The sequence below is a fragment of the Carya illinoinensis genome, chromosome 8, assembly GCF_018687715.1.
Source record: "Carya illinoinensis cultivar Pawnee chromosome 8, C.illinoinensisPawnee_v1, whole genome shotgun sequence".
NCBI lineage: Eukaryota > Viridiplantae > Streptophyta > Magnoliopsida > Fagales > Juglandaceae > Carya > Carya illinoinensis.
The window spans coordinates 14,541,018-14,613,106 of record NC_056759.1 but is presented as its reverse complement, the minus strand read 5'-3'; the positions used below and the strand labels follow the sequence as shown (position 1 = coordinate 14,613,106).

The window sequence follows — 72,089 nt, the reverse complement described above, 5'->3', positions numbered from 1 at the left end:
TATTTATTTGTGCTATGTGCTGAAACGCTATCTACTCTAATATATCTTTCTAAATGTTGTGGGTTGCTTAAAGGTGTAAGTTGGATATGTCCGAGTGCTCCTCCTATCACTCATTTATTATTTGTAGATGATAGTTTATGATAGGTACCACAGTGGACTAAGTCTTAAAGATTCCTTGCAAGTTCTAGATGGGCCAATCACAAGATCAAGAGCTAAGAAGATCAAGGAAGTAATGCAAGAATTGGTACAATCCATTCGGGACGAGTTTGCAAATTCATCTAGCAAGACCCCAACATTCAAGGAAGTAGGCGAACCAGTTTTGCTTCATGTGATACAAGCTATAGAAGGGGGCGACATAACTTAGGGTTTCTTATTTGGGCCTATTGTTATGTTTATGTGATTTAATGTTTTGCACCTATTTAATTCATTAAAAGAGCTTATATTATTAGCTATAGGAGTTACTCTAGATTATTTGGGCTGATGATGTTCGGCCTAGGATTTTTTGGATTATTATCATTTGTTTATTTGGGCCAGCCTAAGATTGGTGGGAAGGCCATATTTGGCCAGTTGGGTTTCTTTGAGGGAAGCCTTATTTCGGTTAGGGTTTATTGGGGAAATGATATTTAAACACATGTAGCTGCATATTAAGAAGTTTAGTTGAATGAATGAATATTTTTAAAGAGAATTCAGTTCTCTTCTTGTTCTTGAATGAACTATGAACTTATCAAAAGCAAAAACCTTCGTGGCGTTCTCACACCAAATCTAGGTTTTTAAAACAAGAATTCAACGGGTCTAAATTTCAATCTAGATTCTTGAAACAAGATTTCAACGGGTCTAGATCTTCTTCTCACCAAATCTAGATTCTTAAAACAAGATTTCAACGAATCTAAATCTCACCGAATCTAGGTTCTTGAAAGAAGATTTTAATGGGTCTAAATCCTCTTGACTTAATTCTTGAATTTCTTGGATAAGTTTTGAATTTGATTATGGGTTCAAGGGATTTCAATCTCACTGGTTCACATCAGTTTAATTTTCTATTTTTTGTCAAGCAACATGTGTTGCAAAAGAGTGCATTAAATGTTTACTTCATCTTTATGAGTCTGCCTCTGGTTAGAAAATTAATTTGGATAAGACTAAATTGTTAGTGAGCATAAATGTTGATGATCAGTTAGTGAATGATATTAAGATACTTTGGAATGTTACTCAATTACAACAACATGATCATTATTTGGGCCTCCCATCTTTTGTTGGTAAATTTTGTAATTTGACTTTTAAGGAACTTAGAGAAAGGGTTTGGAGAAAGTTGTAGGGTTGGAAGAAGAAAGTGTTATTACAAGCTGGTAGGGAGATCCTAATCAAAGCTGTTGTTTAGGCATTGCCAACATACATAATGAGTTGTTTTAAATTACCTACATCTTTTTGTAAGGAGCTTGAAGGGATGTTTGCAAGGTTTTGGTGGGGTCAACAAGGCCATATTTGCACAGTTAATTGGGTGAATTCAAAAAAGCTATGCACTTCAAAGTTTGATGGTGGGATGGGCTTCAAGGATTTATAGTTATTCAATATTTCCTTACTTGCAAAACAGAGCAAGAGATTATTGCATGATACTCATTCTTTGTACGAAGCATTTAAGGCTAAATATTTTCCCAAATTAGATTTCCTGAGCTCTAATTTAGGGCATAGACCTTCTTATGTTTGGAGAAGCATCTTTGCAGCTAAGAAGGTTTTGCAACTTGAGTGTCAATGGCGCATTAGACAAGGGGATAAAGTTCAGGTTTGGTAAGATAATTGGCTCCCAATTTCTTCGTTGCATCAGTTTCTGCCCAATCATCATCTCTTACCCTTTGATGCTACTGTCAGTTGTTTGTTAAATCAGCATTTAAGGGCTAGAACAAACCTCTAGTACATGCAGTTTTGTCATCTTTTGAAGCTGAACAAATTTTAAATGTTCCTCTTTACCCACAGTGTTGTGAAGATCAGATTACCTAAAGGGATACTAAAAGTGGTCTCTATTCAGTGAAGTTGGGCTACCATTTATTATTAAACTTATCATCTATAGATTGTGATGCTAAAACATCATATTCACTAAGAAGGTTGACTTTTTAGAGAAAATTCTAGAAGTTACAACTACCTAATAAGGTAAAGAATTTTGCATGGATGGGAATGTCAAGATAATTTTCCTACTAAGATGAATTTATTGAAAATGTGTATTATTTCTTTTGATATGTGTGTCCATTGTAAGTTGAATGTGGAAACTAGTAGTCATGTTTTATTTCACTACTCATCTACTCATGTGGTTTGGCTTATCCGTCTTCCCAAGGTTATGGACATGTTGAATACTGTTTATGGTTTTCAAAGTTTGATTTGGGAATTAATGTTGGCTGATTTGAGTAGTGTTGTACTTTTACTTACTATTGCTTGGGGTCTGTGGAAATATAGAAACCATTGTTTATTTCAACAACAAGATTGTAGGGTTATGTAAATGGTAGACAACTATCTTGCCTATGTTGAGAGCTATGTTACTAAAAAGTCTCATCATTTGCTACTAAGTGAAGACCGTGTACTTTCATGGATTCCACCACCACAAGGTAAGGTTAAACTTAAATTTGATGGTGCGGTGTTTCAGTTTTCTGGTCATGTTGGAATTGGAATGATTGTTGAGGATGATAAATGAGAGATTTTATTTGTGTAGTAAGGAAGTTGGTGTTTGATATTGACGAGGTAAAAGGTATGGCTACGTTCTGAGGTTTGCAGATGGTATTAAGTATGGGTTTTTCTTATTAGATATTGGAAGGAGATTCCTTGGTAGTTATTGATTCGATCAAAGCAAGAGGCAACACAAGTCAGAATTCTTTGATGGGGCAAATTCACCCTCTCCTTCGTAGGTTCATGATTTATGAAGTAACTCATGTTGTGTGACAAAGTATGTAATAAGGCAGCTCATTTGTTAGCTCGACATGCATGACTTATTGACGACACTATACATTGGAATCAATGCCAATATTTTCTTGTTTCTCAAGTCTTGATAGATGCTGAGATGTAATGTATTATCTATATGTTTGCATATATTTTATTGTGAATAAATCAATTGACATTATAAAAAAAATACATATATTTTTATTTTTTATCTTTTTTATTTTTTTTCATGTAATAGATGTATGGTGTAAAAATGGTGAGTAGAAGAACTCTTGGTTTTATAGAAAAAGACTTTACTCCAATTTTATTGATAACCCTTTCTTATGACCAAGGAATATCGTGGTTACAACTGAACACTTGAGAGTTACAGATAATCAAAAAATCCAAAACATGGGTATTAAAAAAACAATAGAATTAAAAGACTAAAACTTTACTCAAAATTTTGAAAAATAATTACTAATACAAAATACTAACAACAAATAAGAAGCAACTATAATAGCATCCCTATCCAAAAAATTATTTTTTTTTCAACAAAAATGTAACGAAGGCAATCCTGAATAATCCATATGAATGAGTCCTCTCAGTATTCGAGGAACTCATTTATCATTGATCAAAATGTAAATATACATTACTATTTGGATTGGTAATTTGTAAAGTAGTGGTAGGTTTATCGTTATCCTAAAATGTTTTCTTGTCAAATTAAAGGTTGAAGGCCTGATTTGGGTAGTGACTTGAGATCAAATGAGATGAAAGTTTAATAAAATATTGTAGAAATATTCTTTTATAATATTATTTTTATTATAGGATTTAAAAAAGTTGAATTGTTTATTATATTTTGTTTTGAAGTTTGTCAAAATTATAATAATTATATAAGATGAGAAGAGTTGAGATGATTTTAATATCCAAACTAGACCTAAGTAGTAATTTTTTATGTGTCAAATTATCTTAAGAGTTGGCTAAAGTAATAATGGATTTTTTTAATGAATGAAGTAGTAAGTCTTTATATATATATATATATATATATATATTGGGAGAGGGTGATCAAACTCATAATCTCTATTTTGGAAACGTTAGTCTTGTGCTATCAACCACGTGCCGTTGGCAAAGTTGTAAGTACTTGATCTCGAAGGTATACTCTCCAAACTTCAAACCTTTGAGACAATATAATTTTTATACATTATGTCTCATCAATGAGAAACTAGCAATTTTTTTGAAGGAGAGAAACTCGTAATTTACTTGATCTGTTTACTAAAAGAATTATAAAAAAATATTGAAAGGAACTAATTTGAAAATAGTTCTTAATTGCACTGGTCCATCTATTTTTTAGGTTTTAACAACCTTCAATAAACTTTTGCAACGTCAGCGATTCCATGTAAAATAGAAAAGGCCCACACATTGGAATAGAAAAATTTTGTAGAAACAATGGCAAAGAAAGAAAGCTCTGTGAGGAGAGACCAAAATCAATCTAAAGATCACCACCCACCTGCCCCACAATGAGTGATCTCAATGACAATAACCTTTTAATTCATCATGATTTGGATGACTCATTGAAGGCTAACCACTTCACTTTGCTCTACTTCAACAATAACAACAGCTTCAGCTCCAACCCCAACAACCACCTCCATCACCACCACAAGGCTTGCTTCATTTGCGGCTACACTCGTTCCTTCTCCAAAAACACCTTCAAACGCTACCCTTCCTCCCTTTCTTCTTCTTTCTAAGATTCACTCACCACCACTATCCCTTCCTCCAACTCTGAACCCACCAAGCCCAAAAAGCTCTTTCTCAACCAAGACTACCTCACCCTACCCCTTCCTTCCCTGCCCCTGCTCCACCCTATTGTCTCTCACTCCACTTCTAACCCTTTCAACTCCCCCTCCAAGAACTTTGTTGTCTTGCCTCAATCCGAAATCTACCGTCAAATTTTGGGTTGCCTCCTCTACCTTCGACTCTGGGTTAGTCGATTTTGGGCTGGACTCCCTCACCAACAAACATCCATTCATGGTCCTCGAGCTCTGGGGATGTGAGTGTGGGTTTGAGCAAAGAGAAGACCCCCAACTCCTTTCGGTTTTGTATTAGAGTTCTTTTAATGTTTGATTAGAGAAAACTGTTCTTGAAATCGATGGGTTTAATCTGAAATCATCAATCTTTGTTATTGTTTATTAAGCTTCATTGGTGTGAATGGGTAAAAATAGTTGGGCCCAAGCTCAGCCCACCAGGTCATTAGGGGACAAGGGGGGAAGGGAGGGTAGGAGGTAGGGAGGGGAGCTGTTAGGGATCAGGAGTCAGCAGACATGTCAAGGAGGCATGGGGGGCAAGGGGGTTAGAAGGCAAGGTAAGGGGAGTTTCTGGATGCACGATCAAACATGCAAGACAAGCTCGGCCTTAACGCTACAAGGGGCATGCGGGAAAAGCAATAAGATAAATAGGGGGCCTGGACGACTAAAGGGGGTCTCTTCTAGTTTAGCTTCCTTTTCTTCTTCAACTTCTCCTTCAACCTCTAGACAAGGAGCTTGTTTTCCTCCAATAAATGTATCTGAAGTCGCCATTGTATGGTGAAGAATGAGTGGCTATGAAAGATTGTAATCTAGAATATTATAGTGGATTTCTCCTCCTCAAACGCTCGTAGACGTAGCAATATTTTGAATACCATTTCAGTGGCTGTTTCGGTTAAGGCACTAAAATGAAATATTTCGATACCGGTACCGTTTCGGGATAGTCTATATATAATAAATTAATTATATATGTATAAATTATATGTCAAAATATTGTCAATCCAAGTCTTAAAAAGTTAAAACATATATTTATAAAGTTCAAAAATACTTCTAAGTTAAGAAAATAGTCTTCAGATGTGAGAGTTAGAGTGAAAATTATGGAAAAAAAAATCTTAATATAATTTTTGCTGATATCAGTACGGTCGGTTCACCGAAAACCGGCTGACCAAAACGCACTAGTACATCCTGCATTTGACCCCGTACAAAACAGATGCATTTTCTGTACTAGTTGCTATTCCAATATGAGAAATACAAGATGTACCGGCTAGTACGGTACGAAATTCAAAACTTTGGGATATAGGCATTATGCCGAACCATGTAAATATGCATGTTCATCTCTTTTTATTTCTCTACACTTGCTTTCCTTTTATTGCTATGAATGTTCGCACCGACACCCTATAGCCATACTTGATCACTGTCGAGGGCATTAGACCATACCGATCGAGGCTCGAATCGTCTCAGCCTATTGTGCAAGTTTTAAAGTATTAATAGTGGCGTTATTTGTGGAATCTGATCACTTTCTAAGCAGGAGGTGGGGGAATGACGATTTTCCAATACATTGAATAATCTCCAAATAAACAAGCAAAGCTTCCTCCAAATAAGTACAACCTACTGCTTTGCTCTAATTTTTATTAACGATGCCATGGCAAAAATCGAGCTCATCCATAAGGGCCTGCACATGGCGGTTGCAGTTTAAATGCTCGGGCCACTTGTCTTCTCAACCCAAGTGAGTAAAGCCTATGCTCAGGTCACATGCACCAATAGACAATTTTTGTGTAGTTAAGTGCACAGTGGTCATCTTGCATAGGTGTAGCACACGACACCATGCAAGTGCACGGCGTGCACAGTGCCACCATGGTGGTCACTGGAAGTGCAGGCCGTGCATGTTGTGCATGGTGGGTAACGTCTAAACATTTCCCAACACCCTCGAGGGCCAATGAGCTACCGTGAGCCCGTCTGATGCTCCGACGACCACCACTTCGGCTGCTAGGAGTTTTTATCTAGGGTGGGGTGGTCCCCCTCCCGCGAGGCCATACCCAACACTGGGGCTACGAATGGCAGAGCAAAAGCGTAGTGTGCAGCAATGGAAAAGCCTACGACCTCCTGCCGTGAGTTCAAGTGACCTACCAATGGTCCACCCTCAACTACCGACAATATCTAGAGGCAACCATCGATAGCCCCCGTCCATGGGAGCCATGAACAATGCACCCATGTGCACCATCCCTTGCACACAGGGTAGCGGCCCCACCCACCAAAGGTCAGATCGAAGGATGATGCTAGCGATCACCATCCGTCAGTGTCATCTGTCTCCACTAGTGGGGTCACTAACCACCACTGCAGACTCAAAGTGTCTCCTGGCAGTGTAAATGGTGCACGTAGCAAGAACTTGGCTAGTGTGAGCCCTGTAAAAGGAACCGATGACCACCACATGGACCGCTGGTATTTTCTATCCACACCCACATGGTAAGCTCCTCGGCCACCCTGCAATGAGCACACCTTCCTCTTCAGTGAGATGAATACCTCGGTCACCATCACGACCAGAACCTCCTTGTCTATGCACAACTGCTTCAACCATGTTAGGAAAAGCTCTCCTGCATGGGAAAGTCTCCAATGCTCAAGGACTTGCTCGGGATAGACTCTCATCCACTCGGAAGTCAGCTCGAGAGTCATCAACTCAGAACTCTCCTATGCTTGGGAGAGTTAACTTTGCACTGCACAGGAAACCCCTTCTTGGGAGAGACAATATTGCAGGAGCACGGATTCTCACCTGTTCGAGAATGTCTACATTGCTCAAGAAAATCCCATTTGGTCGGGGAGGCATGCTCCGATCTGGAAAGTTTGCTATTTGCCCCAACCTGGAAAGTTACTCAGAACTTGCTTTGGAAAATCATCTGCTAATACTCCTCATGATCCTCATCTACACAGGACTCCTATGTTCGGAAGGCCTCTCCCGCTAAGAAGTCATCTATACAGGAGTCACCTGGAACCTCTCTAATTTGGAAATTCATCGCTCAAGAAGCACTGCTTAGGAAGGCCGCGACCAAGGCTTATAGCATGGGAGATTTATACGGCGATTCACTGGTTCTAAAAAAAGAAGAAAAAGAAAGAAAGAGGAATGGAGAGGAGCGAGAAGGAAGAGAAATCACAACCAACAAAAGATAATTTTTTAGTCAAGCAAAAGGATTGACTACAGCAGCTAAAACTCTCCGGTTTATCTCTCTCAAAATTTTTGTGAATTCATTTCTGCTAACAAAACTACTTCTTGTAGTACAAAATGCTGGCCACATGGCCTCGCACTCCAGAAGAACAATTCAGCCTGGATGAGCACCTCCATCAACAAAATTGAGTCCCTAAACTCGCCACGGGCCCAAGGCTGGCCTAAAGCTTCCCGAGCCCTTGCAACGCCTTGCGTCCAAGACAATTCGAGTCCCTAGACTCATTGCGGGTAAATCCAAGTCCCTAGACTTGCTGACCCTCTCGCTCAACAAATCCAAGTCCCTAAACTCACCACAGGATCAAGGTTGGGCCCTTTCTCCTGAGGCCTTGTCAAAACCTCACGACCAAGACAGAGTCTCTATACTCACTATAGGGGTAAGGCCAAGTCCCTAGACTTGCTGACATCTCCGCCCCAGTAGTCAACTAAACTGAGTCACTAGACTCACTGTGGGGTCAAGGCCGAGCAGTAGCTCTCGAGCCTTTGTCAAAGCCTCGTGACCAAGACAAAATCCCTAGACTCGCTGCAGGGTTAGGCCAAGTCCCTAAACTATTCAACCCCCCATTCAACAAAGCCAAGTCCCTAGACTCACTGCAGGCCCAAGGCTAGGCCAGAGCTTTTGGATCCCTTGCCAACGCCTCGCGTCCAAAACAATTTGAAACCCTAGACTCACTGCTCGGTAAGGCCAAGTCTCTAGACTAGTCGAGCTCTCCCTCCCGCCCCCCCTGGCGCTCAACAAAGCTAAGTCCCTAAACTCACCACGGGGTCAAGACCGGGCCCTAGCTCTCGAGCCCATGTCAAAGCCTTGCAACCAAGACTGAGTCCCTAAACTCAATGTGGGGTAAGGCCAAGTCTCTAGACTCATACCCCCCTTCCTCGGCGAGCGGTGCTCAACAAAGCTGAGTCTCTAGACTTGCAGCGGAGCCTGAGGCTTAGCTCCCGAGCCATTGTCAAAATCCTTGCAACCAAGACAGAGTCCCAAGACTCATTGTGTGATAAAGGCAAATCCCTAGACTCACCGACCCCCCACTTAACAAAGTCTAGTCCCTAGACTCACAGTAGCCCCAAGGCCGAGCCAGAGCCTCCCAAGTTGTTGCCAACATCTCGTGACCAAGATAAATCAAGTCCCTAAACCCGCCACAGGTTAAGGCTACAAGCTACACACTTACACTCTAAGCAGTCAAGCCTATCTCCCACTCACATCGCCAAGACAAGCTACCTATCCACACTCTATGCAATCGAGCTCATCTCCTACCTAATCTTGTGCTCAGAGACCTTTACTACTCATGCAAGGGAAACAAATGAATAGGGATAGGCCCCCAGAACTTATTTTCCTATGTACTCAGGTAGACCAATTCAATTGCATTTTTTATCTTTAAAGATTCTTGAGATCTTCTTTTTAGAGCAAATTGCCCTTAAGAATCGTGGGGTACTGTAAGGGGGTAAAATTAGTTGGGCCCAAGCCCCACCTAGCAGGTCACTAGGAGACAAGGAGGGAATGGAGGGTAAGAGGTAGGGAGAGTGGCTATCATGGATCAGGAGTTAGTAGGGGTATCGGGGAGGGATGGGGGTATTGGGTCATAAGGCAGGGTAAGGAAGGTGTCAGGAGGTAGGATTAGACATGCAAGACAGGTTCGGCCTTACCACTACAAGGGCACGCGGGAAAAGCAATCAGATAAATAGGGGGTCCGGATGACTATAGGGGGATCTGCTTATTCTTCAGCTTCCTTTTCTTCTTCAACTTTTCTTTCAACATCTGGACAAGGAGCTTGTTTTCCTCCAATAAATGTATCCAAATCCACCACTATACAGTGAGGAATGAGTGGCTATGAGAGACTATAATCTAGAATGTTATAGTGGATTTCTCTTCTTCAAACGCCCGTGAACGTAGGCATTATATCGAACCATGTAAATATGTGTGTTCATCTCTTTTTATTTTTATGCACTTACTTTCCTTTCACTATCATGAAGGTACACACCGACATTGTATAACAGTGCCAGATCACTGCCGAGGGCATTAAATCACATTGATCGAGGCCGAATCGCCTCAGTGGGCCAGAAATAATTCTTTCTCCCCTTCTGACTTGTTATGTAATTTTTAAAATATTAACAGTTTGTGTGATACCCCATTTTTACGTGTATTTTATTGAATGGGTATTTTAATTTAATTAAAATATTGGTTCTTTTATTTTAAATTTTTTGACTTTTAGTTGGATTTATTTATTTATAAAATTTATTTTGAGGTGCTTTCATAATATTAATTGTTGTTTTGTGTTTAAATTACTCTTTAATTTAATTTAGTTTATTTTTTAATTTTAAATTTTGTTGTTAGTTTTTACTAGTTATTTATTTTATTTTAGCTAAATAAAGTGTTTTATTTTATTTAATTTATTGCTTTTAAAATAGTTTTCGTGGGATCAGTTTCTGGACTCTAGATGTGAGGACTGGATTTCACTTCTTTCCTTCTCTTTTTCTTTTTTCCTTTTCCTTTTTTTTCTTCTTTTTCTTTTCTTCTTTCCTTTTCTTCTTTCTTCCCCTGCACTTTTCTCCCGCGCAACCCAACCCTCTCCCCCTCCCTCCGTCCATTTTTTCGTTAACCCAATGCGCCACTGTGCGCCACCCGTGTGCCTCACTAGCCGGCGACTCTCCCCTTTCATTTTTAGGCCACCAAGTGTCGCCATTAACCACCACGAACTCCTCCAAGATGTACGGCTTTTGGGCCATTCCGCCGCCATCGCTCCACCTCCGGCCACCACTTCTTCACCACTTTATTACCGACCGCTTGTAGACCTAACCCACCAATTTTCAGCTCTGATATGTTGCCGGAACAACCATCACGAACTCAACTCTATTTTGGCCATTTTTCACTTCCACCGCCTTTTTCTCCGCCACCCACGGCCAACCACCACTTCCACTAGTTTCATAAAATACTTCTAAGTCATTCCCTATCAATACCAAGTCTTGGTTCGTCCCCATTCAAAAGTAGGTATTTTAGAACCCACGGCCACAGTGTATTTTACATTGTTATGTTGCTTTTTCGCCACCTTTTGCAGCTTCTTGATTCTTCGAAAAATATTTTATAGCGCTGTAACTATTTTCCAAACTTCTTTTAAGATTTAATTATATTTTTACATTAACAATAATTGTGATTTGGTTGGTTGTGCCGGACTGAGTCTGAACAGTCAGGGGTCGGTTGGATTTGAGAACAAAGTTGTGTATATATTTGTATTTGTTTGATGTTGAAAATTGTTGTTGTTGGTTATTTTTGATATCTTGTTGTAAGCATTGCATAGTACATGCATGTTCAATTTAAAAAGGAAAACTGAGTTTTCGTGTAATTGCATGCATGTTCATGTGTTAGAACTTGAAAACTAGGTTTTAAAACGAGAAATGATTTTTGGGTATATTTGAACGATTGGATTGACTGGTTTGAATCAAAGGTACTATAAAGATGGTGATAAGCAAGGATGGTGATAGAGTCCCGCCTATGATTACCTCCTACGATGCACGCGGCGTAGGAATGGTGATAAGTAGGGAAGGTGGTAGAGTCCTAATTGCAATTCTCCCTACAAACGGACCTGTAGGGATGGTGGTAGAGTCCTGCTTGCAATTCTTCTAGCCTACAGTGATTTGATAGTTTGGTTAATGGGTCATTTTCTGGGAAAATAGTGAGACTAGATTTTTGGGCCATTATCTAAAATAATGACGAGAAAATGTTTTGAAAAAAATGTTTTAAACCAAAATGAGATTTTGACATGCGTGAAAAAATGTGAATTTTTGGGACATATGCATATAGTATCGTGTTCATGCATTTAGTTAGTGTATGAATATATTTTTATTTTGAGGTTTGTTTGGTTTGTTACTTACTTGTTGTACCATTTTTTGTATTGTAGATTTTGATGCAGAGGATGAGGGGGCTGAGCCCGAGGAGGCAGTTTCGCCGAAGGAGTGATCGGGAATCACTCGTAGATTGTGATTTATTTCCTTCTTTCTTTTATTGGTATTATATTTTTAGTGGTTATTTGTAATATTTTTAGTACGCTTATTTTTTAAGTGAGCTTGTATTTAAATAAAATCTAGTACTTAGTTAACTGACTTTATTTATCTGTTGCGTTATTTTTATTATGAGTAATGTTACATACAGTCATTTTTGCGCACTCCCTGCGCACTCCACTGATATGATTGGCTGGATTAATTTTTTTTTAATACACAACTAATCATATCACTGGAGTGCACAAAAGAATCCGCAAAAATGACTGCACATAGAATTTTCCTTTTATTATATACGTGTTGTTTATCCACACACTTAGTATTTAATAATAGGATACGTGACCTGTATTATCATTATTATAATGTCTCAATTTTCACGTATCCATATGTAAGAGTTGGAGGCGTTATAATTGGTTTTATAGTGTGTGTTTTTCCGTATAAAATGAAGGAGAGGGGATGAGGGGATGAGGGGATGTGTCTGCGTGATCTTCTGACGTGCGGTCACATGAGAGTTAAGTTGAGAAGCCTACTTGACACAACTTCGTTGGTGGACTGTTATCCGGAGAATAATGGATGGACCGGTTTGAAAATCAACTCATTCGGAAAAGATTAAAATAAAATAAAATATCGTTGCATTCGGCCCACAGTCCAAGCCCTAACCATCATGTGGCTCTTGCTCCGCTCGAATGCACTGAGCCGTCAAAGCAGTTTTTGATTGTCGAAGTGACGGCGAGCTGAAGTCTCCATAGTTGTCATCGACAAAGAGTGTTACTTTCATGAGCATAATGCTACGCTATGTCCGCTCATCCCTTCGTTACGCCCGCAACTTCTCGACGGAAGCGGCGGCGGTGAATACCGTAGCAACGGGCCACACCGCCACAACAAAAAATGCCGGTGGCGGCAGAGACACGCTGGGCCGTAGGCTTCTTAGCCTGGTGTACAGAAAACGTAGCGCCGTCATTACCATACGGAAATGGAAAGAAGAAGGCCACACAGTGCGCAAGTATGAGCTCAACCGTATCGTCCGCGAGCTCCGCAAGGCCAAGCGATACAAACACGCCCTGGAGGTCTCTCTCTCTCTTTTTGGTTTTTGAATAAAACGTCTCCATTCTCTGCACTCTCTTTATTTTTCCATAGTTTATATTGTGGCTTGTTGACACTCGTTTATTCGTGTTCAGCTTTGGCCTATTGAAGTGATTAAAGTTGTTGTTGTTAGAAACAGAGTCTGGGTTTTTTAAATGATGAATTTTTGGGAGTTCTTTATTGGTTCATGAAAATAGATTTGCATTTCAAGTTGAATGTTGCGACTCTCTTTGGTTTAGCGCCAGCGGCCCGATGGTTAACATAAATGGGGCCATTTATAGTTGGTTCTGGGATCAAGGTTTTCTTTCTGCTTCTTAGTATTGGAGAATGCGGCTCTCAAATGCCCAGCTACATTCTGGTCGGTTTCAATTTTTAGAGAAAGTAAATCAATTAGCATGTGGACCGGGATGATGAAATCTTTATTTCTCAGCCCTTGAAGATAAAGGGTTGGAGAAAGCTAATGAGATTCAGAAGTATTGCACTCAAGATTACTTCAACATAACCCCAAGGAGTTGGCCCAAGTGGTGAAGGCCTTGGTCTTGGGGTTGTCACTCCCCTCAAGGTCTAAGGTTCAATACCTTATGGGTGCAAACAATTCTTTGGAACCACACTTCCTAATGAAAAGCCAACGATTTAATCAGTTCCGTGTAGGGCAACTTTCAATGGTGCGGTGCACAGGATCAAGGTTTGTTCTGCAGGCCCTGCCTTGGAGAGGTTCCCCGACATAAAAATAAATAAATAATAAAAAATAAAGATTACTTCAATATACTCATAAGTTAATGCCACTCTCTTAGAAGGGAAGAGTACCTGTAACCTTCCTACTGTCATATGTAGAAAAGTGGGTAATTATAATAGAGTTGTGCTACTCACCACCCCACACACCACACTTTATTTATTTTTTAAATATTTTTTAGTTTTATTCTTCTTAAACTAATTGAATTCTTCTACTCATCATCTATATTCCACACATTTGGTAAGAGAGAAAAAAAGTGTGGTGTGTGGGGGATGATGAATAGAGTTTTTCATTACAATATGTCATGAACTCTTTCAAACATGGAGATTGCCAGAGTAGGTTGGTGTTGAAATTCTAGTTCCTGGTAAAGAAAGTTTGGACTCAAATTTAAAACCATAATAGTATCAGGGATTTCCAGAGCTGGAAGACAAAGTCTCTCCTTTGTACGCACTCTTGAAACTATTTGCCCAGTTATGATTGGAGCTTTTAGATCTGAGTGACAAGTACTACTCATGGAAGAGTTCATTTACATATGTTTGCTGTATTTAGATAACATATGACTAGCATTTCTACACAAATGTGTTCGGGACTTTTGCAATGTGGAAAACCTTTTTGTTGATACCGAGAAAACAATCATAGGTAAAGAGAATTTAGGGTGTGCATGTCTACTTGCCAAGAAATTGAAGATTCTGTGTTAAGGGAGTGAAACTATATGAACTGATCTGTAACTAAAATAGGTTGTAGCACTGGTTCTACTTATCAAAAGGTTTTAGCGCCTATTTAGAAAGTCTCTGTTCCTATCAATAATATGAAGGCTTATATATTTGCATCTATACATCACTTCATTCAGGCATGATAACTACAGCATGTGATGAAACAACATAAAACTAAATGAGGCAGTTCCAAGGGCATTGAAAGATTGCAATGGCCCTGTCTTACCTTGCTGTTACTGGACTATATGGTAAAATTGACTCGTTATTCATTAATATTAATCTTACGAGATTGCTATTCATGTGAGTAATTGTTTTGTAGTTGGTTTAGTTTATGCCTTTGGGAAAAATGGCATCTCCCAACCTCCATCAAGTTCGTTGGTGGTGAGGTCATGGTCGCAAGAGTTAATTGCCAAAAGGAAACCAAAATAATGCCATTGGGCTCCATAGATGGAATGCAGAGGTTTTTGGCAATGTTGATATTAAAAGAAAACAGCTTATGGAGCAGCTGCATTTTTTGGAGGAAAAGGAGATGAAGGGTGAAATATCCTATGTGGAAAAGGAGAAGAAGAAAGGGGTAATGGCTGAAATTGAAAAGTTCACTCTTATGGAAGAAATTTCATGGAGGCAAAAATCAAGAATTCTTTGGCTGAAGGAAGGTGACAAATGCACAAAATTCTTTCATAAAATGGCTAATTCACACCATAGAAATAATTCCATTGAGGTTCTTCATGTAGGTGATAATGTAATTTCCAATAATGGGGAAATCGGAGATCTTTTTGTGAATTATTATGACACGCTTTTTCTGGAGGAATACTCTTGGAGACCTAACTTAGATGGGCTGTCTTTTGAGTCCATTGATCATCATGGTGCAGATTGGTTGGAGAGGAATTTTGAGGAAGAGGAAGTTCTTGATGTTGTTAGAGGTATGGTTAAAGATAAGGTACCGGGTCCAGATGGTTTTTCTATGGCATTTTTTCAAGCATGTTGGGATTTGAAGACACTATGAAAGTTTTCGGAGAATTTTATTTGTTCATAAAATTTGAGAAGAGATTTAATACTACCTTCATCATTCTTATACCTAAAAAGGTAGGTGCTGTAGATATGAGGGATTTTTGCCCTATTAGCTTGGTGAATGGAGTGTATAAGATCATTTCTAAGGTTCTAGCTAACCACATGAGGGTGGTCATGGACGAGATTATTTCGAAGTCTCAGAATGCATTTGCAAGGGGTAGGCAAATCTTGGATTCTGTTTTAATCGCTAATGAATGCTTGGAAAGCAGAATTAGAATGGGTAAATCTGGAATCTTGGTTAAATTGGATATGGAAAAGGCTTTTGACCATGTCAATTGGGACTTTCTTCTTTATTTACTTGGGAGATTTGGTTTCAGAGAAAAGTGGTGTTCGTGGATAAATCATTGTATTTCGATGGCCAGATTTTCTTTATTAGTGAATGGCACTCCGGTGGAATTTTTTAATAGCTCCCGTGGACTAAGGCAAGAAGATCCTTTATTTCCTTATATTTTTGTATTAGGTATGGATGCTTTGAGTCATATGATTGAAGCAGCTGTGAAGAGGAATTTTTCGTCGGGATTTATGGTGGGAGATGACTTACAGGGTAGTATTACAGTTTTACATTTACTTTTTGCAGACGATACTTTAATCCTTAGTAATGCAAGTCAAGATCATCTCCGTGCTTTGAGAGCCTTACTGCTCTGTTTTGAAGCTGTTTCAGGACTTAGATTTAACCTATGTAAGTCTAAAATTGTTCCAGTGGGTACGGTCAGCAATATTTTTGATTTGGCTAATATCTTGGGATGTAAGGTTGCTTCGTTACCTTTGAAATATCTTGGCTTACCTTTGGGTGCTCCTCGTAAATCACTTTCTATATGGGATGGGCTCATTGAGAAAATTGAGAGGTGGCTAGATGCTTGGAAAAAACTCTATTTATCAAAAGGGTGAAGATTTACATTGATTAAGAGTACTTTGTCTAATCTCCCAACATACTTCCTTTCACTTTTTCCTTTACCCATGGGGATTGCAAAAAAATAGAGAGGATTTTTCGAAATTTCTTGTGGGATGGTTATGGGAAGGAAAGAAAATTTAATTTGGTGAGTTGGAATAAGGTTAGTCAACCAGTTTCATGTGGAGGTTTGGGTGCGAGAAATTTAAAACTTCTCAATAAAGCTCTTCTCAGGAAATGGCTTTGGAGGTATCATTTTGAGAGTAATGCATTATGGAGACAGATTGTGGATATTAAATATGGGAGGATGTGGGGGAAGCTGGTGCACAAATGAAGTTAGGGGTGTATGGGGTGGGTTTGTGGAAGTCCATCCTGTCGGTATGGGGGGGTTTCATTAAAAACATAAAATTTAGAGTGGGGGATGGGGCAAATATTTATTTTTGGCATGATACTTGGTGTGGGGATTCAGCTCTCAAGTACATCTATCCTAATTTATTTAGGATTGCTATAGATAAAAGGGCTGTAGCGGCTGAGTCTTATAAAATTTCTGATAACATGCTTCAGTGGAATGTGGATTTCAACAGAAATGTGCAGGACTGGGAAGTGGATGAGGTGTCTGAATTTTTGGGAAGATTATATGATATGAAAATTGATCAGAATAGAGAGGACAGCCCGTTGTGGTTGCATTCAAACAATTCCGGATTTACTGTAAAATCTTTTTATAAGGCATTAATTTGTCAGGGAGTTAAAGACTATCCCTGGAAATGTATTTGGAGGGCAAAGGTGCCTAGAAAGGTTGCATTTTTCTGCTGGCTGATGTCTCTCAGGAAAATATTAACCGCAGATAATTTGAGGAAGAGAGGTTTATTTGTGGTTGATTGGTGTTTTATGTGTAAGAATGATGGTGAATCTGTTTACGATCTTTTTCTTCACTGCGAGGTGGCGACAATATTGTGGAATGAGATTTTAGCAAGGATAGGCTTTGCTTGGGTGATGCCTATGCATGTGGTGAATTTTTTGGTTAGCTGGCAAGGTTCAGTAGGATGTAGAGACAGTACAGCAGTGTGGAGGATGATTCCATTATATTTGTTTTGGTGCTTATGGCTAGAAAGAAATGGGAGGTGTTTTGAAGATTGTGAACGTTCTATGGGGGAAGTTTAGGGATTTTTTCTTTAGCACTTTTAAGTTTTTGGGTGAAGAATCTTGTAAGGGAAGGGATTTAGTTCTGTTTTGCTTTAGCATGTATTTAGGTGTACTCACTTGTATATATGCTGTATACTTGGGCTATGCCTATTTACTTGGAATAAAATTTCTTATTATCTATTTAAAAAAAAAAAAGGGTTTCTAGCGGAATTAGTTATCAATAAAGTAAGTGTCTTGTGGGAGTTGAAAAACTGGAAGTGGAGTTTCATAGTCTGGGTTTTGATAAAATTCAGAAGGGCGGGCCCCTGATTTGGGTATCTACCCCACCTTTCATTTCTAATACCTTGTTTCATGCAAAGATTGAGTCATCTCCCTTTTTTAGGATAGCCCTGGAGATGTCAGATAGCTGCAACTGTATTTATAACCGTCTGAAGATAAATGTTGGATATGTGTGTGTTTCTCTATGGTGACACCTCTGAAATTGCATCCTTCACAACTGGTCATTTGGTTTACCATCTTGGTTTTATTGTTTGTGCAGATCTGTGAATGGATGAGACTACAGCAAGACATTAAGCTGCTACCAGGTGACTATGCTGTCCACTTGGACTTGATTGCAAAAGTTCGCGGTTTAAATAGTGCAGTAAAGTTCTTTGAGGATCTTCCTGATCAAATGATAGGCAAACCCACCTATACAGCTCTTCTCCATGTATATGTCCAAAACAAGTTGTCAGCCAAAGCTGAGGCTCTCATGGAGAAAATGTTGGATTGTGGTTTCTTGCAGAATCCGATTCCTTATAACCACATGCTCTCTCTGTATATCTCAACTGGACAGCTAGAGAAGGTTGAAGAAGTGATTCAGGAACTAAAGAGGAACACTTCACCAGATGTTGTTACCTACAATCTATGGTTATCTGTCTGTGCTTCCCGAAATGATGTTGAAACCGCGGAAAAAGTTTTCCTCGAGCTAAAGAAGGCAAAGTTAGATCCGGATTGGGTTACATATAGTTCCCTAGCCAACTTGTACATAAAACAGTCTCTTCCTGAAAAAGCATCACATACTTTGAAGGAGATGGAGAAAAAGGCTTCTCGGAAAAATCGAGTTGCATATTCTTCTCTCCTAAGTTTGCATACAAACATGGGGGATAAGGATGGAGTTTCTCGAATCTGGGAAAAGATGAAATCATGTTTTCGCAAAATGAATGATGCTGAATATACTTGCATGCTGTCTTCACTTGTGAAACTTGGGGAGTTTAAAGAAGCTGAGAATCTCTATAGCGAGTGGGAGTCAGTTTCTGGGACTGGTGATTCTAGGGTCTCAAACATACTTCTTGCAGCTTATATCAACCAAAACCAGATGGAAATGGCTGAAAACTTTTATAATCGAATGGTAGAGAAGGGGATCACTGCAAGTTACACTACTTGGGAGCTTCTTACATGGGGTTATTTAGGAAAGAGGCAGATGGAAAAAGTTTTAGATTATTTCAAAAAAGCTGTTGGTAGCGTGAAAAAGTGGGAGCCAGACGAAAAGTTGGTTAGAGAAGTGTTTAAGAAACTTGAGGAGCAAGGCAATGTTGAAGGGGCAGAGCAATTATTGATCATTCTACGAAATGCCGGTCATTTGAGTACTGAGATATATAATTACCTGCTACGAACTTATGCAAAAGTTGGTAAAATGCCACTTATTGTAGCAGAGAGGATGGAGAAGGACAAGGTTGAGTTGAATGAGGAGACTCATAAGCTCATAAAACTAACGAGTAAAATGTGTATCAGTGACGTTTCTACTAAGTTTTCTTGAGTGCAAATGAAAGAGTTTATGTTTTGTTTGGTGGTGCCAATAAAAGTTAATCATGGGCATCCATCTTATTTTTTATGCTGCAAGTAAATTCTCTTTAAGAGTTTGATGTGTATACACATATTTTTGCCTTTCAATGGATAACGTAAGAGCAGGTGGTGCTCCAATGGGGAGGAGCAAGTCTTTTCTGGTGTTGGGAATATTTGGTCTGTGCACCCTGATTTAATAGGATCGTCATTGTGTTGGTGATGCAGATTTTGTCATTGGGTTGATATTTTGTCTAGTCTTTTCTGCCTGCAAAGCGTGTCTCAAGTAATGCTGTGGCCTTCTTTGATTTTCATGGTGAGGCTAATGCCCTGATTATGCAAGGTATTTTCACAATGAATTTATGATCTTTTATATATGTTTGACATTTGTCCATTTAAATCCAGAGATGCATGATCTTTGACCTAAAGATATAGATTTTGTTGGCCTAAATAGGTTTGAATTTGGACACCCTTGTGGGAGCTTGCTTCTTTTCAAAACATTCTATTTTTCTGAAATGTTTTGCATCATATTGAATTTTTGAGGATATTTTTTCATCAGGGTTGACCAATTAATAATCTGAATCTGGTTAAACTTTCAGAGTTTCAGCCAATTATAACAAGATTTGGTGAAAATTTCTTACCAATTAAATAACACACTGATTTGCCAGCTTTGGTCCAACTAGCTACTGTCATACATATTTGATGATCAAAGGCCTTTCGAATGACTCAAATGAATCATAATGTGGATTAGAGTACCGAACAAAATATAAATAACATTGATTAGTTTAAAAACTAAAAAGCAATTTGCATTGGACTTGTATTCACCTCAAATTATCCGAATCTAAAAATTCCCCAAACCATGGCCATATACGCGTAACCATTGCCATCAGGGCCGGTGGCCTTCGACCCTGATGGGATAAGCCTTGGTTTCTCACCTTGAGAACCAAGGTTAAAACACAAAAATCTCTTTATGGAACAAACCATCAAGTTAAGAATGATTGAAGTGTTGAATACAAGTGATAATAGGCATAATTTATAGAATCCCGTTAAGGGAGACAGAGAGAACTATTATAGATATAAAGAAATTATATAAAATAAACTCACAAACTGATGTGACTTTATGAAATTTGTTAGATCTAATTTATAATAAAAATAACTTTACAATCTGACGTAACACATCAAACTATATCAATAAGTTTACTTTTATATAATTCCTTTGTGGCTAAAGTATTTTCCATGAAGTAAAAGAACTGCTGCGAAATTCATTTTATTTATCTATCTCTCTTCTATTTAAAACTCTGATACTGGAGTAAAAACGTAAGACAATCTTGATCTTAAATTTTTAACGCGCATTAGGAAACAAAAAGGATTAGGTAATCGTAATCTTTAGACATCCAAAGAAGAATGCGTAATCAGACCGAATCACGAAGGATGATGAAGTCGTACTGAAAGCCTTTAATTTGTACATATATTGCCAATATTGCATGTAGCAGATAAAGGGACCTTTCTAAACCTAATCAGCTTGTGAAGATGTTGGGACGGTTGGTGAGGTGGGTAAGAAGTAGCATTAGTTGCTGCATTATCAGCACATAACCGGCCCATCGATATCTTGGCTTCCCTAAAAGTGCAAGTATGTCATCATTTGCATCAATCCACTCATCCTATCATGACCAAAATGGCAATTCAAAACTCAAAACGTCTAAACCAAAAAGAAAAGAAATAAAAGACAAAAAGAAATCGTAATTGCGTGGAGCCAGAATAACTACAACGACCAAACGGGAACAGGGGGTTTACCCAACCCCACCACCCACATATCAACGGTCCCATGATGCTACAAATGTCCCTTTGTTCTGTCGCAAATCATTTACAAATTATATATTACATAATGATTGTCTTTTAAAAGTATATAGGCGAGAATTTAAATAAAAAAAAAAAAAAAGAGATATTCTATTTATAATCATTTTCGTTTTGATTGTCTCAATATTTCTTGATGTGATATTAAATAATTAACTCATAAATAAAATATAATAAATAATTTTTAATAATTTAATACCATATTAGGGATGGTCAAAATATGATGGCCAATAGCATTACTTGTCTTATAAAAAAAACTATCTTACAACGTCCCGATGTGCATTGACATGTTATATCATATATATATATATATATATATATATATTTATATTATTAAAAAAATAATTTTATAATTTAGCGTACTATTACATTAAGCTACATCAGTATCAGTATGTATATAATTTATTTTTTAATATGAAGTATTTACCATTTTGACCTGTGGCAATGCTCCATGGAAGATAACTGGTAGTACAGGCCACTTACCTCCCCCATACTGTTCAATCTTTAATGTTTATTTAGTAAAGACGTTGAAGTCAAGCAAAGATTTTATCTGGATGACCTGGAGTACAGTGTTTCTAACAGATCAGAAAAGTCAAGTGTATAATTTTTCTTTTTAATTTTGCTACATTTAGGTATACGTTCAAATTAACTGGATTAATGACCATTTTATTGATATTTCAAATCGAAAATTACTTTGAATTTGAACCATATTCTTTCAAACGTACGAGAGTACTTCATGATTTAGAAAGAAATAGAAACCGAGCAACATTTAATTGCTTGTTCGATATTAAATGAATAAAATGATTGTATGGTATATATAATTTTTTTATATTAAATACAAAATAAATATTGTGGCCGGGAATACTTCATGAGTTTATATATGTCACTCTAATGCATAAAAATTGGGTAAAAAACTCTTAAGAAATATTCTCAATCAAAAAAATGTTAAGATCGCCACCCAAAAAACAAAATGTAGATCGAAGGCATATTAGGAAAAATTCAAGGATTTTAAGGAAAAATATTCCTAAAATTTTGTAATAATATAATGGTTCAAAATTCAAACTGCTGGCTTTGACTGAACTGTTGGCCGTTTATAATATTTAATTTAAGATATATAAACACACCAAAATCACGTCTAGAATCGCCGACGTTACGTGGGTTGCTGTGCGTGATTGTAGTCTATGATCAAGCCCCATTTCCACATCTACTTTCTTGTCTTCTTCCCCCTTTAATTGTTTCTCCACGTAAATATTTTTATAGTTATGTTGCAGGTTAGAAGTTGGAGCTTAAAACCCTCCCTCTTCTATCTGGCCTTTCTCCTTCCAAAACAACAACACAACTCAAGCTAGCCAATCCCCCCTCTCTCTCTTTCTCTCTCTCTCATGGCTACCGAGGATGGAGAAGCTGGTTTTGAGTCTTTCGACGAAGGAAAGTTGTGCTTACCTTCACATGATGATGTTCCAGATAAGGCAGGCGACAGAAAGGTAATTATAATTAATTACTACGTACGTACAAGCTAGGTATTTCTCCATCCATATCTATAATCAACTTGTTCAATATTGCTGAAGTTGCATTCTCTTTGCGTCCCATGACGATTGATCTCCATGAATATATCCCAGATGGAATAATAATATTTCTTTGTTGCGATCTATTGATCAAACTATTCCTGGGTTTCTTTAATTTTAGGAGCAGACAAGGCAACGACTGTACCAATACTACCACCACCAACCACATGGACAACATCATCGTCGAAGATCATCCCCTCCAGAGCCGTTTCCACAGGTACTGGTCTTTGTTTCCCTCTCTCTCTCTCTCTCTCTCTCTCTCTCTCTCAAGCTGGAGGAGGGAACCCAAAATATCAAGGAATATGAAAATGGGATTGATTGATATTCTTCTTCTTCTTGCTCCTAGTATATTTGCGTTGGAAAGTTGGAGGCTATATAAAAGAAGGTGATGCGATAGTAGTATCTATTAATTAATTGTTTTGAGGGTGGAGTGTATATACAAACATTATATACATGATGGGTTAGGTAGTAGTAGTAGATACAAGGTCGAGTGAATATTAACTACTTTGAATAAATATCAATTAATTAATTAATTAATTAATTTCATCAAGCCTTATAGAACAAATTATAAAACTCCATCGTTGGAAAATGGAAATGGTTGAATTTGTATGAATTTTTTCACACAAGATAAACCTAATAATTTGATTTTTCAAATTGATACCAACTAAGTGTTTCATCGATCTGCTTATTCATATTATTAGATACTATAGATATATATTTATATATATAAATGATAGTTACAATCGTGAGTGTACAATTATATCGTATTTGAAAAAAGTAAATAAATACATGATCTACATAGAAAGAAATTAATTTTTTAATAGTACTGGACCATACTCTTTTTCAAAGCGACTATATACTTTACAACTATATGTAACATTACTCATTCAATCACAAATTAATTAAATGCCATACAATTAATATAATTGAATGCTTACGCCAACAATCATAATTTTTACGACATGAAATTTATCATGTGTCCGTACTTCAGATATTGTGTCATGATCATGAGCATTTAAAATCTAGCGGGAGACCACATCCTAGACCAAAACTTGGGACGAATGGGGCATCTGGAGGACCTGGAATGCAAGCTTTTTTCCTGGAGTCAGGCAGAAGATCATGTGGTACTGGAGTTTTTCTTCCACAAAGAACAGGCACCAACCCCCAATCAAGCAAGATTAAGCCAGGTACGTACGTACCTACATCGATCAATATTTTTTATTGAATCCTACTGGCCTGGGAATCAAATTACTGGTGTTTATGTATCATGTGTTGTACGTACGTTCCATGCATGTACGTATGATCATAATTTATTTCAAGCTACTGTAGTACCATTGCTGCGCCCTTGCAATTAGTATAAGCAACAGTATTAACGTACCCATCCGTGTGTGAGAGCATGCACAATATTTTAGAGTATTCTAACGAACGATCAGTTTGCCCTTGACTGATCTCTTCACGTTCTGCAGCCTGCTCGCCGGTTCTCCTCCCTAATCGTGTCGTTGAAGCTCTCAACCTCAACGTCCATGCATTAGGCTTGCATATGTCGCCCCGAAAAGGTTTAGGCTTCTAACGTGCTATATCTTCGAATCAAGATTATTTCTTATAATTTTCTGAATCGTGAAAAAATATTTTGGTAAAAATTCGTAGAGGATGTTGATTCTATATATATCTTCACTACTGGTACTATATATCCTTTTCATGCATGTTTCTTTAGGTAGCTTTCTCATTCTGTTCGACGTAGCAGTACTGTTAACACCGGTCTTTACTTTTCAGATAACAAATGCAATCACAAAGGTAGAGATTGCATTTCAAACAAGAAAAAGAATGGTAAGGAGTTACCAGCACAATGTTATGTAATCTCGCAGAATCGAAGTTCTTCCCCAGAGATATTTCTTCCAAAGGAATGGACTTACTAACTCTTAAAAGTGGGGCTGTTGTACCAGAAATCCATAAAGCTAAAGCCAGGTCTAGGCAGATCAAGACCTGCTAGCTGTCTTCTTTTCTTTTCTCTTAAAAGTGCTGTTACTTGTACTTTATCATCTAATGAAATCCAATAATACAGCATATAAAGGCCGATCTCATCCCCTTCAATTTCATTTTATTTTCCCTTGAATATGTTTGAATAATTGCCCCATTGAGATGTTTTATTTTAAAAGCTTCAATCATAAGGTATAAATTATAATGACAAAGTGTGAAATTACTTGTCCAAAAGTTTAAGTTAATGAAAAGATGTAAATTTTATTATTTATATTTATGTCTTAACATTCCCCATTACGTAAGATTCAATCTCCTTCTTAATAAGTATGCTGCATGTAGAATATTTAGTTAAATGAGATAATGTAGAGATAGGGTTACGATAACATGCGAAATTACCATTTGTCCCAAAAATTTAAATGAATAAAAATAGATAGATTTTAACTAAAAATTATATTACCCACCACAATCATTTATCTTAATATTTATTTCTTAACAAAAAGAAGTATAAATTGCAATATTAACGTATACTTTATTGTTTAGGGAAAACACTATAGCATTCGCGTTTTTAAGAAATCGCATAAATTATGTTATAACTTTCAATTAAAATATATCATTATTTTCGGAACATACTTGACTTCATGGTCACTTTCGTTATTTACATTTTTTCTATGCTATCAATGATGATATTGACAATATTTTAAATTAATAAAATGTTATTTATATCTATTTAAATTCAACAATAATAATATTCTAATAATTTCTAGAAACTTTTATTCAGACACAATCTCAAAGAATTAAGTATTGAGAATAACTTGAAATAGGATGGAGTGTAAAGAGAGGATTTACACCCTCCAATAGAATTGTAACACCTCAGCATTCTATGAAATGAAGAATAGAATTGATTCAAGTAACCAAATCCCACTGATAGCCATCCGTCTCTCTCCCCTCTCCAGACTCCAACGCTCTCTCTCTCTCTCTCTCTCTCAATATCTGTTCTTATGCATTATTTTACAATATCTGTTTTCAATCTTAGTTTCACTATAAGAAAAACGAGTAATTGTGATCAATTAATAGCAACAAAAAAATTATTAGCAATCAAAATTAGTTGCTAATAGTCTTTTCATTGCTATTAATTGGTCGCAAAAGCCTATTTTTCTTGTAGTGCTTTGTTCATCTATTACCATCTTTCTTTTGTGCAGATCTTTTCTTTTGTTTTTCTTTTTTAGTTGTAGGTTTTTAGCGTCAAAATAGAGATGAGAACATCTGACATGAGAGATCTATGAAATTTGTGGAACAGAGCTTGTCAATCTGATACCCACAATACTAAATAGGCAACAACTTAAGGCATGTTACTGAGGGCCGCTTGGGTAATTTTTTCCAGTATTGCACTTAGAGTTTTGCTACATATAAGCAAAGTCGCGTACTAATCTACGTACTAATATTGATTCCTTCATACTTAAATTTTAAATTAGTATTGTTTTCAATAAAATCTACTTTTTGTCAAATCATAATAGATTGGTGCACATATTAGTACATAATTGTACTTGCAACTAGATTATTTCTTGCACTTAAGCTCATAGATCGAAGAAGTAACTGCAATTTATGTTTGGGTATAGACATTTTAAAGCTCTTTTATGTGATGTTTATTTGTCTTTAATTTGTATGGAACAGAGCTTTCGATTTGAGAGAGAGAGAGAGAGAGAGAGAGAGAGAGAGGAGATTGTATTATGGAATTGGGTTACTTATATCAATTATATTCTATCACTTGCTAGAATACAAACGTATCATAAAATTATTGGAGGGCAATAAATCCCCTTTTGACACATCCGGCTCCTAGCCTCTCTCTTAAGTATTTACAATGAGCATGCACTACAACAAAAATAAGATTTTGGGATGATTTTTTTTTAGACAAAACAAAAATCATCCTAAAAAGCGATGGAATTTTGTCCCTAAAAAATGATGGAAGGCATTAACCGTTTGAACCAAAGTTTTAAATTTTGTACCATACCGACCTGTACGGCCGAAACATGTTGTACCAGAATAGTAGCTGGTACAGTGAAGCTTGCATTTCTTACCAGCTAAAATATTAGCAATATCGGGGTGTTTCGACCGATACTCTAGATTTTGCCCAAGATGGTCATTTCTCCAGGTACATTTATAATAGCTTAATCATTTATGGAATTTTAGTAATTTAAGTAAAAGTGCAATGGCATTTTCATAAAAGTGTATTGGAGTTAGTCTATAGGGTTTTTTTCGTTTCTTACTTTCTTCTTCCGTCTTCTGTTCTTTGAATTTTTGCCTCAACTTCCATAACTTCAGCAGTAGCTCAAGGAGGTTGAATCCAAGCTCGAGACATCTCCCTCCACCAAAGACTCTCTCATTAGGCTCCTGAAGGTATGCATTTTCCTAGGAGTGTACAAGAAACCGGCCAACCGACCTCCACCGACGGCAACCGACCGGAACCGGCATGAACCGGTCGGTCGGCGGTAGAAATACTTAGGAACCGAGGTCGGTCGGTTCGGTTCCGATTCGACTACACAGGAAACCGGTAAACCGACCGACCGTATATATATATGTTTTTATATAAGACCACATAAGTTGGACGACGCCGTTTGATCTCAACCAAACGGCGTCGTTTGGTTGGGATCGGGTTAGGGTTATTACCCTTCCCGTTCCCCCCTTCCCCTCTTCCCTCTCCCTATTCTCTTCTGCCGCCCCCCCCCCCCCCCGGATTCTCTCTCTCTCTCTCTCTCTCTCTCTCTCTCACTCCGTGACGGTCTCAGTTGGACGCCACCGCAGGCTAAACCGGTGAACCGCCGCAGCCCATCTCTTCCTCCCTCGCAAGCCGGCCTCTATAAGTTTTCTTGTGATTTTTCAATTTTTTTTGTTTGTTATATAGATATAATTTCTTGTTTGTTATATTATAAATCGTATATATAAATCTGTTTGCACATCTACTTATATAAATCGTATATATTAATCTGTTATATAATTATATATGTAATGTATATATATTATGTATATATATTAACCGTATTTTATATATATAATTATAATGTTATATATATATATATGTTATATATAATAATATGATTATATATGATTATAATCTGTTATATATATTATATATATAATGTATATATATTAATCGTATTTTATATATATAATTATAATGTTATATTCTATATATCTGTTATATATAATAATATGATTATAATCTGTTATATATATTATATATAATGTATATATATTAACCGTATTTTATATATATAATTATAATGTTATATATATCTGTTATATATAATAATATGATTATATATGATTATAATATGTTATATATATTATATATATAATGTATATATATTAATCGTATTTTATATATATAATTATAATGGTATATTATATATATCTGTTATATATATTATATATAATGTATATAAATTAATCGTATTTTATATATATAATTATAATGTTATATATATCTGTTATATATAATAATATGATTATATATGATTATAACCTGTTATATATATTATATATATAATGTATATATATTAATCATATTTTATATATATAATTATAATGTTATATTATATATATCTGTTATATATAATAATATGATTATAATCTGTTATATATATTATATATATAATGTATATAAATCTGTTATATAATTTGTTGTGTAATGTATATATATATATATATAAGAGATTAATTATTTATATAAATTGAGAGAAGATGAGTGAACAACTTAGATTAGAGTCTTAGACTTGTGATGTTTGCCATGTTGCAAACTAGCTGCTGGGATATTTTGTGTTATGTTTGCCAATTTTCAAAGTTGTGATGTTGTATAACAGTTATATTTTGTTTTATAATTTAGATGGATTCTTCTTCTCCTATTGATGTTGATACAAATGAAACTCAACCAACCATTAATTTGGAAGATGTGAGAGAGACCAATGTTTCAAAACCCCTTACTGCCCCTACTAGTAGTACTTGTCCATTACCTAAGAAACGGAAAGGGACGGACAAGTCGATTGTATGGGATCATTTTACGAAGGTGGATGGTTGTCCTGTAAATGATCCAAAAGCTAAATGTAATTATTGTGGCAAGATGTATGCTTGTCACTCAAAGAGGAACGGAACTTCAACGATGCAAAATCATTTGCCTTCATGTCGTAAAAATCCCCATAAACATGAACCTTTGGATAGGTATCAAAAAACATTGACAGGTGAGGCATCACCTGAGGAGGGGATTGGAGAGAGTGATGGTAGTACATTAAGGACTCTTGTAACTCACAAATTTAGTGAAGAGATTGCGAGGTTGGCTATTGCAGAAATGGTAATTTGTGATGAAATGCCATTTAGGGTTGTTGAAGGACAGGGATTTAGAAAATTTGCTTGGTCTCTTGAACCCCGGTTTAAAGTTCCATGTCGTGTCACAGTTGCAAGAGATTGTATGAAGTTATATGAAGTAGAAAAGGGGAAGCTTAAAAAAGTGTTTAGAGATGGTGGCATGAGGATTTCCTTGACGACAGATACATGGACATCAGTACAGAATTTGAATTATATGTGTCTGACTGCACATTTCATTGATAAGAATTGGAAATTGCAGAAAAAAATAATTAACTTTTGTTTAATCCCTAATCATCGAGGGGAGACCATTGGAAGATATGTTGAGTTGTGCTTGCTTGATTGGGGTATTGATAGAATATTTACTGTAACTGTTGATAATGCAAGTTCGAATGATACTGCAATTTCCTATTTGAAACAGTTTTTGACAGGGAATTTGTTGGGGGGTAAGTATATGCACATGAGATGTTATGCTCACATATTGAATCTTATTGTGAGTGAGGGTTTGAAGGAGTGCAATGATGCAATTACAATGGTTAGAAATGTAGTGAGATATGTGCGTTCATCCCCAGCAAGATTAGAGAAGTTTAAGAGATGTGCAGAAAAAGAAAAAATTGATTGTAAGAAAATGTTGTGTCTTGATGTACAGACACGATGGAACTCAACCTATTTGATGTTGGAGGCAGCTGAGAAGTTTGAGAAGGCTTTCAGGCGGATGGAGAGTGAGGATTATAATTTCCTCTCTTACTTTGATGATGGGCACATGGGACCTCCTAAAGCTACAGAATGGGAGACAGTGCGGGTGTTTGTCAAGTTTTTAGAGATGTTTTATGAAGCCACTACGAGATTTTCTGGATCTTTATATGTGACAGCTAACACCAGTTTTTTAGAGATTTGTGATCTCCAAACAGAATTGATTATGCTGAGTGAGAGTACTAATACTTGTTTGAAGAGTATGGCCATAAACATGAGAACCAAATATGATAAGTATTGGGGGTCATTAGATAGGATGAACTTGTTCATGTTAATTGCTGTTGTGCTTGATCCACGAAGCAAGTTAGGACTTCTTTCTTTTCATTTGAAGAAAATCCATGATGAGTTTCGTGCTGAGGAGTTGGTTTCGAATGTGAGACAGGTATTAGCAGATTTGTATGAAGAGTATAATGCTACATTTGGTTCCACCACGAGTACTCCAGTTTCTCAACCCCCTCCAATATCTAGATCCATGAATGTTAGTGATGGCAAACATGAGACCAAATGGTTCAAGGAGTGGTATAGGGCATCTTCCACCATGGGATCTAATATTACCAAAACTGAAGTGGATCGATATTTATCAAATGCTTGTGAGGCACTCAGCGAATCATTTGACTTGTTGACTTAGTGGAAAATAAATGAGGCTAACTATCCTATACTTGTGAGGATTGCACGAGACTTATTAGCCATGCCTGTTTCCACAGTTGCATCCAAGTCAGCATTTAGAACGGGAGGTCGTGTGCTTGATCCTTTTCGGAGTTCGTTGGCTCCGAGAACTGTTGAGGCACTTATTTGCACTCAAAATTGGTTAAGGCATCCGGCAACACACATTGATATCCGAGAGGCGATGGATAATGTCGAGAGCTTTGTAGTAGAATCGGGTAATGTTTTCAAATTTTCATTGTAATTTAATTTTGCATATTTTTCATAATATGAATTCACTAACATTTGATATTTTATTCTTATTTATTCTTATAGAGTTGACCACACAATCGAACGTGACAAGTATTGACGATTGAAGATTGAAGACTTGAAGCAATATTTTTCATTTATTTATGTTATTTGTTGTGCTTGTATTTTTGCTATGCTTAAGACAATTTGGTTTGTTTTTCAAATTTGTAATATGTAATACTAAATATCTAGTGAAGTTGTTTTTATTTATTTTTAATTATGTAGTAAGTAATATAGTAATTAGTTAGTTAATATGATGAATGCTTTGGTTATTTATTATTTTTATTTATTTATAATATGAATTATGATAAATGATGAATTATTAGTTAACAACAAAAAATTAAAAAGATGTTGGATGATGAATTCAGGAAAAATATATATATATATATAACAAAACAAAAAAAAACCCCAAACATATTGGATAAAAGGGCCAAAACAGGGCCTCAAACCGGGCCCAAAACCCACGGCCCAAACAAGGGGAACCGACCGGAACCGGCCGGCAAAGGAACCGGCCGGTTTCCTTCCCCCAACACGGTCGGTTTCGGTCGGTTGCAGTATTGTTTTTTTAAGAACCGGTCGGTTTCGGTTTAGGCCTAAAACCGAAACCGGCCGGTCGGTTTTCAGCCCTACATTTTCCTCTAATTTATGTTCCCTTCCTCTGTTGGTTATTTCCTATATCTAATTTCTAAAAAATAGCCTAAGCAAAATGGGAGAAATCAACTGAATAGGGTTAATTCGCACGGTGTTAATTTTTTATACTTAAATAGTTAATAACTTAGGACTGTTAATTCCAACACTTTTCTTAATGTTAGAAAGGGATGTATCTGTTTGTGTTGAACACTTGAACTTGAATAAGTGTTGAATTATGAATTATAATATATGAGCATACAAATGTCTAGTTGTCAATCAACCGGTGCTACATCTATAACACTTGCTCCTGCAAAATCAGAAGATCCAATATTGGCCCATGCACGTGCAATGTCAGGGGTAAGAAATAATACTGAATATGTTTACTGTAATAAAATAATTAGAGGTAGTGGAATCACTCAGTTGAAGTATCATCTAACTGGGATTCCAGGCAATGTAGAAGCACGTAAAAAGGTCTTTGATGATGTAGAATGACGAATGAATGAGCTACTTAATGAAATGAAAAAAAGTAAAGAGAAAAAAAAGAAAAATAAACTCAAAGATTGGAGGCCATATAGATTTAATATTTGATGACATTGATGATAATATTAAGGGACACTATTAGAATTCAAAAGGTAAGGGAAAGGAAAAAGAACATGGAACTAGAAAGTCAATTGAGGCATTGAGTAGATTTTTTATCCCAAAAATAACTTCTGGGTCTCGACCTTCCATTAAGAGTGATATGTGTTCGAAGGAGATCATTAACAAAGCAAAGATAGCTGTAGCAGACTAGTGGTATGATGCTAATCTAATTTTCAATGTATCTCAATCCAAGTTTTATCAACCAACTATAGATGTCATTGCTGCCATTAGGCCAAGATTCAAAAGTCATTCTTTATATGAGTTGAGAGGAAATCTGTTAAAGAATTATATGAATAAGGTTTATAATTATCTGTAAAAAATTAAAAATATTTGGAATGAGACTGGTTGTTCACTAATGGCAGATGGTTGGACAAATTAGAGGCAATAACTAATAATTAACTTTCTAGTTTATTGTCCAAAAAGTATAATGTTCTTGTAGTTTATTGATACATCAGGCCTTAGAAAAGATTATGAAACATTATTTGAAATCTTTGATGAAATTGTTCAAGAAATTGGAGTCGAGAATCTTGTGCAGTTCATAACATATAATGATGCAAGTTATAAAGATGCAAAAAAAAAGTTACAACAAAAGTATGGCTCTTTCTACTAATCCTCTTATGCAACTCATTGTATAGATTTAATGTTGGAGAATTTTTCTGATCCTAGGCATTTTCCTATTATTGATGAAACTATAAAAATACAAGAAAGATAAGGAAGTTCATCTATAACCATGCTTAGGTTTTAGTTTTGATAAGAAAATTAGATTTTACCAAAGGTCATGATTTATGTTATCCTGCACCCACAAGATTTGCGACAGACTTGCTAAGTATCAAATGCTTCCTTTTGTTGAAAAAAGAGCTTAGACAAATTTTTACTTGTGATAAATGGATTGCATCAAGTCATTCTAAAAGCAACATAGGAAAGGAGATAACTGAGATTGTTTTAGAAGATAGAGATTTTTAAGCTCAATGTCAATTTATTGTGAAAGTTAGTGAGCCTTTGGTTCGAGTTCTATGACTAGTCGACGGGAAAGAGAAGCCTGCAATGGGATACTTGTATGATGCAATGGAAAAAGCCAAAGAGAATATAAAAACGAGATGCAATAACAAAGTTACTGTATTCAATCTATTCATAAGGATCATTGATGCTAGGTGAGATAAGCAGTTTTGCAGTCTATTACATGTGGCGGTTGTTTTCTTAACCCTACAATTTACCATAACCCTTACTTTAAAAATAAAAATGATATTTCAAGAGGGTTTATGACTTGTGTTATGAGGATGGAACTTGATCCCGATAATCAAGACATGATCATTGAAGAACTTGAATTGTATAAGAATACAGAAGGTGATTTTAGACATTCTTTAGCAATTTGCCAATGTGAAAAAATTAATTCAGGTATTATCATTTATTAATATCATCTGTTAAATAGTGTGAATTGTACTTTAATTTTTACATTATTTTATTTTTATTTGCATTTAATTAATAATTTATAATTGCATTATGGTTATAGTTATATGGTAGACTAATTCTGGTCACGAAGTTCCAGTGCTTCTGTTGCCCAGATGACTAACACAAGAGAGTGGGTGAATTGAGTTGTATTAAAAAAAATAACAATTATAAATCAAATATATAATATAAAATATAAACAAAATATGAAATAACAATAAATATAAAGAGTAAGGGTAAGAGAGAAACAAACTCAGTATGTTAACGAGGTTCGGCCCCACTGCCTACGTCCTTGCCTCAAGCTACCCCTTGAGGATTCCCAAATTCACTATTCAACCTCCTTCAGGTGGAGATAGAAACCTATTACACCTTTGAACAACACCGCTACAAAGAATCCGTGTAGAACACCCTCTACACTTGCAATCACCTTACACGTGGTGATTCAACTATTCCCCGTGTAGAATACTTTCTACACGCACAAGGGTTATACACATTTTTTTTTTTGATACAAAAGCTGATAGTGGGTAGGTTATCAGAAAACACTTCTCAATGAGTGAAATAAGAACAATACAGCGCAAACTATATCTCTCAAAATTAACAAAGATTAATGCTCAATGCTTAAAGAAGAGAGAATGAAAGCTTTGAATGAATGTTATATGCTCTTGGTGTTGTGAATGTGAAGCTCTCAAATGATCTATTTATAGGCATATGAGACTTCATATTCAAATTTAAAAAGATTCATATGTCAAAGACAACATCATTCACTTTTTCAAAAAAAAATTCAAATAAAATGTTCTTCCTTTTCAATTGTCAAAGACAACATCAATCACTTTTTCAAAAAATTCAAATAAAAGATTCTTCTTTTTCAATTGTCAAAGACAACATCATTCACTTTTTCAAAAAAAAATCAAATCTAATCTTTTACTTTTGGCATATGACAAAATGAGCACATTTTCCTTTTCAAAAAATTCAAACCTAATCTTTTACTTTTTGCATATGATAAAATGAGCACACTTTACTTTTCAAAATTTTCAAACAAAATCATCTACCTTTTGTATAAGTCTAAAAAAGTATCAATCACTTTTGAAAATATTCAAATAAAACATGCACATGTGAAAGATGACAATCAATCATCTTTAATATTTTCAAAGTTCAACCATTTAATCAAGGCATGCACATGCAAAAGATGACAATCAATCATCTTTCAAAATTTTCAAATTTAATTTTCAAAAATATTCATGCACATGTGAAAAATGTATTTTAATGCTTTATGATAAAATATTAATTTTGAGCATTAATCCTAATTTCGAATTTTAAGAGATTTGCAATATTACTCTATAACTTTAATGTGAACTTGTTTCCTTCTTGCTCATGCTTGGTTCTTTGATGTGTTTGATTCCATTGTGTGAACAACTTGAGCTTGAAACTCCTTTATTCTTTGAATTCATTTGTTATCATCAAAATCCATGTGTAAATTTATAATCATATGAAACTTGAAACCTTGGATTCAACAATCTCTCCCTTTTTTATGATGACAAATACTTGATAGAACTTGAAACCTATATTAATACTTAAGCTCCCCCTGAAAATATGCGTTAGTTTTTCAAGCAAAAGTATAAATATAATTCCAAGCATATATAACAAGTTTAGCAATTTAAACAATGTTAATGTTCTAGTCTAAAACTTCTCCCCCTTTTGGCATCATTAAAAAGGATCGGCAGCAAGTAAATAGACCTGAAGAAAACGATGCGTTAGTAGACACTGTAGATAGTTAAAAAAATAAATAAATAAATAAATTTCATCCGTCCGTGACCCGACAAGTGCGACTGGAGATTTGAAAAAATTGCCTGATGTTGTTGAAAAACGAGATTGAAGGCTCCGAGTTTCTAAAAATGTCATTTTCACCGATCAGGAAAAAAATACATTACTCTTTGACTTGGATGATAGCTTGTCTTATTCTTTATGCTATCTCTATAAAATCAGTCCTGAAGTTCATCCAATCCGCATCAAATTTTCTTCTCATCTCTATAACTCATCTGCATTCCTTCAACATTCTAGTTTTAAGCCTTCTATTCTTTTCTCAATGGCTCATTCTTCTAACATTTCTCTAGATCCATCAATGAGGTATTCTACATCTCAACCTCATGTTCTTTCTGCAGCTACCATTGGTGCCATGTTGCAGCAAGAAAATAATAATCTGACTAATAAGTCAGATTCTGATGTTATTTATGACTTGGTGAGTCTTGGGACTCGCTACTCTTCCTCTATTGTGGTTTTTTCTCAGCGGCTACAAGCCAAAAATCACGAAGTTGAAAAGCTCAAAGAACAAATTGTTGTACTTCAACGAATTGTTCAAGAGTCTCACACAAGAGAAGGAATCATTCAGCAGAAGAATAAACAGTTGAAATCTTTATTAGATTCTTCATCCCGCTTGCCGGTTCCCATGGATAAGAATGACATGATATTGTATGAAGAGAATGAGCGTCTCAAACATGAGGCTAAGAATCTTAAGTTTATGTAAAAGTATTTAAAAAATCTATCTCTATTTTTATTGACTCTGGTCTATCTTTTAAGAGATATTCATAGCATGCATCATACCTATTTCTCTTCTGATCATACATAATCTATCTTCTGGTAAAGGTTTTGTGAAAATATCTGCTAACTGATTGTGTGTATTTGTGAACTTTAATATTATATCGCCTTTTTGCACATGATCTCGAAGAAAATGATACATTTTTTCAATATGCTTAGTTCTAGAATGTTGTATTGGGTTCTTTGAAAGATTTATAGCACTTGTATTATCATATTTGATTGGAATGTGATTATACATGAGTTTAAAATCTTCAAATTGTTGCTTCATGTAGAGAACTTGAGCACAACAACTACCCGCAGCAACATATTCTGCCTCAGCAGTAGATAGTGCAACAAAATTTTATTTTTTACTAAACCAGGAAACTAGTGCATGACCTAAGAAATGACATGCTCCACTAGTGCTTTTTCGATCTATTTTACAGCCAGCATAATCTGCATCTCTGTAACTGATTAGATCGAAAGATGTGTGCTTAGGGTACCATAACCCTAGGTTAATTGTACCACTAAGATATCTAAAAATGCGCTTAACTGCAATTAAATGTGATTCTTTTGGAGATGATTGAAAGCGTGCACATAAGTACACACTAAACATAATATCTGGTCTACTGGCTGTTAAATATAATAAGCTACCAATCATACCTCAATATATCTTCGAGTCAACTGGCTTACCGGATTCATCTTTATCAAGTTTAGTTGATGAGCTCATTGGTGTTCCAATTTCCTTAGCATTTTCCATCCCAAACTTCTTCAGTAATTCCTTAATATATTTTGATTGATTGATGAATGTCCCACTTTTTGCTTGCTTAATTTGCAATCCGAGAAAGAATGTAAGTTCTCCCATCATGCTCATCTCAAATTTTTCCTGCATAGTCTTAGCAAAAACTTGACACATATTTTCATTAGTAGCACCGAATATTATATCATCAACATAAATCTGAATCAAAAGAATATCATCATTTTCATATTTAATGAAAAGAGTTGTGTCGATTTTTCCTCTTGAAAAACCTTTTTCAATCAAGAAACTATTGAGTCTCTCGTACCAAGCTCTAGGAGCTTGTTTAAGTCCATATAGTGCTTTTGTGAGTTTGAAAACATGATTTGGAAAAATATGATTTTCAAAACTTGGAGGTTGCTCAACATATACCTCTTTATTTATAAAACCATTTAAGAAAGCACTTTTAACATCCATTTGAAAAAGTTTGAAATCTTTATAACAAGCATATGCAAGTAGCATTCGAATAGCTTCTATTCTTGCGATGGTACATATGTCTCATCTTAATCGATTCCTTCTTCTTGATTAAAACCTTGGGCTACAAGTCGAGCCTTATTTCTAGTAATGATTCCGGACTCATCTTTCTTGTTTCTAAAAATCCATTTTGTTCCAATAATAGTATGATTTTTGGGTCTAGGAATAAGTGTCCAAACATCATTTCTTTCAAATTGATTCAACTCTTCTTACATAGCTAGAATCCAAGATTCATCAAGAAGTGCTTCATCAATATTTTTGGGTTCAATCTGAGATAAAAAAGCAGTATGATTGCAAATATTTCTAAGAGATGATCGAGTACTTACACCTTGTGAAGGTTCTCCCAAAATTTGTTCCACTGGATGATCTTTCACAAATTTTCACTGTTTGGTTGCATCTTGTATTAAATTTTGATGATCTTTCCTAATGGGTCCATGTTGAACTTCCTCTATTGTTTCCTCTTTGTTGAGATTGAGACTTTCTGTGTTATTTATACCTTCTGTTTCTTCATCAATAGATTTCTTGGAGAGTGGAGAATTAGATTCATCAAATACTACATGCATAGATTCTTGTACAGTCAAAGTCTTTTTATTGAATACTCTATAAGCTTTACTATTAGTAAAATACCCGAGAAAGATACCTTCATCAGATTTTGCATCAAACTTGCCTAAATTATCCCTGTCATTCAAAATAAAACATTTGCATCCAAATACATGAAAGTAACCAATGTTGGGCTTTTTCTCATTCCAAAGGTCATAGGGGGTTTTATCTAACTTAGACCTTAGCATAACTCTATTTATAACATAACATGCAGTACTTACCGCTTCGGCCCAAAAATAACCAGGCAAGTTGTTCTCATTGAGCATTATTCTTGCCATCTCTTGAATATATCTATTTTTCCTCTCTACTACCCCATTTTGTTGAGGAGTTCGAGGAGCAGAAAAATTATGCACAAAACCGTTTTCATCACAAAATGTTTCAATATTTTTATTAACAAACTCTTTACCCCTATCACTTCGGATACTTGAAATAGTATAGCCATTTTCATTTTGAATTCTCTTGCATAACTTGGTAAAGGCATTATGTGCCTCATCTTTATGAGTAAGAAAAATGACCCAAGTATATCTAGAGAAATTATCAACAATAACAAATGCATAATATTTTCCTCCTAGACTTGCAACTCTATTTGGTCTAAAAAGATCCATGTGTATCAATTGCAATGGTCTAGTAGTGGAAATATGTTTCTTAGTTTTAAAAAAAGTTTTTGTTTGTTTACCAAATTGACATGCATCACAAATTTTGTCTTTAAGAAAATTTGTTTTTGGTAAACTTCTCACAAAATCACTTTTTGAAAGTTTGGAAATAAGTTCCATATTGGCATGACCTAATCTTCTATGCCATAGCCAACTAGTTTCATTTTGAACTGAAAAGCAAATAGCATCTTGTGAGATAATTTCTTCAAAATCGATTGTATAAACATTATTGTTTCTAAAAGCAATAAAACAAATATTACAATCATGATCATTCAAAATAATGCATTTATCCATTTTGAAAGTAACTGTAAATCCTTTATCACATAATTGACTTATGCTCAAAAGATTATGTTTTAAACCTTCAACAAGTAGAACATCTTCAATTATGAGAGAAGATTCATTACCAATTTTACCTGTTCCCACGATCTTCCCTTTCGAGTTGTCTCAAAATGTCACGTGTCCTTCTTCTTTAGATCTAAGATCAAAGAACTTAGTCTTGTCTCCCGTCATATGTCTTGAATATCCACTATCTAAAAACCACTTATTTTTGCTTGTGGATTACTTCATGCATACCTATAAAAACAATTAAAATGATTTTTCTTGGTACTCAAGTTCTTTGGGTCCTTTATTTATTAGTATTAGAAGAAACAAGATTTTTAGGTACCCATATGGCCCTAATAGTCATTGTATGATTTCTTCTAATAGAACAAGTATGATAATTATGACCATTTCTATTACAAAAATTACAAATAGCATGTGACATATATGAAAAAACTTGAATGATTATAATAATATCCTTTTTTGACAAAATTATTTTTATGAAAAGAATTTTGAATATTAGTCTTTGATGTAGAATGATTATCAAAGAAATTTTTATAAGGTTTGTATTTTTGTTTTGGCATATATTCCAAACCTGTCTTGTCAAAAACACATCTTTGACTACCAAGAAGTTTTTCAAAATTTCTTTTTCCATTCGTAAAGTTTTCAACAATATTTTCTAAATCGGTTTTCTTCTTATTCAATTCAAGATTTTCATCTTTCAAAATGATACTTTCTTTCTTAAAATTTCAATTTTCGTTTGTTAAATAAGAATTTTTATTTTTCAAAACAGTATACTTGATACCCAATTTTTCAAATTCCTCATAAATCTCTTCTAAAACATTTTGCAATTCTTCATATGAAGGATTTTCAATATTATCAAGATTTGTTACCTCAATGTCATCTTTAGCTATAAGACAAAAATTTGCTGATTCTCCATTGCTTGCTTCACTATCTGAGCTGCTTGAATCATCATCCCATGTAGCTTTCATTGCTTTCTTGCCCTTGTTTCGATCTTTCTTTAGCAGAGGACAATCTGGCTTGATATGACCAGGTTTATTGCATTTATAACAAATTAAAGTGTTATTTTTACCCGAATCTTTCTTGGAAAACTTTTGAAGGATTTCCTCGGAGGAGTTCTATTTTTCTTCGAAAACCTCTGAATTCTTCTTGTTATCATCGCAACTTCTTCATCTTTATCGTCATTTTCCTCATCTTCATCACTTTCACTTTCATGAGGAACAGCTTTAAGTGCTAAGCTCTTCTTTGGCTTTCTTTCTTCTTCTCCTCTTTTCAATGTGTACTTATGGGTGATAAGTGACCCGATGAGTTCATTGACTTCGAGCTTCTTGAGGTCTCTAGCTTCAAGAATCGCTGTAACTTTTGATTCCCAACGTTTTGGTAAAGAGTTGAGAATTTTTCTTACTATCTCCACCTTGGAATAAACTTTGTCAAGAGCTGTCAAGCTGTTTATGATGTTAGTAAAACGAGTGTGCATACTAGAAATAGATTCATCATCATTCATCTTAAACATTTCATATTCATGAGTAAGAATATAAATTTTTGATTCCTTGACTTACGAAGTTCCTTCATAAGTTACTTCCAAGTTATCCCAAATTTCCTTTGCCGTAACGCAATTCATTATTCTATTAAACTAATTTCCATTAAGAGCATTATATAATAAATTCATAGCAGTTAAATTTAAAGTATAAAGTCTATCGTCTTCACGATCAAATTCTTATTTTTCCTTTTTGACCTTTACTCCATCAACCACTTTTGTTGGAATATAAGGTCCATTTACAATATTTCCAGATTTCTCTACCTTGAGCTTGAAGAAATATTCTCATTCTAACTTTCTAGAATAAGTAATTATCTCCACAAAATAGTGGAGGCCGACTGCTAGATTGACCTTCACCAAATGAAACTGCAATGTTAGCCATAAGATCTTAACTCAAAAGATAGTTAATCTTATAATAGAGCTCTTAGCTCTGATACCAATTGTTGCCCAGATGACTAACACAAGAGGGGGGGTGAATTGAGTTGTATTAAAAAAAATAAAAATTATAAATCAAATATATAATATAAAATATAAACAAAATATGAAATAACAATAAATATAAAGAGTAAGGGTAAGAAAGAAGCAAACTCAGTATGTTAACGAGGTTCAGCCCCACTGCCTACGTCCTCACCTCAAGCTACCCCTTGAGGATTCCCAAATTCACTATTCAACCTCCTTCAGGTGGAGATAGAAACCTATTACACCTTTGAACAATACCGCTACAAAGGATCCGTGTAGAACACCCTCTACACTTGCCATCACCTTACATGTGGTGATTCAACTATTCCCCGTGTAGAATACTTTCTACACGCACAAGAGTTATACACACCCTTTTTCTGATACAAAATCTGATAGTGGGTAGGTTATCAGAAAACACTCCTCAATGAGTGAAATAAGAACAATACAGCGCAAACTATATCTCTCAAAATGAACAAAGATTAATGCTCAATGCTTAGAGAAGAGAGAATGAAAACTTTGAATGAATGTTGTATGCTCTTAGTGTTGTGAATGTGAAGCTCTCAAATGATCTATTTATAGGCATATGAGACTTCATATTCGAATTTAAAAAGATTCATATGTCAAAGACAACATCATTCACTTTTTCAAAAAAAAAATTCAAATAAAATGTTCTTCTTTTTCAATTGTCAAAGACAACATCAATCACTTTTTCAAAAAAATCAAATAAAAGGTTCTTCTTTTTCAATTGTCAAAGACAACATCATTCACTTTTTTTAAAAAAAAAATCAAACCTAATCTTTTACTTTTGGCATATGACAAAATGAGCACATTTTCCTTTTCAAATAATTCAAACCTAATCTTTTACTTTTTGCATATGACAAAATGAGCACACTTTACTTTTCAAATTTTTTAAACAAAATCATCTACCTTTTGTATAAGTCTAAAAAAGTATCAATCACTTTTGAAAATATTCAAATAAAACATGCACATGTGAAAGATGACAATCAATCATCTTTAATATTTTCAAAGTTCAACCCTTTAATCAAGGCATGCACATGCAAAAGATGACAATCAATTATTTTTCAAAATTTTCAAATTTAATTTTCAAAAATATTCATGCACATGTGGAAAATGTATTTTAATGCTTTATGATAAAATATTAATTTTGAGCATTAATCCTAATTTCGAATTTTAAGAGATTTACAATATTACTCTATGACTTTAATGTGAACTTGTTTCCTTCTTGCTCATGCTTGGTTCTTTGATGTGCTTGATTCTATTGTGTGAACAACTTGAGCTTGAAACTCCTTTATTCTTTGAATTCATTTGTTATCATCAAAATCCATGTGTAGATTTATAATCATATGAAACTTGAAACCTTGGGTTCAATAGCTTAAAAGTTTGCAGTTCAAGTACTAAGTCAATGTTGTAGTGCAATTGGATGTGAAAAAAATTGAAACACATTTGAATTTATTCATTCGAATAAGAAAAATAGATTAGAGCATAAACGTTTGAATGATTTAGTATTTGTTCGTTGTAAGTTGAAGCTACGAGAAGTAAATTTTTTCAATACTAATGTTACATATTTTTCACTATTAAAAAACATGTAAGTATGTAACATTTTCACTTATGTTTGACTTTTATTTTGATAAGAACATTAAAAAAGAAAAAATGAAGAGATGATTTCGATCCAATCAACTTTGAAAATATTGACTTGATAGAAGAATGAGTGGATGAAGAATCTGAACTTATTAATGGAGAAGACTTGGATTAGGCAAGTATTGTGGAGCCATTAAACTCACTAAATGTGGAAGACAGTGATGATGACGACGACGTTGATGGTTATGATGATGGTGACATTGATGAAAATATTTGATTAACATTTCGAATGTTGATCCTTATTATCTTATTAATGAAAATGAGTGATTTTATTTTAATAGCTGGATTGAGAACTTATTTAGTTTTACAAGTATGTGTGTTTTTAAAACTTGAGAATTGTATTGAGAAGTATTATTGATTTTATGACTTATTTTATTATTATTTTGAAATATAATTTATGTGTATATATATATAATTTGTCCATGTATAGACTATTCCAAAACGACACATGAAACAGTACTGGTATCGAAATATTTATCCCAAATGATAGTCGTACCGAAATATTTCATTCCAATGTTTTGACTAAAATAGTCACCGGAAAGATATTCAAAACTTTGGTTTAAATAATAAATTTTTTGTTTGGACGGTATATATGGGGACAAGAAATTTTGTCCTTAATAAAACGATCATTCTAGTATTTATAAAAACGTTCAAACAAAATAAAATAAACATTCAAACAAATATTATATATGGTTGAACGAGAATTTGGCATGTTAAGTGACTAACTTTAGCGAGATATTGACTTACCATTCAAACAAATTATTGTACTATTTGAATTAATAGGTTAATTAATATTCGAACGTAAAATAAAGAGTTCGAATGGGAATTTATTGTAGAAATATATGGCGAAAATGGAGAAATGTTCAATGGTTATATATTTCATTCGAACTATGATAGAATTTTCATAACTTTTGATACCAACACATTACTTTACTTAATTATAGAGCAATAATTAATTTAGGAAAAAAAAAAGATCATTCATAATTAAATTAATTTTACAAAACACAAAATATTGGCTATACAAAAAAAAATGTAAATAATAGATACAGACTACTACTGACTCAACTCTCTAACCACATCGTTGACTGTAGCTAGGCATGTCTCTAGCTATGTTAGTCGAGTACTGATCATGACCTGAGTCGTAAGGTTGACATCAATCTCTATATGTAAGTCAGAGTTGGCACTGCAGATCTCCATATGCACTGCATCAATCACCTTTGATGTATGTGCTCAGAGCTCTGGATGCACTATTTCTCCAATCTCATAATGAGTAGTAGTGCGTGATAGCTCGACCTGCATGGATGTCTCATCAACCGATACTTTATGATCTCCTAGGTGTGCATCTCCCTAAGTATCGACCGGCTTTGGAATAGGAGCAAGAAAATGAAGTCACGAGTGTCACGTGCTTCGCAACAAAGAGGAAGAGTAGATTGGTCCAATCGGCTCTTAGACATACTCAACAATATTTGACAAAACCCCAACATGTAGTAAAAGTCGTGTGATCAAGATTCCAAATGACAATATATCCATTGTAATGTAGTGGACCTCTAATCGAATTCTAGTGAATATATAACCCACTGGGATAATAATGTTAGGGACCCCGGTCAAGTCCCTAGACAATAAGTCCTCCACATCAATGGTGGTCTTGTGATGACCGGATCCTTGTTCCTCTCTTGTTTGGTTCCTGAACAATGGTGGTCAAGATGACCGCTTGGGTATGGTGTGGTTAAGTGTTTGGGCAAAGATGGGTATATGGAGTGATGGAAATGGGCAAACACTTTAGTGGATGGCACTAAGTGCTTGGATGGATCAAATGAGGCAAACGAAGAATCAACACTAAGAACAAATGATAAACACTCAAGAACAAACTGATGAACACTCAAGAACAAAATGATGAACACTCAAGAACAAAGAAGAACACTCAAGAACAAAAGAATAAACATTCAAGAACAATGAAGGACTCTCAAGAACAATGAAGAACACTCAAAAACAATATGAAGAACTCTCAAGAACAACGAAGAACACTCAAGAACAATATGAATAACTCCCAAGAACAACGAAGAACGCTCAAGAAAAATAAAGAACAATGCACACAAAATAACAATAACAATAGAAAGTAAATGGAAGAAACGAGATTAAATGACAAGAACAATATGATTGATAGATTGAATCACACTTATTCACGAATTGTAAAATGTGATTCTCTCCTTAGGGATTCACAAATTGCACCCCAAAGAGCCCAAGTGCTAAGCACTGAAATAGATGATCTCTAAAACAAATCTCTCCTAAGCCAATTGTCCAAAGATATGAAATGAATGAGCTAAGGGTCCTATATATAGGAGTTACAACTTGGAAACCCCCAAAAGGCCCCTTGGAAATAAATAAAATAAAAATAACATAAATAAAAAGAAATAACATAGTGGCGGGCCAAGTTGGCCCAAGTATGCATGAGCCCATAGTGGGCTAGGATGGTGCATGGTGGTCTTCAGTCTGGTCCATGGCTAGGTGGCACAACATGGCTTGTTGATGAGCATGGCATGGTGCCATGCAAGGCCTGCTGGTAGTGAGCCATGTGTGCGTACGGCATGGCCTAGGCTGGTGGTCTAGGCACTGAGTCTACAAGGCATGGCTAAAGCCATGCGCTGAATGGCATGCTTGGTGCTGGTGGTCTAGGCGTTGAGTTTGCAAGGCATGGCTGGAGCCATGCGCTGGATGGTATGCCTAGTGTTGGTGGCCTAGGCACTGAGTCTGCAAGGCATGGCTGGAGCCATGCGCGGGATGGCATGCCTGGTGGGCATGCCACTGACCTGCTCTACAAGGCACAAACTAGAGCCATACGCTGGATGGCATGCCTGGTGGGCATGCCACTGACCTGCTCTGCAAGGCACGGGCAGGAGCCGTGCGGTGGATGGCATGCTTGGTGGGCATGCCACTGATCTGCTCTGCAAGGCATGGGCTAGAGCCGTGCGCTGGATCGCATGCCTGGTGGGCATGCCACTAGCCCTGCTGAAGTGTGGCCGGGTGGGCTGAAAGTGACGTGCAAGGCCTTGCAGTGCATGGGTGCGTGCAAGGGCCACGCAGCCCACCATGGTGTGCATGGGCCTGCACACTATGACTCACATGGGCGTGCGGTGCCAGGTTGTGCACGTAAGCAAGCTCTTACTAGCCCTTTTAACCCGCATGCTAGGTGACCCGTGTGTGCCACTGCGCGAGCCAAGGCGCGCATGCATGCTGAGCACCCTGTGCGTGTCACCCCATGAGCCAAGGCATGCTTGTGGGCTAGCCACAGTGCTGTCCTTGCTTCCCAAGGGCAATGTCAAGGCTTGTCCCAAGGTGACTCTTCTAGGGGTTGTAACATTCCCCCTCTCTTCAAGAACATCCTTGCCTTCAAGGATTAAATTTGAAAATGCTCATGCCGTCTCCTCATTCTCTTCCTTAGCCATCTCTATGGCAAAACAATGTGCCCCTCCTTTATCCATCTTTTCTAACATTGAGACCTCTCCCGACTTGACTTCCCTAGATGCTAAAGTTACCCATACATTCTTCTTGGACCCTAGCTTGAATTCCATAGTCCTTTTGTTATAGTCAAGCACTACCCTTCCAAGGCCCTTGAGCCATGGATTGCCCAATACGACATCAAGCTCCACTAAAGGAAGTATGTGTAAATCCACCACTACTCTCACTCCTTGCACATTCATTTTTACTTCTTTCACTAGACCTTCACATTTCATCTTGTCTCCACTAGCCATCTTTACGTCGAATGGCTCTATAGCAATCGGGTTCAACCCAACCTTAGCAACAAGGGTGGAGTTGATGAAGTTGTGTGTGGAGCCACTATCTACCAACAAAGAGACTTCAATTGTTCCTATCCATGCCATTACCCTCATGGATGTATGTTTTTGGGTCCCCATCAAGGTATTAAGGGACAACTCGGCCTCCTCATAATTTTTGTTCATTTTGGTCTCCTCTTGGTTGTTCTCTTGGCTAGATGATTCCACAAAATAACCATCATCATCTTCCTCACTTCTCTCATCAACCAACATGTACACTTGTCCTGGCCCACATTTGTGCCCTATGCCCATTTCTCCCCACACTTAAAACAAAGGCCCTTCTTTATTCTATCTTGGACCTCTTCTCTTGAAAGTTTCTTCACTTCAAATGGCTTAGATTTAGAAGTACTCCTCATTTCCTCCTTGCCTTTCCAAGGAACATTGGTTTGCAAGGATGTAGTAACCTTACTCTCAATTTTCTTAGATTGGCGTTTCTTCATATTAGTGCTCTCTTCTAGGATCTCCGCCATCATCATAACTTCTTGAATCTTAGAAGGTTGCTTCAACTTAATTTCCTTGGCTATCCAAGGCTTCAACCCATCCACAAATGTTCCCACAAGGGCCTCTTCGGACCACCCTCTCACAAGAGTTTGTAGTTGCCTAAACTCTTCAATGTAACTATGCATTTTGTCTTCTTGCCTCAACTTGGCAAGTTAGCCATGGTGGTTAATGGTAGGGGATGACCCAAATTGCATGAGGAACTCTTTCTCAAAAGCTGTCCAACTCAATCTTCTCCTCTCCTTCTCATATTGGTCCCGGATCTACCTCCACCACTTGCTTGCTTTTCCTTCCAAGTAAAAACACGCCATTGACACCCTCTCATGTCTAGGTACCTCATACACAAGGAAGTAGTGGTCAACCTTATCAAACCATTCATATGGATCTCCCCCATTAAACTTGAAAAAATCCACCTTTGGCCTCCTAGGTCCCCGGTCATAAGCCCGGTTTCTCCTTCTATCTTCATGGTGGTCAACATCATACCCTCTCTCATGATGGTCTCTTCTTGTCTCATGATGGCCTCCACGACCATAAGGCCTCTCATAACCATGCTCATGCTCAAATCCCCCCTCAAAAACTTCTTCTCTTGGTGGCCTCTCAAGCCTTAAATTTTGATACTCTTCTCTCACACTATGGGTTCTAGTGGGTTGGTCAATACTGGGGTTCCATCTCTCAACGACAACTCGATTGTTTTCAATCCTACCACCTCTTCTAAACTCATTTTTTGGTAGCTCACGTAAGGACCCCGTGACACTTGTCTCGGCCCCATCCACAAGGACCTCATGCCCTTGCCTATTCGGACTTGGTGATGGCCTTTGCCCATTAGTTTCCCCCATTCTCCTCTCAATCCTCTCAAGGCTTACATTGGTCTCCCTCTTGAAGGTCTCCATGTCCCTTCTACTCTCCTCAACCGCACGGTTGGTAGCATTCAAGAACATTGTAAATTCGGCCAAGGTAGTCTTGACCTCATTGAGGAGGTGGTCAAGCCTTAAGCCTTGCCTTTCTATGGCCTCTATGCGTTCCCGGTTGGAACCACCTTGTTCCTCCTCTTGAACACACGACTCATGGCTAGCAATTTAGTGGGTGGAGCTTGCTTTCACAAGTCCAACCTTGGGTCCCCACCTTCAAAGATGGTTTACCCCTCTTGCACACAAGGTCCAACCTTGGGTCTTCCACCAACTTGTGTGGTTGACCCCTACAATCACACTACTTCGTCCTCTACCTCAACCCCCAAACTTCAATTTTCAATTCTCAAGCAATACAAAGTAAACAATGTCGAGGTCCTCTGTGGACCTCCCAATCAAATTCACAAGGGATTGAGTTAACACGTTGTTTACCTCTTGGAGAAGTGAGAACTTCTCAAGAACACCAAACAAGAATCCTCTCAATGAAAGCACCAAATTGTTAGGGACCCCGTTCAATTCCCTAGACAATAAGTCCTCCACGCCAATGGTGGTCTTGTGATGACCGGATCCTTGTTCCTCTCTTGCTTGATTCCTAAACAATGGTGATCAAGATGACCGCTTGGGTATGGTGTGGTTAAGTGTTTGGGCAAAGATGAGTGTATGGAGTGATGGAAATGGACAAACACTTTAGTGGGTGGCACTAAGTGCTTGGATGGATCAAATGAGACAAACGAAGAATCAACACTAAGAACAAATGATAAACACTCAAGAACAAAATGATGAACACTCAAGAACAAAATGATGAGCACTCAAGAACAAAGAAGAACACTCAAGAACAAAAGGATAAACACTCAAGAACAACGAAGGACTCTCAAGAACAATGAAGAACACTCAAGAACAATATGAAGAACTCTCAAGAACAACAAAGAACACTCAAGAACAATATGAAGAACTCTCAAGAACAACGAATAATGCTCAAGAACAATGAAGAACAATGCACACAAAATAACAATAACAATACAAAGTAAATGGAAGAAACGAGATTGAATGACAAGAACAATATGATTGATAGATTGAATCACACTTATTCACGAATTGCAAGATGTGATTCTCTCCTTAGGGATTCACGAATTGCACCCCAAAGAGCCCAAGTGCTAAGCACCGAAATAGATGGCCGGGTGGGCTGGAAGTGCCGCGCAAGGCCTTGCGGTGCATGGGTGCATGCAAGGGCCACGCGGCCCACCATGGTGCGCATGGGCGTGCACACTGCGACTCGCATGGGCGTGCGATGCCAGGTTGTGCGCATAAGCAAGCTCTCACTAGCCCCTCTATCCCGCATGCTGGGCGACCCGAGTGTGCCACCGCGCGGGCCAAGGCGCGCATGCATGCTGGGCGCCCCGTGCATGTCACCCCATGAGCCAAGGCATGCTTGTGGGCTAGCCACGGTGCTGTCCTTGCCTCCCAAGGGCAGTATCAAGGCTTGTCCCAAGGTGACTCTTCTAGGGGTTGTAACAAATAGGCACCCCACGAGCGACACATATCATAAACTTCGTCCGATCCATTCCAACCTCTGTCTTGTGCTGCTGAGTATCAATGTTTTTGGCGATGATTAAGTTTATGATCTTGAAGAAACTAGATAAATTAACCTGTTTGATGCTCTTCGCCCCATCATAGGAAAGAGCATTTGGACCAATAACCAACTACCTCACCCCATGATCAAAGAGGCCATCGAGTCCATCTCTATTAGAGCACTCATCCTCAACCATCTCCCCATTACCCCTAGTTATAGATTCCAAGGGCATCACGTTCAGATATGCAGTATGCAATCATGGGATACTAATGAAATCAGTGAGTCTATACGCTGAAAATGAACTGAGGCTCCCCAGACCGAGATCATGTATGCCTCATTGTCATCTCGGCCAAAACCACCGAGCTTTCTATAAAACTCAAAAATGATGTCAATATAGGAAATGAGGTCCCATGCTTCATCCTTCTGATTGCGGATTTGTGTCCAACCATACTCAACGAAGATGGCTGTTAAAGAACGACCCTCCCAAAAAAGATCCTGAAATATATATATAGAGAAATGATATTTGCAATCGTGGTTGTGCAAGCGGCGTGCAATCGTTTGTAATTCCACGACTGTATGTAACATTGCTCATATATATATATATATATATAATACTATGATTGATAGTATATATATCACCATTATAGCCTATATCATATATGATAGTATATACCATTACACCATTATATATATAGTAATAAATTATATATAATACTCTATATGATATTATATAATACTATATAATATACTTGTTATATATATAATGGTGATATATAAATTGTTATATATAATAATATAACTAATATAACTTGTATATATGATAGTATATAATACAAGTTCATGGCATTTAGTTCTCTAAGATGTCAAAGAGCTTATTAAAAAGTGTTGTTGGGTAATTGTTTAATTCATTTATCAAATTATTTAATGTCTATGCACAATATAGAATATGCAAATAGTTTGTTCGTGAGCCTTATTTTCTCAATTATGAATTCGAACTAAATTTTGGTTGGAAGGAGGAGCACCAAACTGTCGATGAGCTTATATGTAATGCATTTTGAAAATATAATACCAGATATCGTGAGCATTACAATAAATTTAAGAACAAGGATGACGCACGCTAACACTCTTTTCAGGATGTCCAACCTTCAAATTGGGAGAAACTTTATGATATGATTGATGATCCTGCATTTAAAGTAAATAAATAACTTGTTTTACATGCCATGATTTATAATTTATCTTGCTAATATTTACAACTTCTATACAGAAGTGAAATTCTATAAACAAAACAAATAGATGAAACTTGAAAATTCATCACCGTGCAGGCTCAAGATCTTTCTATTGCCTTTCTAAGAGTTGATAAGTCTATTTTTTCTCAAATTTATTATTTGTCGTATTCTAATGATTTTATATCTATAAAATATTTGTCGAGTAACAAGACTCAGATAACAATTATAATCTGACAAAATTATATGCTACATCATATTCTGATCGTAATAGAGAGTGGACTCATCTTGATACCCATGAAATTATGCAAATATTATTATCTATTTTAATTAAATGTATTTATACATTTGTGGTAATATTAATTATTTCTCTTATATATATAGGAAAAATGATTGTCCTGCGTGCAGAATTTGCAACTGATCAAAATTTCACAACAAGTGATGTGGAAATTTTCACAAAGGTTTTGGGTCTACGTTCAGACTATTTGAAGGATTTGTGTCATTGCATCAAGCTTTTTAGCTCATCCTCAACGTTCAATAATGCCTCCAATACTTTTAGAGCATTAGAGGAAACAAGATAAAAAATCGAGAAATTGAGGACAAAGCATGATGAGTTAGAGGCTCAAGTGGCCTAACAAGTTGACTTGGAGATGCAAATGAAACGACAAGAAGAGCAACAAGAAAAGTTTAGGAGAAAAATATTGCTTTTGTTGTAGTGATGCATATTTCATCTCCGTCATTATATATATATATACAATTGTCAAATTACAACCTCAAACTATAATATATAAATATATATATGTATATATGAATGTGTCACGGCATTTATTTTTCTTCTCATGTCTTAATATTCCAAATTGAATGCGGTCTTGTTTATTTGTTTTCAACACTTGAATGATGTTAGGTATTAGTATTATTAATTTGGAAGTAAAGAAAAGGATTTGACCTCCCATTGATTTCTCAAAAAATGTATCCTCAGTTTAATCAAGAAATATCTCATAATATTTCATGGAAAATGATAGTATGTTATTAAATATGTCTATTAAATGTGCCCACTCATATAAATATATATATATATATATATATTTTAATAATTAAGAAAGTGATTATTAGTGAATTTATATATTTGTTTTCTTAATGGTTAAGGATGTTTAAAAAATGATTAGAGAAAAAAAAAAAAAAAAAAACTCATTTTTTTCTATTGTGCATATTTGATATGCACATTTGGTAGTCACCCCCAGGCATTGTCCATATTTCATTGAATGTAAACTAAATTTTAGAGTGAAACATCTCTTGTAACTTCAGTATGCTAAAACTTTAATTTCATATAAATTAAAAATATTCTAATTATAAAAAGATTATTGCATAACATGATTCAAATTCGAGCAAATAATCAGCAGTTATGTTCAAGTGAGTAGTAAGTAGTCAATCGAGTTTTATTCGTGTAGTTTTATTTGAACATGATCAAACTGAGACTATAAACCCCAAATTGGTTTCCAAACACTAAACCATTTGATTTTTATTAAGTATTGTATCATTTAGTTAAATCACTTCTTCATGCAATCAACCACTCAATTATAAATTCTTACACCCTTAACCACGCCCTTACATCTTGATAATTTCATTTAACCAAAAAAAGTTTAATTTGAACCAAACAATGACTGAAACCTTAACTAAAGCCCAAACTAGACACCACTTGATTAACCCCATTTATAGTCCCATTGAAACCACCTCTTTTGGCCAAGCTTCTTGAGCAAGATTTCTCCCACTTTCAAGGCCATGCTTTGGATGTCATGACTCCTCAAGACTAGCCCCAAATAGTGGCTTGATGGCAAGTCAAACCACCCACACATTAGCCCTCACCCACTAGGCTAGACTGCAGTAGGAAATTAGCTGCACTTTGCAACCCATTCTTCCTCCCTTTTTCACAAGTTATCTTCATATCACTTAGTCATCCAAACACCCTCATGTTAGCCCTTTACCTATACCACACACCCACCCTATTTGCTTCACACACTTTGCATTCTTCACTTGTATTCTTCACTTGTCTTCCAAGAGAGTTGAGAGAGTTTTTTTGGTAGTCTTTCGTTCTAGAATTCTAGCTCATTGTAAATCAATTTTTATAACTCAATTCTCTTGTATTTTTATTTATTTATTATTGAGTCTAGTTTACTTGAGTTTGTGTTGAAGAATTTTTCATAGAGTTTTGATTGATGGAAGTTGGGCTTGATGATGTTTTTGATGAAATATTAGGTAGATCTTGATAGGATGATGTGCTAACATGTTTCTATATAAGTTAGGAGTTGATTCAAAGCATGTTAGTATTTTTATAAAAGATTTTTGCATGATTACAAAGTGTTAGAAACCAATTGGCACGGAATAGTTTCTATTTTGGCTTGGGTTGTGATTTTGGTTCTAGAAACTCGATTCTATGGCTTTGGTTTTCATATATGTTATTTTTGAGGCTTTGATCTATGGATTAAAAGCTTATTTTTGGATAGTTATGGTTTAGATCTTTGTTAGAATGATGTTGAACATGCAAGAGTTTGGTTTGAACTCGATATAAGGGCTCTCAGATTTGATGATTTGTTTTTATGAAAGTTTTGCCTGACATGCAAGCTTTAATGCTTAGATCAAGTTAGAACTTCAATGTAAGGTATATGGCTTTGTTATTTGAAGATTTCTTGCATAAAAAAATAAGGATCTAGTCACTTTGAAAATTTATTGCATGTATGGTTTTAATGATGAACATGTTAGGAGGGTATTAATGGATTTTTGGAGTCCTTAGAATTGATTGAAAGTATTACACCAAGAACATGAAGAGTTGGCTCTATTTGACATTATCTTGATGTTTTGATATTTTCTATGGTGTAATGAGTTTTTTGTTTTTTTTGTTTTTGTTTTTTTTTTTTGTTTTTTGTTTTTTTTTGAAGATTATGGTGTAATGAGTTTGAGTTTTCATAAAATGTGTAAATTTAGCATGATTTTATAATTAAGGATGCAATTTTCGAGAGTTGCTAAAATTGGTTTTAGCATGTTAGTATGTTGGAAGGTTAAGTAGTAACAAAATCAATTTATACGAAATTGTCAAGCAGTTTGATTTATTTAATAAGAAAAATTTTACATACTACATTATAATAATACTCTCATCATATAAGAAAGAGATTAAGATAATATTATTTATTAAATTTTAAATTCAATTTTTTTTAATAAAATAAGCCTCGTTTGGTTATATAGTTGAAATTAGAAATATATGAATAATAATAAAATGATTTAAATTAAGGTATTTTATAGAATTTTAAGAAATGAGATAAAAAAAGTTGAATAAAAATATTATAAAATTAAAATATTGTTATAATATGATTTTTTATTATGATTTTTATTTTGAAATTTGAAAAAATTAAAATATTTTTTGTGTTTTATTTAGAAGTTTAAAAAAATTATAATGATTAGATAAAAAAAATTAAAATGTTAAATATTAAAAATTAAATGAAAAAATTAAAATGTTAAAAATTAAAAATTAAATAATATTTACTTTTTTAATAATATTTAAATATTTAAATAAAATGAGATAAAATGATACTGTATTTGTAAAACCAACGAGAAAGTAAAAACGAAAATGAAATGGCTATAAAGTGTACTGCGTACTCTTCTAATCCAAAGGGTCGATAGCGCACTGTGGGGCTTCGAAGCGCAAAAGCAACGGGACAGAACAGCCTAGACTCAGCGGCTGCCTCAACGTTTCTTCGAGGTCTCTCCATGGAGGCAACGCTTGTCGGCTCGCATCACTTCCATCCCCTCCTCTTTCCCATGAAACCCACAAGAATCCGAGGTCAGTTTTCCACCGTTTGTTTGCCGATAAAACTTTGGAAAAAGTGAAAAGAAAAGAAAACAGCTCTCTGAAAATTTTATGTTTAGTTGTGTTGTTTGGCTCGATTATTTCCCTTTTTTTTTAATCAGGAATAAAGGGAATGTCATATTTAGTTGTAACTTCTTGATTTCTTCTTTCCTTTTGTTTGGTGTTCTTTCCTGGACGTTTTTGCTGCGTATTACCTACTATGTTAGTATATATTTATGCTGTATAGGACCTAAAAGGTTCTTAATGTGATATGAAAGTGTGGTTACTACATTGAATTCCGTTTACAATTATCATTGCAAGCTAGGCTGGAGTTTATTTCTTTGCTGGATATGGTTCGCCTTTGTGACGCTTAGTTGAGTATCTAGTAACTCCCAAAATCGGAGAGCTATTTGTTTTGATACATTTCACATTATACCTATAAGGATTATACGAAGTCTTGCTCGCAGGTGGAATTTTTCATCTCATTCAAGTGGCCTTCCTCTTCAAAAACATCTTGAAAGGGAAACTTTTTTTGAACCAAAAAGTCACTTCTAGACTATTTAGAATCATCGATTGAAGTTGTAACTTTCGGAAGCATATTGTCAGCAATCATCTGCGAACTTAATATCTTAGGTTTTAGTCATGTTTTCGTTTTCTGGAGCTCTCTCTCTCTCTCTCTCTCTCTCTCTCTCCCGGAGTGCGGCGCTTACTTTGGATTTAAATGCTTTGTGAATAGTTTATGATCCATGGTCTTCACTATGATTAATAAGGTGCCTTCTTGCTTGATTTCTGTAACTGAGTTTATCTTGCAACTCTTGTTTCTGACATGCAGGTCGGCATGCAGAGAGGGGTCTACATTTTTTCCATCCACTGTTTGCTAAAACCCAAGTTTCTCTTAAAGCAAATCATTTGGGACCCAACAGAATGCATTTTCTGTCTCCAAACAAACCTTTCTTCTCCAATGCAAACCAGAAATTTCCTGTCAATTTCTCAGATCAGATCCGAAGTGACTATGTGAATGCTGGATCAACATCGACAAAGAGTCAAGATCCTAAAGTATTTCCAGTAAAGCCTGATGATGGAGCAGATGCTCTCCATTTGCTTGATGCCAATAACTTTAAGTCTTTACAGTCCAGAACCAAAATGTTTAAAAATAGGTTTTTGGATTTTGTACGCCTAAGTTCCGTTATCAATAATGCTGCTGAGTCATTTTTCAAGAGTGAGATACGTCGGAGGTTATTTGTGACAGCTGTACTAATTATAGTTAGTCGGGTAGGATATTTCATTCCTTTACCGGGATTTGATAGAAGGCTGATAACTCGAGATTACCTTATCTTTGGCTCAGGATCTGCTAGTAAGTTAGAATTCTATATTAATTTCAAAATATTAGAAGTAATGTTTATCATGTTTATCTACTGCAAAAAAAAATTTTTAAAACCATGTATATATCATTGTCGTCAATCATTATAAACTTCATATATGTTTTCTCAATTCATACATGTGAATGATTATTAATGCTGTTTATGACAGGGGATCTTGGTGATTTCACAGCAGAGCTTAAGCTGTCCCTCTTCCAGCTCGGGATCAGTCCTCACATAGTGGCATCAATTATCATGCAGGTTTACTGCACTTCTTCAGCATGAGATATAAATATTAGCTAGATGCCTTCTTTCTTGTATGTGCTTAGTTTACCTTTATAGGCTCTTTTCTCAAATGTGCTAAATGTTACTTATATTGGTCTCTTTTAAACATATGCATATATCTATGCTGAATTTTATGAGATAAATGCACAGGTACTCTGTCATGTCGTTCCCTCCTTAGTAAAGCTGCGGAAAGAAGGCTTAGATGGCCACGAGAAGATTAAGAGTTATATGTGTGTCTAGTTATTCATCTCAAGCAGTGAGCCAGTCCTTGCTACACAATTTTGTAGTGTATTCTGTAGCAAATTCTGTTTTCATAAATGTAATCTGACGATTGCAAACCAATGAATTTCTCTCTTTATTCAGATGGTGGATATCACTAGGCTTTGCGATACTGGAGGCTGTGATAATTTCCTGTTACTCACTTCAATATTCTATTTATGCAGCTAGTCAGAGGTAATTTACAGGAAAGAGATCATTTTAAACAAAGATACTGGATTTAAATTGCCCCACTATAAATTGAAATGAGAACAACCTTACAACTTGAAAGTAAAATACTCAAGATTATCTGACCACATGTACTTATCCAAATATCAAAAGGCTAAGTGTTTGTCTTATCTTCAACTGCACCTAGCATGGCTTAATCCGTTTTTCTTTTTGATTTGTTTACTACATAATGGTCTTTCTAATTACCCACCCGTGGGTAGCCCAAGTGGTAAAAGCGAACTTGTGTGCATGAGCCCCCTGTCACACGTTTGATACCCTTGGGATCAAACTATGATTTAAGTGGGAGGCCATGGTGGTGGGTTGCTGTGCTAGTGTCCCGGGGGTTTAGGTTCCATAAGTGAGTCCCTAGGGCTTTGGTGTGGGGTGGTTCCCCCGCCATAAAAAAAATGTTCTTTCTACTTGATAATTCGTATTTATGCCATATTCAAGATATGTAATCCTTGGCCTAGAGTTTGTTTATTATCTTTAGCTAAATTTTTTTTTCTTTAGCTATAATTTGTTTATGATCTTTAGCTATAGTAAGGTGATTATCTTACAAGGTAACAAATTTGGCCAAGATGATTTATTTATTTTTTATTTGTAAGAGATTTTTATTTCGTTTACCATTTTACTATTTTTCAGGGTGAAGCATGTGATGGTGACGAGTCTTTTATTGGTCTGTGGTACGATGACTATGACATGGATCTGTGACACCATAACAGAATCTGGATTTGGTAGTGTTCTTGACTTGTTGTTTTTTGCATTTTTATTGTCCTGCTTACTACTCTTCATGTTATTGTTTATTCTTACCATTTTCATGATAATTGCTAATTTTCCTGTCAATAAGAAAATTAAAAGGTTTGACGTCTTGATAACAAGATTGTGTTGATTATGGTAAAATTTGAGATGGTTTAATTTGTTCGTCTATGCTTCTGGATTAATTTAGAAGAAAGCCTCATGTACAAAGTTCAGAACAAAAACAAATTCTTCTGAGAAGTATGACCAAAATCTTTCATATGGATTGCCATGTAATTATTCTAATGCATGTTTTGAATGTCTTCTAGAAAATTGTTCTTCATTGTGTAGCATCAAAGAGCTTTAGTTTGCATTATTTTCTAGGAATAGCATAAGAATTTTATGCTTGAGGAAGGGCCTTTATATTTGAACTCTTTCTTACCTCCAAATATTGAACTATCAAGGAAAGTATCTGTCGTCAAAAGATATGTTGATGCTACTTTAGCAATGTTATAGTTCTTGTCTTTGATGGGGATTTGGGCTGTGGTGTGCTTCATCCTTTCTCATATTTGATTTTACGGAATCACTTGCTTAGTGATACTGTCAAACTCCAAATATTCCCTTCCGCTGTGGTTTTCGACATCAATTTATTTCTGGAAAAGGTTACTACTTTTGTCTTTAGATGCATAAATGCTACTAGAGATGTGGCACGGTCCATTCTGGCTGATCTAGTATGTGGAGCTCTCTGGTTGAGTGTAAGTGTAATCCTCTTAAAGGTGAAATAAAAAATATTTCTTCCTGTTCTTTTTTCTCTTCCCTGCCAAATGAAAAAATAGAAAAGCGGACAGTTGAGATGGTTGCCTGCTATCAGGTGTTAAGACGTATTTGAGAAATTATTATGTTCATTTGTTTGTCTTATCTTGTATTCTGTAGTCTTCTATTGTACTCTTACCTGTAATGCATATTTCAGGTCAAGGTTCATCTCTAATTATATGTGTGGGAATATTAACGGGCTACACAGAAACATTATATAAAATGCTGTCTCAGCTTTCAGGTATGTGAGAAGAGAAGAACTTGAATCTATCCCTATTTTGAATTTGTGGCAGTTACACAACCCCCTCCCACTGGCCATCTTTTTTTATTTTTTTTTGTTTTCAGGTGTAAAATAGCTTTATGTGAGATATTCAATCTACTCTTATTCTTTTCAGTATATTGAGAGAAGGTCAAGCTTGTCCCTGAAAATTTCTGTAGTAACTTCCTAAGTTAAATGTTAATACATAACCACACTCAAAGAATGAGAAGCCCAATATTTTGGAGCCTAACTCACTGAAATCTAGATTATAGCAACAATTATTTTTATTATGAAACCCAGAGCTTTAGAATCATTGGCATAAAATAATAGTAAGCAGCTCAAAATTTAGATACTTAAAAAGTGAGCCCTTGCATAGAGACAACCAAATTATACATGAGAAAACTATGATGTCAACTTTCAACATTTTCAATATGTTGCAGGAAGTGTTGTCAATTGGTGGCCCTATATGCTAGGACTATTGGGTATTTTTACCGTGGTCACTATGTGGGCAGTTGTGGTAACTGAAGGTTGCAGGAAAATTAAGCTGCAGTATTATGGTTTCAAACTTGCTTCTGCTGCAAGGTAATATCATTATTTATGTTCAAACCTTTTGGTTCCTTTCTTCTGAAAGAAATCAAAATTACTCAAATTTATGTTCTCCTAGTTCATTTTTCCCCCAAATATTATCTGATGATTGCACTTGTTCTAATACTGTACTGGAGATATGAATTTGTTATTAATATTTTACGTTGTGGCTTTAGATGCTTGAACATTGAATGATACGAAGCATTGACTAATAATCTAGTAGGCATTGTTCTCACCATATACTATAAATTTTATTACTTAAGTAAGAATGATATCAAGTAATAAATTTTGATCATTGACACCTTTTGTTGTCTTCCCTTGTTTTGGACAGAGATGACTCCCCAATCACAGAAGTGGAGCCCTATATCCCTTTTAACATTAATCCATCAGGAATGCAGCCTATCCTCACCACCTCTTATCTTTTGGGATTTCCCAGCATTCTTGCAAGGTGATCTCACGTGCAATTTAGATATTCATTCTACACTTATATGTGCGTTTTGTATCCCGAGGATGTGAATTCATTGTAGATATATGCCTTCAAATGGTTGAAGCCTGCTTTTCTGGTTCATTTTTGCTATACATGAGTACTATTAGCCGCTAGGCCCATTGTTATGCATGGTTCATTTCTGTTCCTCAGCAAATTTATTTATCTTAAAAAGGATTTGCTCGTATATCCCTCTGACACAGTTATTTGTTTGGCAGTGTGCTTGAATCACGTTTCTGGGAGCATGTGAGTCAGATATTGAACCCTGAAACTTCTCGTGGTGCAGAGCCTTGGGTTTATTACTCAATATATGCATTTTTTGTCTTCCTATTAAATATATTTGACATTGTAAGTTTCTTCTTAACTTTCTGTTCTATTGTCGAGTTTTTATGTGCTACTAGAAAAAGTATCTATTGAGTACATTATTGTCGTGATTTCCATCCCATCCTGGGTATTACTCTTCTTGAGCATTCACTACTTAGTTACATCATTCAGATAAAACCAGATGATCTATTTTTCTTTTACTCTAAAATCTCTTCGATGGATTCACGCTTGATGTATCATCTCTATGGTTCTAAATAATCTGGACCCTAAGACTTTGATGTTTTGAAAAAATTATTGATGATTAGAGATATTCACATTAAAACACCTACAAGCAGAGGTAAGTTCATTACTGGTAAATATATCATTGCTTATTGGTGCATGTTGTTGGCCCAATCTATGTGAATATTTTTTTTTTGATAAGTAAACGATAGTATTAATAAGAATAGGCATAGCCCAAGTACACAAGGAGGTATACAAGAGATAACACCTATCTAGTTCGCTAAGTAGGACAAAAGGAAATCATGTACATTTAGGCCATTGAAATCTATGGCAATGGCCCATTGAAACAAAGTACTGAAAAAAAACAGACACAGCTCCCCTAGTGTGCGCTCCTTCTCTTCGAAGGTCCTCTCGTTACGCTCTCGCCATAAGCACCACATAATGCAGATAGGGACCATCTTCCAAATATCTTTGATTTGTGAAGTACCTCCCGGCATCACCCAACTCGCCAAAAGCCCAACCACTGAAGCCGGCATCACCCAACTTAACCCTACACGACTGAAAATTTCGCACCACAGAGACCTGGCTGTCTCACAGTGTAATAAGAGATGGTCCACTGTCTCACCGGCTTTCTTACACATACAACACCAATCTAAAATGATTATCCTTCGCTTCCTCAAGTTATCAGTGGTCAAAATTTTACCCAGGGCTGCTGTCCATGTGAAAAACAGTGCTTTAGGAGGCGCCTTGTTCCTCCACAGTCTTTTCCATGGGAATTGAGGATTCGGTGAAGCTGTAAGGGCCTTATAAAATGAGCGAACTGAAAAAATACCCTTACCCGCTGGTATCCACCACAATTTGTCGACTTGCAGTCCATTCGGTTTCTTGGAGTATAGCAAACGAAAAAAGGCCTCAAAATTGTCTATTTCCCAATCTTGCGCTGCTCTAGTAAAGGTCACATTCCATTGAACTTGATCTCCTGAGAGGGTCATGAGATCCACCACCGCTGCTTCTTGGTCACTTGCCACTCGAAAAGCTAAAGGAAAAGAATCCTTTAGTGCCACCTCCCCACACCAAACATCCTTCCAAAATTTTATACGCGTTCCTTCCCCCACCACCAAACTAGTACAGTTAGCAAAAGCCCTCCATCCTCGTCTTATATGCCTCCAAATCCCCACACCGATCGGCCCATTGCCCTCTCTAGTACACCAACCTCCCCAAGACCGACCATATTTACAATCAACTACTAGTTTCCAAAGAGCGTCCGGTTCCACATTGTATCTCCATAACCATTTTCCCAAGAGAGCTTGATTAAACAATCTCAAGTTCTTTATCCCTAGTCCACCTGAATGAATTGGTCTACACACCTTGTCCCAACCGACTAGATGGAACTTAAATTCTTCCCCCATCCCACTCCATAGAAAGTCTCGGTATAGTTTTTCAAGCCGCGCCGCCACACCTGCTGGGATAGGAAATAGAGATAAAAAATAAGTTGGTAAGTTAGAAAGAGTGCTTTTGATAAGGGTCACTCTCCCTCCTTTTGACAAATATAATCTTTTCCATCCTGCCAATCTTCGTTCTATCTTCTCAATAACTGTGTCCCAAATCGTTAAGGCTCTTGAAGCAGCCCCCAACGGTAAGCCCAGATAAGTCATTGGGAAAGAAGCCACTTTGCACCCAAGTATGCCCGCTAACTGCCGAGTATTACTTAAACTACCAACCGGTACCATCTCTGACTTATCAAAGTTCACTCTCAGCCCTGATACTGCCTCAAAGCACAGAAGGAGCGCCTTCAGAGAACTAAGTTGGTCCTGCTCTCTGCCTCGCAGAAAATTAAAGTATCATCGGCGAAAAGCAAGTGTGAAATTGAAACAGTGCCCCTATTTAAATCCCCCAGTGAAAAACCTGCCATAAGACCATTGTTAACTAGGGCCGTTAACATCCTGCTCAGTGCTTCCATGATGATAACAAAGAGAAGTGGTGACAACGGATCTTCCTGTCTTAGTCCCCGGGAACTATTAAAGAAACCTTCTGGGTTGCCATTGATCAGAACTGAAAATCTGGCCGTTGAGATACACCATCTGATCCACATACACCATTTCTCTCCAAAACCACATCTCTTCAATAAATAAAGGAGGAAATCCCAATTTACATGGTCATATGCCTTCTCCATATCTAACTTGCGAATGATCCCTGCACATCCAGATTTTAATCTACTATCCAGGCATTCATTGGCTATTAAGACAGAATCTAGAATTTGACGGCCCCTTACAAAAGCATTTTGTGGTTTTGAGATTATTTTAGCCAAGGTCACCCCTAACCTGTTTGCAAGCACCTTTGAGATGATTTTGTAAACCCCATTTATGAGGCTAATGGGTCTAAAGTCTTTCACCTTCGATGCCCCTGTCTTCTTCGGGATTAAGGCAATGAAAGTAGCATTCAAACTTTTCTGGAATTTTCCTCCCACATATAATTCTTGGAACACCTTCATAATATCCTCTTTCACAACCTCCCAGCAAGTTTGAAAGAATCCTATTGAGAAACCATCTGGTCCTGGTGCTTTATCTTTTGCCATTCTTCTGATCACTTCAATTACCTCAGTTTCCTCAAAAGCTCTTTCCAACCATGACGCAGTTTGTGGCTCAATAGAATCAAAACTGAGTCCATCCAAATTTGGCCTCCATCTCTCCTTTTCTGTAAAAAGTTGTTCATAGAAACTTACCACATGTTCCTTAATCACTGGAGCCTCCGTACATTCACTATCATTAATCTGCAGCATCTCAATAGTGTTGTTTCTCCTATGAGAGTTGGCCACTCTATGGAAAAATTTTGTGCTTCGGTCCCTTTCTTTCAGCCACAATGCTCTTGACTTCTGACGCCAAGAAATTTCTTCCAGAGATAATACTTTCTCTATTTCTGAGTTCAACTCTGCCTTGCGCGAAATCTCCTCTGGGGTAAGATCTCTAACTTCCATGAACCTCTCTGTACTCTGTAGTTCCTCCAGCATGGTTTTCTTTTGTTCCCCCAAGTCTCCGAAGGTATGAGAATTCCAAAGCTTTAAGTCAGTCTTTAAAGCTTTTAGTTTACCTGCAAGTATGTGAGAGGGACTACCAAAAACTTGATATGATGTCCACCAAAGCCTTACCCTTTCCACAAAACCCTCACTCTTAAGCCACATATTTTCAAATTTGAAATAACGCCGACCGCCTTGAATGCCTCCTCCATCTAGTAAAATGGGGAAGTGATCGGACCCCACTCGTGGCAATCTCTTCTGGCACACCTCTGGAAACTTACTTTCCCACTCCGGCGAAATGAGGAAACGGTCTAAGCGAGACCACGTTTGGCTATTGGACCAGGTAAAAAGGCCTCCTATAAGTGGAAGATCTATCAAGTTCAAGTCAAAAATGCAATCTGAGAACTCTGACATAGCTGAGCGAAGACGGTTATCTCCAGATCTTTCACTAGGGAATCTTATAATGTTGAAATCACCACCAATGCACCATGGGAGGTCCCACCAAGTGTGTAATCCAGCAAGTTCATCCCATAAATGTTTTCTGATATTATCAACATTTGGTCCATAGATACCTGCAAAAGCCCACATAAAGTTATCTTCCACCATCTTAAACGAACAAGCCACTGTGTAATCTCCTATATATTCCTCCATTTTTTCCATCACTCTTTTATCCCACATCACAAGAATACCGCCAGAGGCCCCATTTGAAGCCAAATACACCCAGTCTACATACGAACAGCTCCACACACTTCTCACAATTTTTCGGTTCACCAATTTCAGTTTTGTTTCTTGAAAACAAACGATGTCTGCCCTCCATTCCCGAAGCAAATATTTTATGCGTTGGCGCTTATTAAACTCATTTAGCCCACGCACATTCCAAGACAAAATTTTAGGCTTCATAAAGAAACCACGGTGCCCTTCCCTTTAGATCTATCCCGACTTGAACTGCCTTCATTTAAGGACCAATTAAGTCTCTTGAGTTCCCTCTGTTTCTTAGATCCCATCTTTTTATCAATCATGTGCCCCGCCTCAATAGCCGTAAGGAGTGCTAAAAATTGTTCTTCATATCCTACACACTTCAATCCCACCACATGTTGAATATCTTTTACCTTATTGAACACCCAAGTTGATGTATCAAAATCACCAGGTAACTCACAATTCAATGGGAATGGAGTTCTGTCCCCATTCTCAATTTCGTCATCCAACGAGTTGCAGCCTTCCCATTCAACCACAGAGTTCATTTTATTTATCTCTTGAGACTCTGGTACCACCGAGATGTCAGTATTCTCCGCTAAGTTGCTTTGATGAAAGCTCACGCTGCTGTCTTCCACAAGCTCCATGTTCTGCTCAACTCCATTTTCCTCAATAAGATCCAAATGCTCCACCGTGACAGGTAACTCTTTCTGGTCAGCTTTGGTTTCCGTTGATGGAGTCGGCAACTTCTGTGTACAGATCTCGGGGAAAAACATGGACAGATGTTCTCGTACTGCACAGACCTCCTCTCGTGGCGGTAATAATTGTTGCTCCATCATCACCGGCGTTTTCTGTTTCACCTTCAGAGATTCCACCGTCGCCGGAGTTACATGAACAATCCCCCCCGAAAAACGCGTCGGATCCAGTCCAGGAAGTTCTCCGGGGTCGACTACGGTGTTTTCCGACGTCTGTCCCTTCGCCGTCGACGTCTGTCCCTTCTCCGACGCCGTCTGTCCCTTCGCCGTCGCCGTCTGTCCCTTCGCCGGCACAGGTGGCCTCGAGTCCACCGCGTCCGTGACCTGCTCTCGGGGCCTCCAGAGCTTTGCGTTAGGCAAAGGCCTCTGGGCTTCGCTTGGGCTAGGCCCGTTACCCGGGCTGGGCCCGTTACTTAAGCTTTTAGAGGCCTGCCCATTTAACCCGTTAGGTGCCCTTCTATTTAAAACAGCCGGATTAAATCCTTCCACTACGGGCTGTTTGTCCTTCGAAGAACACAGGGCCCCCACTCCCTTCCAGAGCCCATCTTCTGGGCCTACACCCAGGTCCCCTCCATCTGACCCGTCCTCAACTAGTTTCTTTAAACATTTTAATTTAAGTTGGAGATCTTCCAACTGAATCTGCATGTCGGTCATTACCCGAAGATAAGTTTCTTTATTTAAGCCAACAGTTTCCTTTTCACCCCCATCACGTCCCTGCAAATCTTCCGAAATGGTCTTCCTCCCTAGCTGCCTACCACCTGCTACTCTGTCATCTAGCCCGGCCTGTTGAAGCGACAGGACCTTACCATTCTTTTGCTGCAAAGCCTCCTTGTATGACCGTGAGGGCCACTGTGGATGCTCCGATAACGTTGCTGCTGGTGTCGCCCGTGTGAGACCACCATCTTGCTCCATCTCTTTCAATGTCTCCACCATTTTTCTCCAACCCAAACCTTCAAAATCTTCAGGGATAAAAATGCAGTTCCTACGTCCACCCCCATAATACTCTACCAACGCCATGAAGACCCCCTGCAAATTTGAGCACCTCTGTGCTATGAATCCCCTATCACCCACTCTATGGCCTGCATAGAACTCCGTCTTCCTTTCTTTTACACAGTCGTCCAGAGCTTTGGAGAACCACCTAGCAGTGGTTAGCTCTAGCCTCATCGTCTTTACCAACTTCCATCCTTTTTCCGTGACTACAACCCATCGACCTTCCCTCGACACCTCAAAAGATTTCTGTTCTATCACTAAAGTCTTTGAGAAACCCATGAATCTAAATACTTAATCAAACTCGCATGATTGAAAGAATTTCTAGCGAGAGAGAGAGAGTTTCTAGAGAGAGAGAGGCATATATGTAAGAAGCCACTGCTTATCCCATATATTGTAGGGGTGGGATATTTTTTTTTTTTCTTTTTTATAAGTAATAAGAGAATCTATAGGGGTGGGATATTTTTTATTTATTTTTTGGTAGGGGTGGGATATATGTGGAATGAATCTACAACGATAATCTTGATCTTCTATGCATGAGTTTGAAGTGTTACAATCATCCAAAAAATGATATGATTGTTTTCGTATCCGTAACCATCAGTTCCCATATTTCTCTTCTTGATGGGTGTTACACTTCTATACTTCCTGTGTGCTTGGTTTGCATATTTCGCACTTATTAATAAATTTTACTTAAAAAAAAAAAGAAAAAAACAATCAATTCCAATCTTTGGTTCGCACTTTGTTAATTAGTCTCTTGATTGCTTATTTTGTCCAGGCTAACTTGCCAAAGGAGATTTCTGATTACTTAAATAAGATGGCTGCACGGATTCCAAATATAAAACCAGGAAAGGCTACCATAGAATACCTCTCAAAGATTCAGGCATCGACACGTTTTTGGGGTAAACTTCTTCTGAAATTTGTATAAAACTTGACCTTTCTTGCAATATAAATACCAGTTGTTCACCTGATTTTTGTCTATTTGTTTGCTGGTTTTTGGCTGTTCCTTAATGGACATTGTGCAGGAGGCCTTTTGTTAAGTGCTTTAGCGACCACATCAACCATACTAGATCATTACTTACGCCATATAAATGCTGGATTTGCAATTGGTTTTACATCCGTTCTAATCATTGTAAGTATACAGTGGTGCTGCCTCTTGATATGCTTTTTGCTCGTTTGTTTTGTTTTGTTTTTGTTTGCTGGACATGCTAATTCAATGCATTTTATGAGGATGTTGAACCTCTATGAAAGTTTTAATCTTGTGTGTAAATCCAATTGTATATCTTTGTTGGTTCCCACAGCCAAGTTTCTTTCTTTCTTTCTTTTGAGTGTTATCGGTCATTGATTTTCTTAAAATTCATGAAGCTACAAATGTGACTTGAAGGCTTCTGTAGTCTTGGCACATCTAATAGTTGTCTTGTTTATAATGGTCAAATTGTTCTTCTAGATTCTTGATTCCTATGTTAAAACTTTGAGAATATTAGGCTGATTTGTGCATATACTTTGTTTCCATTCAGCATATTGCCAATGATTTACTTAATTCTGCCTTGGATGTTAATATTAACTCTCGTAACAATCCTTTTTAACTAAACGCTGTGTGGTTGCTTGATGTATGCAATTTGTCTAATGGGCTTGACATGAACAAAACTAATAGGTTTAAATAGTTTGGTTCGGTTTGGCTCAAGAAAATTCTCATCTCAAACTCAAAATTCTCGTCTCATCATTACAACTTTCCCAAATCCCCATAGAAAACATAATAAATAATTCAATTTTTTTTTAATTTTTTCAAATCCCAAAACAATAATAATATTTTAATATTTCATCTTAAAACTCAAAATTCTCACTTACCAAACCATACGTTAGAGCTTGTGGTAAGAAAGGTTTCACATCTTGTTCTTTTTTTGTCAGGTGGGTTCCATTATTGAGCTTAGAAGATCGTACCAAGCATATAATGTAATGCCAACTTTAAGCAAAGCTCTAAGACGGTATGGCGTATGACTTTCAAAGAGGCCATGTGCTTCATTTTATGGTGGTTCCCATGTTCGCGCAAAAACTTAAGAGGAAATCCTGCTTAGTTGAGAAAGTTCCAGATCAAATGCGGAAGTTCTTTTCATTGTTCCAAAGATTCTCCAGAAAGTAATGGGTTTACCAATATTAAGTGCGAATGAATAATGTCTAGAAAGAAGCCGGGATTCTCGTATCATTACTTTCTTCGGGAGTAGCCGACGTGCAATAAGAGGCATAACACAGTCACTTTGGCAGTTTAATGGTATTGCAGATTCTGAAGCTTGATTTTTTTGACATGGTTCATGTATGATGTATCTTTTTGATTGATGTTTGGATCCCGGGGGAGTTTAAACTGTAGAGATATACGGCCCTAAGTACTGAACTGCTTGTTTAGACTTCAGATTCTAAAAGCTGTAATGTAGTGAAACAATTATATGTGAAATATTGAGTTTTTTAAGGCACAGTTGGTAATATGTTAACATGATCAAAAGGTACAGTGGGGAGGGAAACACCACAACCACTCAAATTAAGCCATTACAGATTAAGAGAATGAAAAAAGAACTAGTTCCATATTCTTCTTCATTAGTGGTGCATTGTTTTGGTTGGCGTTTGATAATAAACATGATCAACAAGATTTTCTTGCAACTCTTGTTACACGTAGATTTGAGGAGTATCAATTTCCTATGCAAAAAGGAAAGGAGATAAGAGTCTCACCAGGGAATTTCACAGGGCGTGTGGTCGATGTGCCTGGCAAAAGTGAGGGGTTGTTGGTCATAATTGGGACCTCGACCCCTAGAACATCCTGGTATGGAGGATGTGAAGTTGTAAAACGCTTTGGAAATGGGAGGGACATACGTAGATTTTGGGCATGTTTGAATACCTAGAGTATTTCAGAATTTTGTGAATAGTTGTTAAACGGTGTAAATGATATTTTATTAAGTTTTTGAAAAATGAGAGAATAAAAGTTTAAATAAAAATATTTTTAAAATAAATATTGTATTGGACCTTGAGTGAAGAGATAAAGTTAAAAAATTGTTTGAATATATCTTTTAAATATATTTTTGTTTTGAAGTTTGTAATAGTTGTGTCGATTTTTTTTTGTTTGAATAATGATTAGATAAAAAAATTAAAAATTTGAAATTGAAAAATGTGGTGTTTGAGTGATATTTAGAAATGAAATTATGGATCAGCCAATTAAAGAACAGAATGGTTGACTCTCCTCTGCTAGGGTTTCCTTCGTAGAGGTCTTCGTACTGTCTTGGTGTAGTTGGTTTTGTTCTGAGTTTGAAAGTATGATTATGGAAGATGATCTTCCACTCCTTTATACAAAGCTTTCTTTGACTGAGAAGGAAAGTGAAGATGTAGTTATAGAACTAGAAAATTTAGAGGATGTGTTGCCTCTGGGCCCGGTTGGGGGGGGGGGGGGGGGGGGGGGGGGGAAGAAGTGTCTGTTTATGAAACTCTTTATTGGAAAATATTTCAATAGGGAAGCGTTTAAGGGCACGATGCAGAAAATATGGAGGACAGTCATGGGAGTTCATTTTCGGGATCTTTCAACAACGCTATTCCTTACTGAGTTTGAGGATATCAGTGACAAAGAGAAGGTTCTAAGAGAGGGGCCATGGACTTTTGATAAACATCTGGTTTTGGTTGCTGAAGTAGATGGAAGACTTCAAGTACAGCAAATTAAAATGGAGACTGCATCATTTTGGGTCAGACTTCATGATCTTCCCATTATGGCACGGAATGTACATGTGGGTCAGAAACTCGGGGAGAAGATCGGAGTAGTTGAAGAAGTGGATCTGGAGAAAGGCGAAGTGGAATGGAGAGAGTATTTGAGAGTGAGGGTCAAGCTCAATGTGCATGAACCTCTCTTACGAGGATCTAAGTTGTCTGTTGGAGGTGGTCATTTGGTTTGGATTCATTTTTCTTTTGAGTGATTGCCAAATTTCTGTTACTGGTGTGGGTGAATGGGTCACGTTGATAAAGACTGCAACAACAGGGAGGGTATCTCTGGTACGGAAAATGAAGAGGATCTTCAATCATATGGTGTCTGGTTACGAGTTGGAAGCTTTAGTGAGAAGAAGAATTCAGCAGGGGGTTGATATATAGGGGAAACGAAGATGGATTCTGTTAAAATGACATCAGGTTCGTCTAGTTCGTTGAAAGATCTTGCTCCTTCGATAGTGACAGAACTAGGTCTGGTAGTCGGTAATTGTTCGGTCGGCGACTCTGCTGACGGTGAAAACGAAACATTTACAACCCCCACGAAGGGAAGTGATGCGGAGAAGATGGCTGAATTTCAGGAAGTAGCGTTACCCATTAACGCCTTTCATGAGAATTTAAAGTTTACATTACTCCCGGTAAATGTGGATGGTGTTAATGGGGTCAGTGAAGAAGGTGTTAGTGGGATATTGAAGGGTGTGGATTGGCCTTCGGATGGGGCTTTCGAAGAAGGGCTTTCTGGTGGGACTTTTGACGTTGGGCTTGTTGAGATTCCGGTTGAAGTAGGGTTGAAATTTATGGCGAAGCCCGATCCGTTGAGGAAAACTGAATCAGTATGCGGAATTAGTAGGAATCACAAGACGTCATTTAATATTGAAATGACAAAACCTAATATCCCTTATCAAGATGCGAACCTGGAAGGCAGTAAGAATTGGAAACAGAGGAATACCAAAATGGAAGTTGTTCGGCAGGTTAGAACGAAATATGACCAGAGAGAAGCAACAAAGCGCCCATTTTCAATAATGTGGAGCTTGCGGGAAGCACTGAGCTATTGGCGGTGGCTGTTGAACAGCATCGCCGGCAGCCATGAAACTCTTAGCATGGAATGCCTGTGGGCTTGGGAACCCACGAGGCATTTGTCACCTCTGCGATCTGACGAAGAGGAAAGCGCCCAATGTTCTTTTCCTTCAATAGACAAGACTTAGTGTGAGAGATGCTGAAAAATCTGATCATGCATTATCTTTGTTGAAGAGTTATAAAACTGTGCATAAGCATAATCAACGGCAAGTGCAAGAATTTTATAAATGGAAAGTGCCTCAAGAAGATTTTCTCAAGTTAAATGTGGATGGATCTTTACATGTAGAAGCTAGAAAAGCTGGAACTGGAGCTATTTTGAGAGATAACACTGGAAGAACACTGCTGGCAGCAGCTATACCAGAAGTGGTTGTTGATGAAGTGGAGCACATTGAATTACTAGCCATTTTTCGTGGATTACAACTCTGTGCAGGTATGGGTATTCATCATATTCAAGTGGAAAGTGATTGCCTCATGGTGATTGAAGCTCTAAATAAAGATAGTATGTCCAATTCTCTGTATGGTGTGATTTATTATGAGATCAAACAGTTATCTTCTTTGTGTGGGGTTTGTTTGTTTACACATGTCTATAGGGAAGCTAATATGGCTGCCCATTCTTTAGCTCAATATAGTAGACATGTTGACAATATAACTACTTAGTGGGATTGTATTCCGGACTTTTTATCTCAAACCGTATGGTTTGATTTATATCTGTAATCTTCTCTTTGATTTAATGAAGTTTGAAGTTTGAATATAAAAAAAAAAAAAAAATGAAATTATGAAAAGTTTTAAGAATTTTTAGAAAAGAAATGATATTTATAATTTTAGAGTATGTAAATATCGTGCACACCTTGTGCACCTTTTAAAATAATTAATTAAATTTGGAGTCTAAATGAAAAAAGTATTTTTTTAATAATAGATTTTTTTTTTCCCCAAAAATGAATACATACAATTTACACACCCTAAGACTAATATCAAAAGTTACTCTTTTAAAAGTTCTCATATTTGTCAAACATCTCCTAACTTCTCAACTTCCTTAGCCTATCAATTCAATTGGACAAGTCAATTATGTAATTCCGTGGGTCGGAAGATTTTTCTTTTCTAGCAACAGTATATTGTTTGAAATACATACGAACATTCAGTTGTTAGTTTCTTTTATATATATTGGAAAACAATTTCATATTCATCAATATTAGGCATTACAAAGAATATTTATCCAGCCATATAACTTGGGATATATGAGAATAAGCATCATCCCACCACATCTCTATATCTACAACATTCCAAGCACGTCTAACAAGCCTATGGACAATCTTATTACCCAAGCGATTGACATGTTGAACATTGCAATCATAGAACAGTTACATAAGTCTATCAATGACAGGACAGGTTTGGTAAATATGTTTTAACTCAAAATTCTCATCTTACTTATCAAACCTACTAGTTTCCTACACCAACACTCAAAGCAAAGAATCACTATTAGTCTGCAGCTCAAAAATCATCATTAAACAATCATTTTCAAAAATAGCTTTTGAATTTTCATATTTGCACATAACTGCAACGCCCTAAACAGTAAACATTGCAAGAATTTCAATAGTAGTAGGATCTGAAACATCTTCCATTTTGGTGGCTGCCATCACAACATCCCCTCTTATATCTCTAAGAATAATGCCTACTCAGCCTTCTCTCATCAATTCAATAGTTATTTTACATGTTATATGAATTGTATTTAATGTTAAGACTCAAAAGATAATTGAATTGTGATTTTCTTTATTTATTTCTAGTTTTAGACTTTTGATGCTCTGAAATCATATAAGATACTTTTTAAAAA

The 72,089-nt window shown here is 36.5% G+C and overlaps 4 protein-coding genes across 4 annotated transcripts; all 4 read left to right on the top strand.

The window, feature by feature from the left end:
• The first annotated feature begins 12,525 nt into the window (after nucleotides 1–12,525).
• Nucleotides 12,526–19,773, top strand: LOC122319339 (pentatricopeptide repeat-containing protein At4g02820, mitochondrial). Its single transcript, XM_043137362.1, has 2 exons — nucleotides 12,526–12,962; nucleotides 18,066–19,773. The coding sequence occupies exons 1-2, from the start codon at nucleotides 12,672–12,674 to the stop codon at nucleotides 19,320–19,322; spliced, it is 1,548 nt and encodes a 515-aa protein (XP_042993296.1). The 5' UTR covers nucleotides 12,526–12,671; the 3' UTR covers nucleotides 19,323–19,773.
• A 2,617-nt stretch (nucleotides 19,774–22,390) lies between these two features.
• LOC122319412 lies at nucleotides 22,391–24,877 on the top strand. Its single transcript, XM_043137475.1, has 5 exons — nucleotides 22,391–22,683; nucleotides 22,886–22,981; nucleotides 23,756–23,951; nucleotides 24,231–24,320; nucleotides 24,538–24,877. Exons 1-5 carry the CDS (start codon nucleotides 22,582–22,584, stop codon nucleotides 24,678–24,680), a joined length of 627 nt encoding a protein of 208 aa, XP_042993409.1. The 5' UTR covers nucleotides 22,391–22,581; the 3' UTR covers nucleotides 24,681–24,877.
• A 4,770-nt stretch (nucleotides 24,878–29,647) lies between these two features.
• On the top strand, nucleotides 29,648–30,984 carry LOC122319172 (zinc finger BED domain-containing protein RICESLEEPER 1-like). Its single transcript, XM_043137116.1, has 2 exons — nucleotides 29,648–30,728; nucleotides 30,826–30,984. The coding sequence occupies exon 1, from the start codon at nucleotides 29,723–29,725 to the stop codon at nucleotides 30,473–30,475; it is 753 nt and encodes a 250-aa protein (XP_042993050.1). The 5' UTR covers nucleotides 29,648–29,722; the 3' UTR covers nucleotides 30,476–30,728; nucleotides 30,826–30,984.
• A 23,288-nt stretch (nucleotides 30,985–54,272) lies between these two features.
• LOC122318478 (preprotein translocase subunit SCY2, chloroplastic) lies at nucleotides 54,273–67,916 on the top strand. The gene is made up of 13 exons (XM_043135857.1): nucleotides 54,273–54,456; nucleotides 55,295–55,816; nucleotides 55,993–56,081; nucleotides 56,256–56,335; nucleotides 56,469–56,558; nucleotides 57,231–57,322; nucleotides 58,294–58,377; nucleotides 58,836–58,977; nucleotides 59,312–59,428; nucleotides 59,683–59,812; nucleotides 66,231–66,354; nucleotides 66,478–66,584; nucleotides 67,361–67,916. The coding sequence occupies exons 1-13, from the start codon at nucleotides 54,384–54,386 to the stop codon at nucleotides 67,448–67,450; spliced, it is 1,740 nt and encodes a 579-aa protein (XP_042991791.1). The 5' UTR covers nucleotides 54,273–54,383; the 3' UTR covers nucleotides 67,451–67,916.
• The last annotated feature ends 4,173 nt before the right edge of the window (nucleotides 67,917–72,089 follow it).

Excerpts from the sequence above, each read along its gene's own strand:
- LOC122319339 (XM_043137362.1), top strand. The coding sequence starts at position 12,672 with ATGAGCATAATGCTACGCTATGTCCGCTCATCCCTTCGTTACGCCCGC. Across the intron at positions 12,963-18,065 it reads GATACAAACACGCCCTGGAG|ATCTGTGAATGGATGAGACT; the intron begins GTCTCTCTCTCT and ends TTGTTTGTGCAG.
- LOC122319412 (XM_043137475.1), top strand. The coding sequence starts at position 22,582 with ATGGCTACCGAGGATGGAGAAGCTGGTTTTGAGTCTTTCGACGAAGGA. Across the intron at positions 22,684-22,885 it reads ATAAGGCAGGCGACAGAAAG|GAGCAGACAAGGCAACGACT; the intron begins GTAATTATAATT and ends CTTTAATTTTAG. Across the intron at positions 23,952-24,230 it reads ATCAAGCAAGATTAAGCCAG|CCTGCTCGCCGGTTCTCCTC; the intron begins GTACGTACGTAC and ends CACGTTCTGCAG.
- LOC122319172 (XM_043137116.1), top strand. The coding sequence starts at position 29,723 with ATGTTGTGTCTTGATGTACAGACACGATGGAACTCAACCTATTTGATG.
- LOC122318478 (XM_043135857.1), top strand. The coding sequence starts at position 54,384 with ATGGAGGCAACGCTTGTCGGCTCGCATCACTTCCATCCCCTCCTCTTT. Across the intron at positions 54,457-55,294 it reads GAAACCCACAAGAATCCGAG|GTCGGCATGCAGAGAGGGGT; the intron begins GTCAGTTTTCCA and ends TCTGACATGCAG. Across the intron at positions 55,817-55,992 it reads CTTTGGCTCAGGATCTGCTA|GGGATCTTGGTGATTTCACA; the intron begins GTAAGTTAGAAT and ends TGTTTATGACAG.